At 30.2% G+C, this 71,251-nt stretch overlaps 4 protein-coding genes across 4 annotated transcripts; 1 reads left to right on the top strand and 3 right to left on the bottom strand.

Moving 5' to 3' along the window:
- The first annotated feature begins 10,891 nt into the window (after positions 1–10,891).
- On the top strand, positions 10,892–14,429 carry LOC124932030 (Golgi apparatus membrane protein-like protein ECHIDNA). Its single transcript, XM_047472630.1, has 6 exons — positions 10,892–11,008; positions 12,368–12,424; positions 12,506–12,709; positions 12,788–12,847; positions 12,945–13,071; positions 14,096–14,429. Exons 1-6 carry the CDS (start codon positions 10,994–10,996, stop codon positions 14,182–14,184), a joined length of 552 nt encoding a protein of 183 aa, XP_047328586.1. The 5' UTR covers positions 10,892–10,993; the 3' UTR covers positions 14,185–14,429.
- Positions 14,430–15,393: 964 nt separating this feature from the next.
- On the bottom strand, positions 15,394–16,604 carry LOC124932176 (40S ribosomal protein S12-like). Its single transcript, XM_047472791.1, has 5 exons — positions 16,520–16,604; positions 16,333–16,370; positions 15,941–16,241; positions 15,788–15,853; positions 15,394–15,653 (listed from the first exon to the last, which is right to left on the bottom strand). Exons 2-5 carry the CDS (start codon positions 16,338–16,340, stop codon positions 15,594–15,596), a joined length of 435 nt encoding a protein of 144 aa, XP_047328747.1. The 5' UTR covers positions 16,341–16,370; positions 16,520–16,604; the 3' UTR covers positions 15,394–15,593.
- A 14,682-nt stretch (positions 16,605–31,286) lies between these two features.
- On the bottom strand, positions 31,287–46,761 carry LOC124930410 (factor of DNA methylation 1-like). The gene is made up of 8 exons (XM_047470756.1): positions 46,708–46,761; positions 34,295–34,355; positions 33,792–34,013; positions 33,261–33,442; positions 32,891–32,980; positions 32,519–32,797; positions 31,601–31,816; positions 31,287–31,520 (listed from the first exon to the last, which is right to left on the bottom strand). The coding sequence occupies exons 1-8, from the start codon at positions 46,759–46,761 to the stop codon at positions 31,287–31,289; spliced, it is 1,338 nt and encodes a 445-aa protein (XP_047326712.1).
- A 6,807-nt stretch (positions 46,762–53,568) lies between these two features.
- On the bottom strand, positions 53,569–54,300 carry LOC124928976. The gene is made up of 2 exons (XM_047469230.1): positions 54,148–54,300; positions 53,569–53,768 (listed from the first exon to the last, which is right to left on the bottom strand). The coding sequence occupies exons 1-2, from the start codon at positions 54,263–54,265 to the stop codon at positions 53,572–53,574; spliced, it is 315 nt and encodes a 104-aa protein (XP_047325186.1). The 5' UTR covers positions 54,266–54,300; the 3' UTR covers positions 53,569–53,571.
- Positions 54,301–71,251: the final 16,951 nt, after the last annotated feature.

Raw genomic sequence — 71,251 nt, 5'->3', positions numbered from 1 at the left:
ACCTACTAATATTATATCTCAACATTTTAAATTGTCAATATATATTTCAACATTTTAAAAATAATAATAAATATATTAGTTGTCTAATACTTAGTGTAACAAACTTTAAAAAAAAATAATAATAATTATATTAGTTGTCTAATACTTAGTGTAACAAATTTTAAAATTCAATTCATTTTTTTTTTCATGTCTACCTTAATTATAATTTCTACATAAGTTCTAGAGAAGGATTCTTTAGTAACATTCTGCAGAAAATCAACTGAATTTGTGTAAAGTGATCACACAATATTTTTTTCTAAACTCAGGAATATTTTTTTTTATGGTGACTAAAATAATATTGAGAACGATTTAGTGAATAAATATTTTAACAATTATCTCAAATGACATATGAAGTCTTTGCTTAAGTCAACCATTGTCAAGTATTTAAGTTTTTTAGCTTAATTAGTCTTCTTCATATGGTCATTGCTTTAATAATGAAAAACAAAGCCTATCTTTGATGGGCCCTTTCAATAAATTATTTCACCAATATGACATAACAAAAGGAATCTTTCCATCCGATAACTCATAAATATGTCTCCAATTTTTTATATATTAATATCACTTAAAAAAAAATTGATTTTGACCTACAATTATAACCCAATAAATTAGTTAGTGGAAAGAATATTATTCTCTAAAGAAGATAGCTCAATTTTAAATTTTCTCAGTCATTGGGTCGAACAGGTAGTGTGCTTCAACAGACTGGTTATTCTTTTTTTTTTTTAATTAAAAGAGAACATGACACCCTACAACCACGACCTCCGCTTAAACTCAAATCGCTTTCAGATGGAATCAAATTCATGACTTTTTGGTCTTTTAAACCGACTCTTATCACTGGACTACCATGATGAGTTATTCTTGTACTCGTTTTAAACTGTTTAATTCCATACTAGTTGATTTATTAGAGAAGAAGAACAAATAATCTTCGCTGAAGAATTCCACACATATATTAAAATCCAGAATGATTATGATAATAATAAATTATATATATAATTTTATTTTCCTAACCATTTTTACATATAGTCGAAGGGGTTCAATGCTCAAATTTTTATGGAAATAAAGGGAATGTGAGGAGTGAGTAACGAGTGAGGAAGCTTTATCCCGTGCGTAGTCTCCTATGATCGATCTGTCACCCAACCTACTTTAGAGTTTTGAAGATATCTTAAAAAAAAGTTTAAGCATCCCATATTATTAAAAGTTTGTTGTGACGAGCTGAAACTCAACCCATGTGGCACTAAATTAGATCGACTCAAATTCTAGCTAGTAAACCCTTTTAGATAAGGCAAGAAGAACTTAGAGAGATAAAGAACTTTAGAATAAGAATTGTATCGATAGAATACTTGGTGTTTACAAAATAATACATTTTAAGTATTCGTAGGGCTAATTACAACTACTACATTTATGATACTAACTAACTACCATATTAATGATATAATGTCCAACTACCCCATTAATGATATTCTCTCAACTACCTCATTAATGGGTCTACTATCCAACTATTACATTAATTACTCTAAGGCATCCCTTCTCTAATGCTTCTAGAATAATTCTTGAAGTGAGATTACTTAGACGATTGAGCTTCCCTTGAGCTAGAAAGATTAGCGCATTATGAGGCCAAGACTTTAATGAACGTCGACATCCCCTTGAATGGACTGTGACACCAATGGGTCGTAACATTGTGGTAAAAATTTCGCTCAGTTTAGCTCTAGATAAGAAACTGCCTCATTTAAAAAAAAAGTTAATATACACTAGTAAAAAAAGGACTTTTACCGACAGAGTTTACCGAGAGTTTTATAAAACTTTCAGTAATGGTCCCGTGAGGAAAAAATCTTTCGTTATTAAAAATAAATTTTGAGAGGTGTGTAAAACCTTCGGGGATACAAGTTTTTACTGAAAGTTTTATAATAAACCTTCGATTTTGACTCTTCCCAAAAAAACTAAAAATAATTTTAAGTGTTGGGAATTGGTAATTGCGAAAGTTTATTGGAAAAATTTCGGTTTATCTTTTCCCAGATTGGTAATTGCAAAGGTTTTCAATAAATCTTCGGTTTTGACCTTTCACAAAAAAACCAAAAATAATTTTAAGTGTTGGGAAGGGGTAATTGCGAAGGTTTATTGAAAAACTTTCGGTTTTATCTTTTCCCAGATTGGTAATTGCAAAGGTTTATGGTTTACTTTCGGTTTTGCCTATTTTAATTACCGAGAGTTTTAGAAGAACTCTCGGTAAAAACCTTACTGATTAAAAACCAGATCCCCTTTTCTTTTCACGATTATTCTCCAGGCGCCTCTCTCTCTCTCCCCCGCCCTCCGCTCTCTCGCCGTTGCAGATTCTTCAACTTAAGGTTAGTATATGTTAGATTTATATATATAAAGTTTAAATTTAGATGATTTTGTTTTAATTTTGGTTAGTATATGTTAGATTTAGGGTGATTTTGTTTTAATTTTGGTTAGTATAGGTTAGATTTAGGGTTTATTTTGTTTGATTTTGGTTAGTATATGTTAGATTTATTGTTGATTTTGTTTGAGTTTTGATTAGATCCATATATGTTTAGGGTTGATTTATGGTTGATTTTTTTTTAGTTTAATTTGGTTAGATTCAAATATGTCTTAGTTCGTTGTATTAAATAGGATTTCATTTTTAGTTTGGCTAAATTCATAAATGTTATAATACATTTACATGTATATATACACATATTATATATATATATATATATACATATTATATATATATATATATATACACATATTATATATATATATATACGAAGACTAGGAAAATTGAAACTCAATTTATTAATGAAATGCGTTCAGGATGAGTACTAATTGGAAGTGTATTCGGAAATCACCAGAGAGACTACCCCGTCATTTCAGAACCTTCTAGCACAATCAAATGACCTTACAATCCGAGGAGAGACTTCTAAAGTCAACACAGTGTATGACGTGGCGGACTCGATGGCTATTGTTGACGTTAAACATGAGCAGGATGCGAGACAACTGATGTTGGCATTGGAGTAGATTTAATTGAGGGATGTGGAAAGAGCGCAAATGCTTAGTGAAATTAAAGCGGAGAGGGTGCAAGTGACACAAAGATTGGAGAAATTTGAACAAAAAATTGAATTTTTTATTAGGCAGAATCAACCCCCCTCCCCCCAACTACTTAGTATATTAAAGTTTTTGAATAATTGTAAACGTTTTGGTTCGACTGATAACATGTTTTCGGATAAATGAGTATGTTTTGACTTTGGTTTAGAATTTTGGAATTATAATTATCTTTTTCTTTATAAATGTTATTGTATATGTATTGGTTTTCCTTATTTGAAAATTTTATTGAAAATTTTCTCTTAGTCTTGTAATAAAAATGCAAAAAAATATATGTTGGGAAGGGTTAATTGCGAATGTTTTCCAATAAACCTTTGGTTTTAACTCTTTCCAAAATGGTTAATTGCGAAGGTTTTCAAATAAACTTTCGGTTTTGACTATTCAAAATAAATAAATAAATAATTCTAAGTGTTGGGAAAGGTTAATTGTGAAGGTTATCCAATAAACCTTCAGTTTAGACTCTTCCCAAAAAAACAAGAATAATTCTAAGTGTTGGGAAGGGTTAATTGCAAAGGTTTTCAAATAAATCTTCGGTTTTGACTCTTAAAAAAAACAAAAATAATTCTAAGTGTTGGGAAGGGTTAATTGCGAAGGTTTTTCAATAAACTTTAGGTTTTAACTCTTCCAAAAAAAATCAAGAATAATTCTTAGTGTTGAGAAGAGTTAATTGCGAAGGTTTTCAAATAAGCCTTCGGTTTTGACTCTTTCCAAAAAAAATAATAATTCTAAGTGTTGGAAAGAGTTAATTGCGAAGGTTTTCAAATAAACCTTCGGTTTTGCCTCTTCCCAAAAAAACAAAAATAATTTTAAGTGTTAGGAAGGTTTAATTGCGAAGGTTTTTCAATAAACCTTCGATTTTGACTCTTCCAAAAAAATAAAAAATAATTCTTAGTGTTGGGAAGGGTTAATTGCGAATGTTTTCCAACAAACCTTCGGTTTTGACTCTTCCAAAAAAACAAGAATAATTCTAAGTATTGGGAAGGGTTAATTCATTTGCTTTCGGTATTCATTCCATATTTTATTTGATTTTTTTCTCTTTTGTTTGTCTAAACTCTTAAACACATAAGGTGTGTGTTATTTTTTAAGAATTAAGATTGTGTTTAATTTGATAAATGTATATGATTGTGTTTGATTATATAAAGAAAGTTTATATATATAATGTCTTTGTGTTTGATGAACATATGAATTGTGTATTGTTTTAAAGATATTAAATGTGTTAAATTTATGTTGATCAAGGTTATTAGAAGGTGAAAAACTAATTGATTTAACAATTTATCATGTGGTAATACCGAAAGATATACCATTAACTTTCGGTAATAATCATCAAAACCAAAAGTTGTTTAGAAAGCTTTCGGTATTACCAATACATAATTTGTTGGTTTAATTGGCATTTCACTTTCTATTCTAGACTCCTAACTAAGTTAATCAAGTGTGTGTTATTTTTTAAGAATTAAGATTGTGTTTAATGTTAAAATTTATATGTTTGTGTTTGATTATATAAAGAAGTGTATATATATATATATATATATGTTTGTGTTTGATGATCATATGAATGTGTGTAATGTTTGATCATATGGATTGTGTAATATTTTAAGGATATCAAATTTATTAAATTAATGTTGTTCAAGGTTATTAGAAAAATGAAACCAATTAATTTAACAATTTATCAAGTGGTAATACCGAAAGATTTATGTATATCTTTCGGTAATAATATTCAAAACCGAGAGATATACATAAATCTCTCAGTTTTCTCTATTTAAAATTAATTGTGCATATGTCAAAACCGAGATTTAGACATATCTCTCGGAATCTAAAATAAAAAAAATCGAGGGATACCTCTAAATCTCTTGGAATTATGGAATTAATCAAAACCGAGAGTTATATGAAAACACTCAGAATTAATCAATTGATCAAAACCGAAAGTTTTCATATAACTTTCAGTAATGACCTTTTTAAATTAAAAAAATCCTTCTTCTCTTCTTCTTTTTGCCCGCTTTCTTTCCCTTCCTCTCTCCCCACTTCCTTCCGCCCGCGCCGCCTGCCGAAAACGTCGTTGCCTATTGAAGACGACGCCCATCCGAAGACGACGCCACTTGAAGCCGCCTCCCGTCGCCGCCCATCCGGATTGAAGACGCGGTCGCCGCTTGAAGCCGCTTCCTGCCGCCGCCTCTGCCCTCAGCCTGCATTTGAAGGTCAGATTAGTTTATATTTGAGTTTGATTTTATATATTTAGATTAATTAATGTTAGATTAGGTTGATTAAGGTTTAGGGTTTAGGTTATATGTTATATATTTAGGTTTATTTTGTTGGATTCATGTTAGATTAGGTTGATTAATGTTAGATTATGTTATATGTTATATATTTAGGTTGATTTTGTTGGATTCATGTTAGATTATGTTATAGGTTATATATTAAGTTGATTTGGTTAGATTTGTGAATATTTGGTTAGATTTATGGATATTTGGTTTGAATTAGATTTGATTTTAGGTTAGAATTGCTATATGTTTGAATGAATTGGATTTTAGGTATAAATTGAGTTATTTGAATTGTGTATGAATGAAATAATGTTGGATTAGATTTGATTTTAGGTTAGAATTGTTATATGTTTGAATGAATTGGATTTTAGGTATGAATTGAATTGTTTGAATTATGTATAAATGAAATAATGTTGGATTAAATTTGATTTTAGGTTAGAATTGCTATATGTTTTTTTTTTGGAAAAACGACTTAGCGTCATTTCATTAAAAATTCTAAAAAATGAGAAAAAAACCACGAGTTTCAGAGATCATTCTAGACAGGCCTAGAATTATTTTAAAGTCGTAACATTCTGAATAAAAGCTAAAAAGCTAAAAACGTAAATGAATTATCTGATTACAATACTTTCAATTCTAGTGAGTTTAAAAAACGGTAAATTTCAGTTCCTACAGATATTCTAGTTCTACTCTGTACTTGGAATTCTTGTTCACGTTCCCGCGAGGGCATTGCAATCCGATACAATATCTTTCCATAACTTTTCAACGCTCCTGCGGGTTCTTCCATATACCATTACTTTCCGTTTTGCCAAATGTTATATACCACTACTCCAAAGCCGCACTTGAACACGCTTGTTGCAAAATCTATTTCCCTTGGCTTTGAGTAGTGTTGCATCTTTTATTTCATTCCATTCGCTCGGGAAACTGATCAGCTCCATGCTTTTATAAAATCTTTCTGAATTACTATATGTTTGAATGAATTGGATTTTAGGTATGAATTGAATTGTTTTAATTATGTGTGAATGAAATAATGTTGAATTATATTTGATTTTAGGTTAGAATTGCTATATGTTTGAAAGAATTGGATTTTGGGTATGAATTGAATTGTTTGAATTATGTATGAATGAAATAATATTGGATTAAATTTGATTTTAGGTTAGAATTTCTATATGTTTGAATGAATTGGATTTTATGTATGAGTTGAATTGTTTGAATTATGTATGAATGAAATAATGTTGGATTAGATTTAATTTTAGGTTAGAATTGCACAGACAGATCTCCTAAGGATCCGAGGAGAGTCTTCTAGAGACACACTATTAGTCGTGGACCCGTTAGCTACTGCTGCCCCAGCACGTGATACACATGACGAGGATGAGACTGTTGAGGTTGAAGAGTTTATTGAGAGTACGTTTGTCTCAATGGGGAATGACGAGGAGGATCGCGATGAGAATCATGAGCATCATTCCACTCCCGATCCATCATCGACAGGTAACATGTTTACACTTATTTATTGTTTGTATTGTTTTAAATCTAATTTTGAAGAATCTTCCGCCCATAAGAGACGGGATAAGAATAAGATTATCGCTCTATCTAGGAGGCCACCGGAGACGAATATTGCTTTGACTTTTAGAGAGGTAGATGGGAGGCCTGGTGGCGGCGATGGAAGAAAAATGTCGTCTAGATATTTGGGGTCGGTGGTGCGGGACCCCTCAGCCATCTCACACTATCTGCTGAAGTGGAAGGAATTAAGTGATGACCAATTGGATTCACTTTGGCTTGTTATGACGGTAATAATTACTTAATTATACATTAATCATTCAATACTTTTTTTTATAACATTTTAATTGTTTATTTTTCAGGATCCGTTCGAGTGTACTAATGGTTCTATTGATCAATTTCGAGCGAACGAATTGACACACGCCAGACAAATATGGGATAGGTGACGCTCGAATTTGAACAGGGATTATATCCGAATTCATGAAGGAGACGAGGCGGTGGTACTCGCCATCCCCCACGAGACTACGATCGAGATGATTGAGAATTCGTGTGTCGAAACCATTATTTCACCGATAAATTTAAGGTACGGTTTCATAATTCAAATCAAATCTGATATCAATTATTATAACTTCATTTTTTATTTTAAATGTAGAGAAACAATTGTACCAATGTTGTTAATAGGAATAAGCTGAAATTCTCACATCATATTGAAAGTATACCGTTTTCTCAAGTGGAGGAAGAGTTGATATGTATATTATTTTTAATAACTTAATATAAAGAATGTTATTAATTTTAAAAATAATTTATTTCAACAGACGCTTGAAATAGGACGGACCCCCTCTATCGTTGAAGTTTCAAAAGGACACGTACCCCAAAACCTACGAAATAAAACACAACCCCCATCCCAAATGAACGAGCGCAAGAGAAAATTGTAAATTAATTAAATTTAAATAAATTACATATATCTACCTTATTTATTATATAAATGAAAATTTATTTCAAATGTGCAGGTGGAGATAGAGGAGGTAAGAAGCAATGAACCAGATATATCTGACTTCGACTTGACGAAGAGAGTGTTAAGACGCCAAAACCATGGGATAGTGATCGGTATGGAATCAGGCGTCCGACCAACACACTTTCGAGAGGATCGTCGGAGTGGCAACAATTCTCAGCGATCCACTGATCGGTTGTTGGAGGAGAATGAAAAAATAAAGGAAGATGTGAGAAATATGACGATGACAATTGAGAAAATTCAAAGGAGAGAGAATGAAAGAGAAACAGAGAGCGTGAAAATGAAGAAATATGAAGAACAATTTGAATTTTTAATGAGCGTGGAAATATTTGGTTTATGAATGTTATTGTATATATATATATGTATTGGTTTGGCTGAACAAGTTTTGGTTGTGCATAAAACGAACGACATATTTAGTATATTTTGTAGGGGTAATACCGAAAGTTATATGGAAAACTCTCTGTTTTTATCTTTCAAGAAAAACTCAGAGTTATTTGAAAAACTCTCGGATTTTCCCTTATAAGAAAAACCGAGAGTTATATCGAAAACCCTCGGTTTATCCCTTATAAGAAAAACCGTGAGTTATTTGAAAAACTCTTGGATTTTTCCTTGTAAGAAAACCCGGGAGTTATATAGAAAACCCTCGGTTTATCCCTTGTAAGAAAAACCGAGAGTTTTCTAAATAACTCTCGGTTTTCTTGAAAGGGATAAACCGAGAGTTATTTGAACAACTCTCGGTTTTTCTTGAAAGGAATAAACCGATAATTATTTGAAAAAGTCTCGGTTTTCCTCTCTGGTATCTAGACCCGACAAATTTACTAAATCTCTCTATAAACAATCAATTAGATTTACCGAAAGAAGTAATACCGACGAATACCGAGAGTTACTCAAACTCTCATAATTATACCTATACTGAAAGATATAGGGCCTTTACCGAAAGCTTATACTCTCGGTAAAGACTCTTTTTTCAATAGTGATATACTTGACTTTAAAAAACATATTTATTAAACACTCATGGATGTTCGGGCACGATGAGTTGGAGATGAAGTGTTAAAGAGTACGAGCATTTTTTAAATGAAGCTATTACGGCTAAGATGTTATTCCATTTGTAATCAAGCGATTTTTCCTTAAATATATTCCAACATTTGTCACCAACATTTTATTTTTTTAATTTGCAGTTGATTCGTGCTAACTCTTAAGAGCGGTTACGTGTCATGTGCAGCAGATGAAAAGTAAGACCTTATTCGTCGCAACAGCAGTATCAAAAACCAATCCAACGACAACATCTGACCTCTTGCATTGCATTACCATAACGAAATAATGATAAAGAGAGATTTATCTTGTGACTCGGAATGAACCTTTCTCGGTGGAGGAAAGATAGATTCATATGGAGCATTCATGAACAAGCAGAAAAAATCGAACGAAGCCATCTTTTTCTCAATAATGTCTTTTCCATTTGATCCAATAACCTTCCGTTAGATAGGAAGAGATTTGATAAATACTGAGAATTCTCGGATAGAGTATTAGAACGGAAAGATCCATTAGATAATGAACTATTGGTTCTAAGCCATCTCTGGCGATTAATCAACAATTTGAAGCGCTTTTCTTGCGTATTCTCATGCTCGACAAGAAAGTCAGCTACATCAAACTAGGAGAAATCATCGAGGCCAAAAGTTATTTTATCATCACCGGAAGCTGAAGCCAAGTTGGTCTCCATTATCATTTTTTCATCATTGAAAACAAAGTTGGTCTCGATGAACCTTTTTCCTTTTAGCGATGCTTAATAAAGATTGATAAAATGTTTTGGCGTACGACAGGTACGCGACCAATGACCATTCATACCGCAACGATATCATTTGTTTTCCACAGTCTTATTGTTTTGATCCCTTTTATTATCATGTACTTCTTTATTGTTCTTTCCTTTTATCATATGACCATCACCACGTCCACGACCATTTCTGTGGAATGACCTGAAAAATGCCCGCGACTACAACCACAATGTTTCCCTCTATAATTATATGATGTCATATTCACTTCAGGGAATGGAGTCGATCCAGTTGGACGCGCCTCATAAATTTTCATCAAAAGCTCATTATTCTGATCGGTCAATAATAGACATGATATCAATTCAGAATACTTCTCAAATTCTTTTGCACGATATTGCTACTACAGGAGCACATTCGATGCATAAAAAGTGGAGAATATTTTCTCTAACATATCTCCATCAGAAATAATTTTTCCACATAGTTTGAGTTTAAAAGTAATCCGAAATATTGCCGAATTATATTCACTCACTGATTTAAAATCTTGAAAGCGTAAATGAAGTCTTTCAAATTGAGTTTTTAGAATAATGATCGTTTTCAAATGATCGTACCTTTCTTTCATATTGTTCCATAGGACCAATGGATCTTTCTCGGTGAGATACTCAATTTTTAAATCTTCGTGAAGATGACGACGGAGGAAAATCATTGCTTTGACCTTATCTTGGTTGGATGTGGTGTGTTCATCTTTGATAGTATTTCCAAGACCATTGACGTCAAGATGAATTTTAGCATTTAGAATCCATGAAAGATACGTCTTTATGGTGATGTCAAGAGTCGTGAACTCCAATTTCGTGAGGTTCGACATGAAATTTGAGATAAAATAAATTAATTTGAAAAGTTTTCGAAGATAACTTTTGTCAACCTTGACCGACTTGGATTTCGTAAATGAGGTGTGAAATTTGGCTATCACGGACGAGGAGGGAGCATTGACCTTTGTTTCGGAAACAAGAAACTCATGTTGATAACCTATTATAAACTAATAATACAAAGAGTAAGATAAAGTCAAGGGAGATTCTTATTACTTAGCCTAATTTTATAGAAGTTAACTAATCAATCCAAATAATAAAATGTTTTTTTACTTTATTCATTGTAATATATTAAATAATTTAATTAATCTTTTCAAATAGTTAAATAAATTACTTATTTATTAATTTTTAAAAAGTCCAAAACAAGCTTTTTGGTATGGGTTCCTCCAAATCGATGAAAGAGAGGGAGAAACAGAGCAGAAGCGAGAAGCCTCGGATTTGATCTGTAGAATTTTTTGTTCTTTTGGGATGGATCTTGGCCTGGTAAGTTCGATTATATTCGTAGAAGGTTTCAATGCAATCGATATAAGAAAGTAAATCATTAACGATTTCGTGATCATCATCATTTCTCTTTTCGCTCAGCTTGGTTGGTATGGAAAGGGAATTAGGGGTATGAATAATTGAATTTAGATACATTTATGCTTCATTAATTGCATGGTAACATCATTTCTGAATTAATTGCGATATGGGTCGAGCATGTCTCAATCTAGTTTTTACATTAAATGAGATAGAAATTTCAAATTCTGGTGCTAGGGTTCTCTATTCTGAAATGAAATCTTGAAACCTCAAGGAGGAGAAGAAGGAGATAAAGCTAATATATTCCTGTAGATGTTTTAACAGTGTAAATCAGTTTAAAATTTTCATTAAAACCATAGTAAATGAAGGTTGCATGCATCGACTATGATATAAACATGATCAAATAAGTATAATTCAGTTTATTAAAACTAATTAGCAGTTATTTAACTGTTAATCTTCTTGAAGATCTTGTCCACACCAGTAACACCCCCAACACAGATATGATATGATAAAATTTTGAATTTGCGTGTGACTTTGTTCTTTCTGCAAACGCGATCCCACGTGAATGTGGGATCTAGATGAGATATTTAATAGAAAAAGTGTTTCCAAATGGATCTATGAAACTAGAATTGATCAAGCGCTATTGTGAAAATGACAATCAATGTCAAGATGTTTGATTTTTTATGAAAACCCGGATTAGTTGACTGAGATGTGAATGACAACTTTATTGTCACACCATAGTGGATTAGATGTGTGAATTTGATTCCAAATTCTGTAAGAATATATGAAATCCACTAAAGCTCACTAATCGTAGCTGCTAAACTTGTAGGACTCTGTTCTAAAGAAAGCAAAACAATTATTATTAGATGATTGTGTAAAATCCTATTATATTAGACTTTTACTAAATTCCTTGTTCCATTATCGTGAAGCCATAAAAATCTACTTGAGTTTACAAACTTAGGCTTGGAATAGCTGTAGAATATCCGTCAGGGGCGACATATAAAGATTCATATAAAGATTCATGTAGGAATGCATTATTTACATCCAACTATGTAAATTCCACATTTTAAGCAGTTGTTGAGTCAAGGAGAATTCTAACTGTTAATGTTTTAGCCACATGCCAAAGACTTTCTTTTGAAATCTATGTTTTGTTTAGTAAACTTGTCATGTCCAATGTTTATTGATCCATTACCCTTTAATTGATGATTGAATGTTGGTTTATTTGAATTTAATCTAAATAATCCAACATGAGGGAAGGGGTTTAGGTTTATTAATCAGCATGTTTCCTACACAATAATTTTTGATGTTTTGACACGTCTTTTGCAGCCTGCAGGGGAAAATTATGCAAACCCTAATATATGTTTCTTTCACGTGGTCTTCAAAGTGGAGTATCCTTTAATTATATATAGTCATGATTTAAGGATTTTCCTTCTTGCTAATAGATTTTATCTTTTGATTTTGCAGGCTGCAGCATTATCATTCTATATTCTATCTGCACTCTTTTTCAACAGCTTTGTCATAATTTTTGTGGTAACCGCGCTTCTTTCTGCTCTCGACTTTTGGGTGGTAAAGAACGTGAGTGGTCGTATCTTGGTTGGTTTAAGATGGTGGAATGAGATCAATGATGACGGGGAGAGTGTTTGGAAATTTGAATGTCTTGACCAAGAGGTTGGTAAAAGTAAACAATTAAAAATGCATTTCAGTCAATCTGCTTGGCTTTATTTTAATCATTTTATGTATTGATAGTCATTGGCTCGAATGAACAAGAATGATTCATGGCTCTTTTGGTGGACACTTTACATTACAGTAAGTGAACTAATGTTTTGTTTTTCTGGATGTTAAGATGGTTGGTATAAATTATAATGAATGTTAAGATTGATAGTTTTTTTTTTCCGATTTCCAGGCTGGTATATGGTCTGTTTTGGGAATATTCTCGCTCATAAGGTTTCAAGCTGATTACTTATTAGTTGTTGGAGTTTGCTTGACTTTGAGCGCTGCGAATATCATTGGCTTTACGAAGTGTCGAAAAGGTACTATTCTATACTTTTTTTCTTAATGAATTGTTGTTCTAGTTTGGAACTTCTTGTGACAAATGGTCTTACCTAGGAGACCAAATGTCTCAAGTTTGATTCTCAAATGAGGGTCACAAAAAACCTGAAAACAGTTGGTTTAGGTTCATTTACCATTCTACCCTTACCTTTAATGACATAAATAGAGTCTTGGAAAATTAGAAAAGGAAAAAAATATATTTTCATATTTTGGTTGATGATTTGAAGTATTGGATTAAAGAAGCGTTGGTACTTTATTAGAAATAATCCCACATCAAGATTCAACATCAAAAACCTCGTTACTGAATCTATTTCTCATTGCCTTTCTCCTTGTATCGGATTTTAAACCCACATTCTTATTCGTTTTCAAGTTTTGATTTGGTCTTTCATTTTCTCTAATTTTTCATAAAGGAATGTGCAAATAAAGGAATATGCAATCACACATCTTCCATCAAATCATTAAGTTGAATCATCAACTTAAACACCAAAATATCTTTAAAGTGGGGATATTTTGGTCATTTGATCCAAATAATTCAATTTTTCATCAAGAACTCATTGATGTGGGTTGTTTTGGGAATTTTACCAAAACCCAACTATCACATCACATATCTTTTCAATTATCAATTCACTCGATTCACTCATCAAAATACTAGAATACTCTTACTTTATTTTTATAAAATTTAAATTTGAAGTACAAACAGACAATTTCCAAATAAATTATTTATTTTATCAAACAAAGTTTTTCGTAAAAACCAACATCAAACAAGCTTCAAATAAGATTCTTTTCAAAATAACCCAAGATTAAACAAGCCCTGGAATGTAGTCTGCATAAATTTTGTCAAACAGTGAGTCTTAAGACAAATATCTTGGGTTCTTTGTAAAAGGATATAAAGACTGTGGGTGGTAAAAGTTTTCTTCTGATTTTGTGTTATTACATGATAATTTAGCTCAAATATTTGATCTCCATGCTGCAATGGTGAAGAAGAACTCTTTTGTGAACTTTCAGATGCTAAGAAACAACTTCAAGCTTTTGCTGCTCAGACATTTGCATCTCAAGTATCGTCCACAATACATACAGCATTTAGCGTAGTATAGGAAGTTGCTGATTCATGTGAGACTTATCGGGTTTTCTTTGTGTTTTTTTCTGAAAGAGATTGATGGGTTTTAAAGTTTATTATGGTTGCCTCAAGTTTTTGTAAGGATTTTGTAACTCTAAATAAGAGAAAGCTGCCAAAATTTTGTTAACAACTCCACATTCTTTTGCCAAACTTTGGTGGTCCTATCTAATTTTAACATAACTTTTGATTATATTGTCTATGTGAAGTTTGTATTTATTGTTATGTTATTTTAGTACTTTTAAACTAATTTAGCCGAATCATTTATTATGTAGAAGGATAACAGTAAAAAATAAAAAAAAAAAGTAAATAAGATAATAAAATTATCTTAAAATTATCAAGTTTCTATAATCATTTTTAACTATAAAATTGATTTTGATTTTGAAATTTTTTCTACAAATTCTAAATTAACACATTAATTGTTATTTTTTAATTTAATTATTTAAACTTTTAACTTAAAAAAATTATTTTTATTGAAGTTTTTTTATTTCATTTTAATTATTTTTTTAATGATATTTTTTTCAAAACTAATACAATAATTCATATTTTTATTTAACATAAAATTCAATATAAAAAAAAAAATCTATAACATCATTATAAATTAAGATAATAATAATTTATCGATTATAAAAAAGATTATAAAAAATATAGTAAGATTAATTATTTTATTTGAATAACTATACGCAGTATTTATTATATTTTACTAAAATATAATAATAAATTTTAATATTGTAATAATTAAGTAATTTAAAATATTATTAAATAATAAATATATAATACTGTAAATTATTTTATTGTTTAAATTTAAATATTTTATTTATAATAAAAAAAAGAACTAATTTATACATAATATATTCACCTGTTTTCAAATATACAATAAATTAAGAAAATAGTTAGTAAAAATAAATTAAAAAAAGTTTTAAAATGTATATATTTAATCTAAATATTTGTTGTTTTGTTCATATAAGAGCTAGCTTAAGATAAATCAAAACTATGCATTCATATGAAAAACATTTAACTTAGAATTCATATGAAATTCTATTAAAATAAACTTAATTTGGAACCAAATATACATTTTGAAGCAATTACACACATAAGAAACATTCAGCAAAATTTCATCATAAATGGCATAAACCTGTTGGCCTTTCGACCCATAAATCAACAGAGTTGGCTTATGAACAAAACCAGATCAAGAAACAAAATTTCTTTTAACCCATTAAACAAAATGCAAAGCTTGTAACAAATCTCCATCAAGAAGACAAATAAATTAAGCATTCTGAATATAAATATTCTAAATCAAGAACAAGTCTATACTCTTATGAGAATGATCAAAAAGAAAGAAAAAACCTTAATAGAAATCAAATCAATCTTTAATCAGGCTATGCCATTTTAGTGTGCCTTAAGATACTCTTGGACAATAGTTAAAGCAGCACTCTCTTCACCAAAATCCTGCAAAACCAGCAAATCATACATAGTAAATAAGTTAAGATTATTATCATCAAATTCAAAAGGGTTTCTACATAGTAAGTAGGTTAAGATTATTATCATAAAATTCAAAAGGGTTTCTTCTTCCAAGATCTTACATTTATAACAGCACATGAACAACCAACAACTTTCCTTGCCTTTCCCTCAGAATCAATCTTGCACAACTGCAAAATATAAACAACAATTTCAAAACAAAATCACAATTTTAAGTTCTTGTCAAAATTTGAGTTCTATTTGTTTTGTGTACTTACACCAACCCATTCCCCAAGAGTTTTGGCACTTTCAACAGTGATCAAATTGACATTATGATCAGCACAAAGAGCTTTCACAAGCTTAACATAATCTGGTTGATTACAATCCTCAGCTAATACACAAATCTGAGCTTTATGCTTTTCAATTGCTTTTGCACCTTCATGAAGACCTCTAGATAAACCTCCATGAGCAAGTGATTTCCTTAAAACAAGCTGCAATGCTGTCATACTATCCATAGGCTCACCAATAATTGGAACCGGAGCCTGAACCTCGGCAGCAACAGGAGCAACAGCTTCATCGCTATATAAACAGGTGATAACTCTATTCGATTATGCTAATTCATCTAAGATATTCTACGAATGAGATGAGAAATATAGATAGATTTACGTACCCTGACATGTCTTATGTTGAAATTAAATTCCTTTATCTCTGAGATGCAGACAATGAGTAAGAACAGAATGATGATTAGTGAAAGCAATCAAGATCATGTAATCGAAATGCTAAACATAGATCGAGTTATCAATATCTATATCTTCAAATCAAGAAACGAATATAATCAATCTAGAAGAAGAGATTACCGATTGGCGTTGCCGGATGAGATTTGAGAACTCTAGAAAGAGAGAATGAGAATGCGAACTGCTGCTGAAGGAAAGATGATATTTTTAAGGTTTTAGGGTTAACTCTATATGATGGGCTTGAAAATGGAATATTGGGCTTTGACTGACTTGGGCTTGTATTAGCATATTTTGAAATTTTGAATAATGGGTATGTATTGAGATTATTTGAAAACTGAAAAAAAAATAATCATTTATTTATTAAAATATAAATTTATGGATCACAATCTTAATTGTTTTTTTTATTATCAAAATTTAGATTAAAGCATGTTTTTAACCTAAAAAAATCTTTGTTAGATAATGATGATTTATATTACTATTTTTCATTATATTTGGATCGAAATTATTATTAAGAGGTAGAATTTGTGTTGTTTTTATTTATTATATAAAAGGACTTATTGACATGTGAATTCAATGTGACATATATGTTTAAATATATTTATATATATATATATATATATCATATTTTATTTTGTTAAAAAATATGTAAACATTAAAACTTAAATTAAAATTATCTCATACTTTTTTTTTTGTTATCTCCTTCTCCCTGATATTTTGTTTTTAAGTGGACTAAGATCTACAAAGGGATAACTTGCACAAAAAATAAAAATAATACATATAAGTATATATATATATTCTAAGCTTTTAAAAATAATAATAGTTATATTAGTTGAGTAATGATATTTTAGTCAATTGTCTTTGGTTACATTTTTTTTTTCGTTCATTATTTTACTGTCCAATTCAATTATTATTATTATTTTTAGTTAATTATATCTTAACTTTAATTTTTGAATATGTATAGGCATAAGATAAAACAACCTATGTAGTTTATAGGACCATTTCATAGGAATCCAGTTTTTAATATTATACTTTTTTCTATTTTTTTCTTTTAATATTAAATATATATATATATATATATAATTTTTTATCTCTTTTTTAATTTTTAATTTTTGTATTATAATATATTTACCATTTATATCTTATTTTATATTTATAAAAAAATTTAATTATTATTTTATGGGCCCAAAATTTAAATTTGTATTGAGTCCCAAATTCTCAGGATCGGACCTGTGTAAGACAAAGGTGACGACGAAGGACATGAAGGAAATTTGCGTGAAGGGGATGTTGTTGTTTCCCTAACCTTAGTCACGTAGAGGGATCCATGAGACGTATAACTTTGATATCGGACCTCAATACAAGATCTAGATAGTAACTTCTATTTTGGATGCAAAGAGTTTTTGAGCTTTCTAGTTGAAGTACTAGACGCGACAATAACAAAGTTGAAGAACTAGCCGACTAATTCTTAAGATTTTCTTTCAATGATATAAAACATGTTGTAGAATATATTGTGTTTGATTGTTTCAGTTTGATTTTGAGAATGATTCACTTATTTGTTATAATAAAACTATGAAACATGTATGCGTTGTTTTTACTCTTATCATGATTCTCATATATCTTTTTAAGGTCATAAGAAGTGAGACTTCTTATTGAGTATCAACTGCAATTTCAGACCTCATATTTAATACACCATTTATTGGGTTTGGCATTGTCAATTTGTACAAAAATAAGACTTCTCTCTAACGAACATAGACATCGGTCAAAAAAAATTAATTACGTGGCATTTATATTTATAGATAAACGAATACACGTGTCCACTTATTTTTTTTTTTAAATGAATGTTAAAATCATTAAATATTATTCATTAAAACAAAAAACCTAAATCTTCTCATTTCAACACAACCCCCACTCCTCTTCATTCTTCCTTCATCTTCTCCCTTTTTTCTCTATGTAAGTTGCCCTCGCCGCCATTGTCTATTCTTCTTTCTTCCAGCATCCGCATAGGTAAACTATCGTCTCTCTGCACTTCTTTTGTTCAATCTCTTAACTGCAAAGGACATCGACAAATCCCTGTTAAAACCTTGAACTTTTATTTGTCAAATTTATAATGTCTTCTTCCAAAGGTCCCTTTCAAAGTTGTATGTCTAGTTTTTATTGTTATTGTGGCTTACAATGTCCGATTTGGACAACCCTGAGAGAAACTTCAAACATTGGAAGAAAATTCGTAAGATGTCCAAATTACAATTTAATTTTTCGTTTGTTCAGTTATTCCTTTTTCATTTCAATAATTGTTACATTTTTGTAAATGGAGGTTTCTGTTTTTTAATTTTGTGGAACCTCAATTAAGTGGAAGGACTTTTCAACTTTTCAAGGAATTGATAGGTTTACACAAGATACATAACAATCTTCTTGCTTCTTTAATGAAAAGTCTATTAAGATTCAACAATTGGAAGAAGAGATTGAAGCAATAAAGTCAAAAAAAAGAAAAGAGAATAAATTGAAGATTTATATTGTATTTGTTGGTTGCTGCTATAGTGCTCTTATATGATAAAATATTAATTAAATAAGAGAAATTATTTATTTATCTTCTATTAATTAAGCTAAATATAATAACTAATTCTAAATTTTCTTAAATTAATTATCTTTTCTTTTACTATTATAAATTATAAATAGATAAACTATTATAAAGATTACAAATTCAATCAATAATATTATTTTAATCTTTCTTTTCAAGAACTCAATCCCTAAACCCTAAACCCTAATTTTTTTTAAATGAATGTTAAAATCATTAAATATTATTCATTAAAACAAAAAAACCTAAATCTTCTCATTTCAACACAACCCCCACTCCTCTTCATTCTTCCTTCATCTTCTCCCTTTTTTCTCTATGTAAGTTGCCCTCGCCGCCATTGTCTATTCTTCTTTCTTCCAGCATCCGCATAGGTAAACTATCGTCTCTCTGCACTTCTTTTGTTCAATCTCTTAACTGCAAAGGACATCGACAAATCCCTGTTAAAACCTTGAACTTTTATTTGTCAAATTTATAATGTCTTCTTCCAAAGGTCCCTTTCAAAGTTGTATGTCTAGTTTTTATTGTTATTGTGGCTTACAATGTCCGATTTGGACAACCCTGAGAGAAACTTCAAACATTGGAAGAAAATTCGTAAGATGTCCAAATTACAATTTAATTTTTCGTTTGTTCAGTTATTCCTTTTTCATTTCAATAATTGTTACATTTTTGTAAATGGAGGTTACTGTTTTTTAATTTTGTGGAACCTCAATTAAGTGGAAGGACTTTTCAACTTTTCAAGGAATTGATAGGTTTACACAAGATACATAACAATCTTCTTGCTTCTTTAATGAAAAGTCTATTAAGATTCAACAATTGGAAGAAGAGATTGAAGCAATAAAGTCAAAAAAAAAGAAAAGAGAATAAATTGAAGATTTATATTGTATTTGTTGGTTGCTGCTATAGTGCTCTTATATGATAAAATATTAATTAAATAAGAGAAATTATTTATTTATCTTCTATTAATTAAGCTAAATATAATAACTAATTCTAAATTTTCTTAAATTAATTATCTTTTTTATTACTATTATAGATTATAAATAGATAAACTATTATAAAGATTACAAATTCAATCAATAATATTATTTTAATCTTTCTTTTCAAGAACTCAATCAAATCATTTTTGTTTATTTTATCAATTTTAGAAATTAAACTTGGTATCAGAGCTTATAAGGGAAAACTCCTAAAAACGATTTCAATGGAAGAACAATATCACTTTTAGTTCTACCAATGATATCTGGAAGCGTAAAATTTAATAAACATAACTATATCTATTGGAAATCACAAGTTACTCCAATCATGATAGGTTATGATTTCATGGATATAGTAGAAGGGAATCTTGAAACTCCTCCCAAATTTTCTTCAAGAAACAAATGATCAAAATAATACAATTCAAATCAAGAATCCAAAATTTAAACAATGACGTATCCAAGATCAAAAGGTACTTGCATGGCTCTTTTCAACATTGACCGACGAGATTCGTCAATAAGTCTCAAAATCATCTTCGGCGCAAGAACTTAATTGGGAAACCTTAGAGAAAATCTATGTTTCTCAATCAAATAGTCAACTATTTCAGTTACGGAGTCAACTCTTAAACGACACACAAAGGTAGTGACTCTCTTTTTAACTTCATTCAACATATCAAAAACCTGTCAGATGCACTTATCGCTGTCAGACAATATGTTTCTGATCAAGATCTAAAACTAACTCTACTCAACAGGCTTGGAGACGAGTTCGAGTCGATGACATTCTAAATCATGAACAACGACTCATATTCAAGAAAAGAAAATTTCATTATGAAAATATTTTGCCCTCAAACGTTTCGGCGAATGTTGCTTATATTTATGGGCATGAAGGCAGAAAGAACCAAAACAATAATCGTCCGCAATGTAATTTTTGTCATAAAATTGGTCATCGCTCCGAAAGTTGTTTTTATAATCCATCTTGTTAAATATGTAATGTACAAGGACATAGTGTTCTCGAGTGCCCTCGTTTTAATCCTTCTATAAATCATATGACAATGTTAGTTACATCGTCTACTATTGTAGATCCAACTTGGTGTCCAAATTCAAGTACTACCAACCATATTATTTATGATCTTAATAATCTACACGTAAATGCTACTTATACAAGTACTTAAACTATTAAAGTCGGAAATGGTATGCCTCTGAATATTTATAATATTGGTACCACTAAAATTTTAAATAAACAAAAATCTCTCTACTTACATAATATCTTACACGTTCTGAATATTACTAAAAATATGATGAGTGTCACGAGATTTTCATCATATTATAACATTTATTTTTCTAATTCTACCCGAATGTTTGTCTTATTAAAGACCGATATACAAAGATAGTGCTTCTTAATGAATTACTCAAGGACGGACTTTATTGCATTAAACCTACTAAAAGTTCGTTTTCGACATGTTTTAATAAACAAGTGTTTATTGATATTCGATCTCCGGCTCAAATTTGACATTCACGAATTGGACATCCTTTAGCGCTACTACACCTACATGTTTTACCAAATCTAATAAGGATCCGCAATGGCGTCTTGCCATGACAAATGAATATAATGCTCTTATTCAGAATAACATGGTCTCTTATTCCCCGTACACCATCTCAGAATCTTGTTGGATGTAAATGTGTTTTTAAACTCAAGCATAAAGTTGACGGGTCTATTGATCGACATAAAGCACGTCTTGTGGCTAAATGATTCCATCAACAACAATGTATTGATTATGAAGAGATATTCAGTCTTGTGGCAAAACTCACTACTATTCATGTTATTCTTTCTTTGGCAATATCTTATCAATGGTTAATTCATCAACTTGATATTAGTAATGCATTTCTTCATGAGTATCTACAAGAAGAAGTTTACATGGCACAACCACCCGGTTTTGTCCATCTAGATTTTCCTAATCATATATGAAAACTTCATAAAGAAATATACGGTCTTAAACAGTCTCCTCGTGCTTGGTATGCTACTCTTCGGACTGTTCTACTATCTCTTGATTTCATAGAATCGAAATCTAACACGGTTCTCTTCACGTATCATGCACCTCAAATAACCGCATACTTTTTAGTACATGTGGACGATATTATTCTCACAGGCAACTCCAAATCGTTTCTAACAAAAATTATATTTTAATTAAATAAATTATTCCCTATTAAATATTTAGGTCAATTACATTACTTTCTTGGAAAGGAAGCCACTCGTACCAAAGATGGCTTTATTTCTTTCTCAATTCAAGTTATATTGACGATATTCTCACTCGGGCTGATATGCTTCAAGCAAAGTCATTACACACCCCCGTCTTTGTTGGCTCATCTCTTTCTAAACATGATGGTGATCATTTATCTGATCTGTTTCTCTATCGGAGTATAGTAGGGGCTCTACAATATCTTACACTAATTCGTTCTGAGTTAGCCTTTGTTGTCAATCGAGCTTGTCAATTCATGCAAACTCCCACATCTTCTCATTGGGGAGCGGTTAAATGTATTCTTCGATATTTTTGTCGTACTCCTCGTCATGAGATTTTTCTTCGTCCAAATTCTCAATTAACTATTGCTGCCTACTTTGATGCTGACTTGGCAGAATGTCTTGATGATCGTCATTCAACAACTGGATTTTGTATTTTCTAGGTGACAATCTCATTTCTTAGAATTCTAAAAACAATAAGTAGTTGCTTGCTCTAGTAATGAATCTGAATACCGTGCTCTTGCATATATAACTGCTGATCTTTGTTGGATTCAATCTTTACTTAGTGACCCTCGAGTTTCACTTTTTTCTTCTGCAGTTCTATGGTGTGATAATATTGGTGTCACATTCTTATCAACAAACCCGGTATTTCATGCTTGCACAAAATATATTAAAATCGATTTTCACTTTGTTCGAGAAAAAGTTACTTGTAAATAACTACTCATCCAATACATTCCTACTGAAGATCAAGTGACTGATATCTTCACCAAAGGTCTTTCTTCTCATCGATTTACTCTTTTACGTAGCAATCTCACAGTTTGTACCTCACCTTTTTGCTTAAAAAGGGATGATAAAGTATTAAATAAATAAGAGAAATTATTTATTTATCTTCTATTAATTAGACTAAATATAATAACTAATTCATAAGTTTTCTCAAATTAATTATCTTTTCTATTATTAGTATATATAAATAAACTATTGTAAAGATTACAAATTCAATCAATAATATTATTTCAATATTTCTCTTTAAAACTCAATCAAAATAGTTCTTGTTTATTTTATCAATTATAGAAATCAAACTTTATATATGTATTTGTGTTTGTAGGTTGAAATTGTGTGTTGTGGATTGAAAATAAAAAAATTGATATTTTCTTGATTCTCACATTTTATTGAATAAATTACTATACTACAATATTTATTGATTATCGAGGTTGATATGCATGTTCTAAAAAAATTTTTGAATAAATAATAATTCGTTTTTAATTTATAAATATAAATTTGTTTTTAATGTAAACAGTATAAAATAGTAAAATCGGAAATATTTAAAAATTGTAAAAATGTTGTGATAAATTTAAAATCACAAAAGATTACCTATTCAAAAGTTTACCTATAATCAGACTTTTAACAAATACTAGGTTTTTTTTGAGAATTCTTTTTAAAATGAGACAACGGATTAAGTATGTGCCCGCAAACACACTTAACCATTTAACTAGGCGCAGAACTAGCTAGGGGTGAGCAAATGGGTAAAACTAATTCGTTTTGTCCGATCCGTATTAAATCCAAACTAAATTTATCTAATCCATAATCCAAACCATTTTACTAATTAATCCGGATCGGATACGGATTGGATTGAAAATTGTTTGGATAATCCAAACTAAAAAATATTTATATATATCAACTTGAAATTAGCCAACAACTTTTTTTTTTAAATTCGAATTTTTTTATTATTATTAAATTTGAATTTTAAAAAAATAATTAAAAAAAAAAATAAAAAAAAAAATAAATACCATTGTCAAAGAGACGATAAGTAAAATATATATTATATTGAGATGGAATTTTATTTAAAGAAAAATAAATTAAAAAATATATTTTTATTTAGATAGTCTGGATAATTTGGATAATCCTAATCCAATCCGATTTAATTCAATCCGAACTCAATCCGATCCGATCTCAATCCAATCCGAAATATTCAATCCGAATTAGTATTTAGAATTCGAATTGGATTGGATTTCGGATTAATCCACTCAATGCTCACCCTAGAACTAGCCGACTGATGGGCTTGAACTCAAGAACTTAGGGTTAGTATTCACCTCTTATTGTCGCTAGACTAAAAGAGAGAATGAGTACTAGATTTTTAGATTTTAAGGTTCGTAATTAAATGTTTATATAATTTTTGTTTTTGTAATTCAACTTATTTTGTAAGACCCAATTTTGTCCACCAAAATCATAAGAGTATATGAATATCCATATTCGAAATCATTATTTTACTAGTAACAAATAACTGCCAACAATTATTAGGATAGTAGAAAAACTCAGACAATTTTGAATTTAATTAAATTCTTTCCCGTTTTCAAATTGACATTTTTATAAATTATTTCAATTCTATACATTTTAAAATAAGTGATAACTTGTTAAACAACAAAACTCTTCATCGGTATCAACAACAGAAATTAACCAGAAGAGTTAATTTATCTGTAGTTACTTTACTTGGGTATATCAAAGGTCGCATTGATTAATGTATGTATATTGATCATTATATTATGTATTTAATCATGTATTGTAACCTCATGTACTCATCAAAGAAAATAGCCAAAAGTTATTTACGGCTAAAATAATTCTATATATCTTTTATTTCTTTCTTGGTATCAGAGCAACTCTTGGACTACTCCTTTTTTTCGATCCTATGGCTGATTCAAACAAAAATCAGTTGTTTCCTAACTTTCTTCAATCGATCTCTGTTAAACTTGATCAGCACAACTTTGTAATCTGGAAAAGTCAAGTTATACCGGTTCTTAAAAGCAATCGTCTTTTCCGATTTGTTACTGAATCCCACCCAGTCCCTTGTGCAACGATTACTTCTGTACAGGACGATGAAGCTGTTGTTGACGATGACGAAGAGAAACCCACCGTCGTCGCAAATCCTGAGTTTGAAGCATGGGAGGAGAAAGATCAGCGAATCATAAGTTGGCTCCTCTCTACTTTATCAGATTCCATTCTTGCTCAAGTTGTTGGCGACACATGTGAAACCTCTTCGCGTCTTTGGGCTACACTTGAAAGAATGTTCGCAACACAATCTAGAGCTCGTTTTGTTCAGTTGCGACTACAACTCCAGACTTAGAAGAAAGGTAATAAATCAATGAATGAATACCTTCAATCTATAAAATCTATAGAGATTCGCTTGCAGCAATTGGTGAGAGAGTTTTTGAACTCGATTTGTTCACTCATACCTTGAGTGGCCTTGGACCAGAATACGAGGCCTTAGTGGTTGCTATAACCACCCGTTTCGAACCGGTGAGTGTCGAGGAACTCACTAGACTTCTGCTCAACCACGAACAACGGCTAGAACTGGCACATTCTGTTGCCAACAATGCCTAAGCCAATATTGCTTTCGAACGACATAGAGGAGGTGGAAGAAACTCTCGCGGGAATCCATCGCCGCGAGGAAGGGGATCAAATTCAGGACCCTCTGAATATTATATGGCTAAAAATTCTTATGCCAATGGACCTGAGCCCGAGTCCGGTGGATGCTGGAGCGGGACGCCTTTATATAGGTCCAACAATCACATAAATAATAATTCGAGTCGAGCTGGATCGAATTATGGGCCCAATAATCTTCAATTTGGAAACAATTTATTTTCTCGTGATGGAACCGTCGTAGAAATAATAATGGTGGTAATCAACGTCCGAAATGTACCAATTGTGATCGAATTGGACATTCATCAGATAATTGTCGCTCTCACCAACAATGTCAACTTTGTAATGGTATTGGACATCTTGTCAATACTTGTCGGCGCAGGTTTGATCATAACTTTCAACCTTCGGCTCCGCCTACAGCTATGATGGCCAGCCCATCAGTGATCTCATATCCTGCTTGGTATCCAGACTCGGGTGCTACTGATCATATTACGGCTGACTTAGAAAATCTCCACACTCACTCGGCATATCAAGGTACTGAACGGATTTCAGTTGGTAACGGTAACCCTCTATCCATATCTCACATTGACAATTCTATTATTAATAGTGGAAATCAAACTCTACATCTACGAAATATTTTGCATGTTCCACAAATTGTCAAGAATTTGATGAGTGTTGCTCGATTTACCGCTGATAATAATGTATTCTTTGAATTTCATCCTTCTTACTGTTTGGTAAAGGATCGCTCTACGAAGATGGAAGTTCTTCGAGGTAGACTTAAAGACGGGTTATACTATATTTCTCCATCAACAATCCCTAAACATGCTCTTACAACCTCTCGAGCTTCAACGTCTACTTGGCATCATCGTTTTGGACACCCTTGTGCTTCCACCACATCTTATGTTATTTCTCATTTTCAGTTACATATGTTAGGAAACAAAAACTTTAATGTTTGTGAAGCATGCCAGATTGGAAAAGCTCACAAATTACCTTTTCCAATTTCTATATCAAAAACTTTTGCTCCACTTGATTTAATTCATTCTGATGTTTGGGTACCGGCTCCCGTTTTCTCTACAAATGGTTTTCGTTATATGGTTATTTTTGTTGATGATTATAGTCGGTATACGTGGTTATACCCACTTCAAAAGAAATCGGATGTATTATCTATATTTGTGAAATTGAAGGCACTTGTTGAAAACCAATTCAACCGGAGTATAAAAATGCTCCAGACTGATTGTGGTGGAGAATATCGTAATCTTGGCTCATTGACAGAACTTCATGGTATACAACACCGACTCTCGTGCCCATATACGAGCGAACAAAATGGAGTTGCTGAACGAAAATTACGGCATATCACTGAGATTAGCCTCACCTTAAGGGCACATGCATCGGTACCTCCTTAATATTGGGATGATGCGTCTCTCACTGCAATATATCTTATCAACCGACAACCATCACCTTCTCTAGATCATCGCTCTCCATATGAAATATTATTTCGGTGTGTGCATGACTATATTTCTTTGAAGACTTTTGGGTGTGCCTGTTACCCTCTCATAAGACCCTACAACCAACACAAGATGGATTTTCGGTCCACCCGATGTACTTTTCTTGGGTATAGCTCGGTTCACAAAGGCTATAAATGTCTCCACCTACCAACCGGTCGTATATACATCTCTCGACATGTTACCTTCAATGAACAAATGTTTCCCTTTTCTACAATATCACCTTCAACACCTACTCACACAACCCAACAACCATCGCTATCTATCCTCACATATTCTGTTCCATCTACAACCTCAACCGTTATTACTGCACAACCAACCTACCACATCTACCACATCTATCCCTCCTAATAATCCAATTAATCCAATCACTACCCCACCTCAATCTTTTTCTAACTCATCTACTCCCACATTGGTTGAATCCACACCTATTCCTAGAAATCCTCGTCCTCGTACTTCACCTGTTCGTGCCCCTACATGCTCCATTCATCCCATGGTCACTCGAGCCAAAACCGGATTAATTCCTTAAATATCAACTTTGCCTCTAGTGTTGAACCTACATGTGTTTCATCGGCTAATAAAGACCCTGCTTGGAGGGCTACCATGACATCTGAGTATAATTCTCTACTACAGAACAACACATGGACTCTTGTTCCGCGAACTCAGGCTCACAATGTGGTTGGATGCAAATGGGTTTTTAAACTTAAACGGAAAATTGATGGGTCAATTGAACGACATAAAACACGACTTGTTGCAAAAGGTTTTCATCAACAATCTGGAATTGATTATGAGGAAACCTTTAGTCCGGTTGTCAAACCAACTACTATCCGAACCATTCTCTCACTCGATGTTACACGACAGTGGCCTATCCACCAACTTGATGTGAGTAATGCTTTTCTTCATGGCACATTACTTGAAGAAGTTTATATGGCTCAACCGCCTGGATTTATACATCCTGATTTTCCACATCATGTATGTCGTCTACAAAAGGCCATTTATGGACTAAAGCAAGCCCCGCGTACTTGGCACTCCACGTTTTGTAGGGCTTTATTATCCATTGGCTTTATTGAATCCAAATCTGATACATCGCTTTTTATTTATCACAAAGGCGATATTTTGGCTTATCTACTAGTTTATGTGGATGATATTATATTTACGGGAAACTCTTCACCCCATCTTATGTTTACGATATTTAAATTGTGTAAACTATTTCCTATTAAAGACATGGGTGATATTCATTATTTTCTTGGAGTTGAAGCTACTCGAACTCCTACCGGTTTGTTTTTTAGTCAAGTTAATTATATTTCCACAATCCTTAAGAGAGCTAATATGGTGGATGCAAAGCCACTTCACACTCCTGTTGCCACTGGGTCTTCTCTTTCCAAACATGATGGTGAACCCTTGAGTGACCCACTTCTCTATCGAAGCATTGTTGGCGCTCTTCAATATCTTACTCTCACACGTCATGAGCTCGCCTTTGCAGTTAATCGAGCGTGTCAGTTTATGCACTCTCCCACCACTACTCATTGGGCAGCTGTAAAACGAATATTACGTTATCTTCGGCATACACCGTATCATGGATTACAAATTCGGTCATCGTCACAACTTTCTCTTACAGCATATTCTGATGCTAATTGGGCCGGATGTCCTGATGATCGTCGATCCACCACTGCTATTGTGTATTTCTTGGAGACAATCTCATTTACTGGAATTCTAAAAAGCAACAGGTTGTTGCTCGTTCTAGTACAGAGTCTGAATATCGTGCATTGGCTCATGCTACTGCTGAACTTTGTTGGCTCCAATCTCTTCTAGGAGAACTTCACGTCACTCTGAATCGTCCTCTTATTCTATGGTGTGACAACATTGGTGCTGCATTTCTCTCTGCAAACTCTGTCTTTCATGCTCGTACCAAACACATTGAGATTGATTTTTATTTTGTTCGTGAACGTGTTGCTCGTAAGACACTTATCATTCAATACATATCAACTCGTGATCAGATTGCAGATATCCTTACTAAAGGCCTTTCATCTAAATGCTTTTCACTTTTTCGTGACAAGCTCACAGTCTGTGCCACACCGTTTCGCTTGCGGGAGGATGTTAAACAACAAAACTCTTCATCGGTATCAACAACAGAAATTAACCACAAGAGTTAATTTATCTGTAGTTACTTTACTTGGGTATATCAAAGGTCGCATTGATTAATGTATGTATATTTATTGATCATTATATTATGTATTTAATCATGTAACCTCATGTACTTATCAAAGAAAAGTTATTTACGGCTAAAATAATTCTATCTATCTTTTATTTCTTTCTTAACTTATTCAAAATAAATAACTACTTATCCAAATTTAAATTTTATACATATTTTATTTTAATTGCTAAAAAAAAATGAGAGTTATCATCATCATAACTGTCATAGCTTTTTTAATGAGGTTTCTAAGTTGTTCAACTGTTAAATTATATAAACATCATACATAATAATTATTTAAATTTAGATTATATGATAATCATACTAAATAAAATAAGTCTAAATAACAAATGCATATTTATGGTAAATCAGTCAATATATATAAATATATATATATATATATATAATTAATTATGCTTAATTTTTAAAGTGTCCGAATTTTCGGGTCGAGAACTGTGGTTAATTTAATATATATGTGTGAGAGTTAATGGATATTTAGGTCGGATTGTGAGTTGACCTGCCCATAAACTTAAAGCGGTTTAAATTTTAATAAAATTAAAAATATTATATGTATGTTTCGAACTTGCAACCTAATAAAAATAAGTACAATCTTTTAACCAACTAGACTAATAATAATTTACCTTTTATATTCAACACCAAATTAAATGAACGCGAGACATTTTAACAATATAATTTTAATTTTTTAAGTAACTAATATATATATATATATATATATATATAACTAATTAGATGAAAGTGTTTTTTTAATATATTATTCATGATTTATTAAAAATTTAAACATTGAATACATATTATTATTATTATTTTTTTATTAATTTGATTGAAAAAATATGTGATGAAATATAATGATGCTTAATTTTTAAAGTGTTCGGATTGCCGAGTCAAGAGCTGTGGAAAATGTTATAGGTATGTTTCGAACTCGCAACCTAATAAAATAAATATAATCATTTAACCAATTAGGCTAATAACAATTTATATTTTATATTCAATACCAAAATAGATGAACGCGAAACATTTTAACAATATAAGTTCAATTTTTTAATTAACTAATTTATATATATATATATATATATATATATATATATATATATATATATATATATATATATATATATATATATATATATAACTAATTAATTAGATTAGAGCGTTTTTTTAATATATTATTCGTGATTTATTAAAAATTTAAACATTGAATATATATTATTATTATTATTTTATTAAATTGATTAAAAAAATATGCGATAAAATATGTGAGAAGATAAATTGTTTTACCGAAGTGAATAAAACAAAAAATGAGAGTGTTTTTTTTTTTATTTTAATATATTATTCATGATTTATTAAAAATTTAAAGATTGAATAAATATTATTATTTTTTTATTTTATTTATATTTGTATCCGTGTGCAATCACGCAAAAATCTTCCTAGTTTTTATTTTATAAATACAGCAATCATACAAACATAACAACACCTAATTAAACATTACAACACCTAATTAAAATGTACATTATAATTTCTCATCTAAGTGTGAAATAAAATCTTAACTGGATATATCATACTTAGTACAACCCATACTGTTCACCCGGATTAAACCCGAGTAAGACATTTGACTAATCTGATTCCAGGCATGAATGCATGATAGTCACCGGGATTAAACCCGAGTAAAACAAATGTCGGATCACCTTAAATAAATTCAAATTCATATACAAATTTCATTACAAAATGAAGTCACTAGTTTCTGCACCATTACCCTTTCACTAGTATCCCAGAAAAACACATTTATAACATAATAAAAAATACCAGAAAATAAAATTATTAAATTTCAAATTAGCCAATTCAGTAATATACAGTTTCAGAAGAAGATCATTGAAAATATCAAAATCCAACATCAGCCAAAATTTTCCTAAGTTTAAATAGGAGCAACAAAATCATGTGCCCCCTTAAAAAATAAGTTTGCTTAAGTTCTAAGAACAAAACATTAACCTTACAATTTCACCTCCTTTGTCTGCGTTTCAAATCTTTCATTCTCCTGTGGTTGTACGCAACAACATCCTTCAACTTAGCTTTTTTATTCTCCTTATAGTTCCAAAGTTCAGGAATTACATAACCACCACTAGGGTTGTATTCATTCGTTTCTTTTAATGCTACGACAACTGCTTCGTACACCTCAACTCCATATTCTTCCTTTAAACCATTGAGTTGTTCATCATCTTCATCAATATTTTGCTGAATTTTCAAGGGAAAGAAAAATTGACACAAAATTAGTTAGGGTTCTTAAGTTTGAATTTGAGAAGGTGTAAACATACCTGATGTCCTCCGTCAGCATTCATAATGACTTTAAATGGATGCCATTCGGGGTTTTTCATCTTTTCTTGCCATAAGGTATATAGCTCTGCAACTTTCATTTCTACTTCTTCAGATGGAAATTTACTTCTGCAAGCAATTTGGAAGGGCTTTATATCAATCTCTCCCATTCTTTTGATTCCAATTTGAGTCTGATTACCCCTTAACTCTTGAAGACCCTGGAAATAAGAACAAAACAAAATTAAAACCAACAATAAAAAGGCTCCACCTGCTCCATAAATTATCAACCTTAGACAAACTTCACATTCTTAGCAAGCACAAAGATTTTAAACTAAACAATTATAAGTATTTCCAATTGCAGCCCATTGGGATAACAATGTATTTTCAAAATTTTGGATTTATTAGAAATATTCAATAACTTCATAGATTCATTATACAAGTTTGGCTTAAATATATCAGGCCCTAGCCGAATTTGTAAAATGAAATGGAATGAGTCTATCTTATAGCGGAATTGGCTATGTATCCAGGGAATCTCATGATCCATAAAACAAAAGGTGTAGTATATTCATATCATTAAACGCAAAAGGGATATCATTGGTAAGAATAAGCCAACTGTGACAATATATCATTTTTTTCTCGAGATGTTTAGGATTTGGCATCTCAATGGAATAGTACTAGTGGGCTTCTTGCGAATCACAGATTTATTCTAGACAGACACCTTCAAAGGGTTGTAGCTAGTGAAGCATTGGGTATGGAGATGATTGAGAGTATTAAAAAATAATGAAGAGAATAGGAATGCCAAACTGAGTTTTCTCAAGAAAAAAAAGCAGTTTTGAAAAAAATCCTTCCACAAATAATCGTCATTCATGTAACAACCTAAGAAGTAGCATAATGGTCTCATAAGCCCAATAGAAGAGTACCTTAATCAACTCTTTACGAGTTTCCTGCAGTTCGTCATTGCTCATTCTTTCTTTGATCAAAAGGGCTTGATTTAGTTCCTCTATTTCAGTAATCTCAATTTGCTTCTGTAGAAGTTCCTCATTCAACTCTTTAATCTTGTTTTTTAAGGCCTCACTTTCATTTCCAAGATTATTCACCCCCTGCACTTTTGCTCTAAGATCTTCAATTACCATATTTAGCATCTGTTTGGAATCCTCCTTTCCCAGTTGAAGATTTTTAGCATATTCCTCTTGTCTCTTCTGCATATTTAAAATCAAACTCATTAATAAAACCAAAATATAATAAGAAAACAGGTAAATGTGTCAACAAAAACATCAGATAAAATTACGAACCTTATCATCTTCAACACTCAAGGGATTCTTGTCAGACTTCTTCCGCCTCAAGGATTTCATTTCAAGTAACTTCCTTGATAGTGTGTTGATCTACAAAAGACATGACATGTAAATAAGAAAACTCCAAACAAGCAGCACTATCATTTTACAAACATCTTACTTATTTGTCAATGGTTTTGAAGATTACTATAGTTTTCATAAAAATTTATGAGCAATTACTATAGTTTTCAGTACAGATATTCAAAAGAACAGTGAAGATGAGGAAAAATTATGAGCAATTACTATAGTTTTCAGTACAGATATTCAAAAGAACAGTGAAGATGTGGAAAAATTATGAATTAAGTAAATGTTCATGTCAACATAAGAGAACCTTTTGCTTCTCATCATTAAATTTTTTCTTCATGCGTTCATAAAAAGCCTCACGATCGATTAGGTCGTTGCTCCAGGAATAAAGTTCCTTTTTGTTAATCTCAGATTCATTTTTCATCTTCTCCTGGAATTCTAAAAACATGTGCTCTTGCTCTTGTGCACGCTTCTTCGCTTTCTTTTCTTCTACAAGACGATAAATTTTAATGTCATCAATGATAATCCGATGCACAAAAGACTATTTTTCATACACTGTATTCTCTTAACAAAATTGTACAATTATTGACATTGATATGGCTGGCTAGTTAATTTGTCCAATTTATAAAATCAAATTAAGTTCTAAACCACTTCCATAAAACAAATTTGTACACTATATGAATTTTTTATCGGATAAAAGAAATCGCAATGTCCAAAAGACAGAAAGCACATTATATTCTTACTAACAATTGACAGCTACTTAGTCAATCACTACAGCAATTGAAACATGAAATGGGCTATTCTAAAAAAAGGACATTAACAAGGGGAGGGGAAGAACCTTCTTTGCATTCAAGGAAAAAATTCTTGTTTTTCTCGATCATCCTACTCACACACTGTGTAGTAAGATTCTTATCCATTTGCAATTGATCAAGACAGTCTTTTTCAATGCAATTCATCCTCCGTTTGCCGTGATATTCAACCAGATCAGTCATATATACAGTATCCAAGTCCCTCTTCTTATTCTCGGGCTCTTTCTTTACACTACTGTTCATTCTCTTCTCTAAAGCACCCAGAACATAAATACAATAAATTTGCAAAATTCAGTACTCATTCACAAGAAAGAACTTTAGTAAATTGAAAAAGATAAATCATCCCAACAATGAATTAAGCAAATCTAATTGCATTCGCTTTTATAAGCAAATCGGAAATTGCATGTCTAGGACTCGTTTGAGGAAAGAGTTTTTTTTGGGTTTTACATGTGTTTTTGCCTAAAAAAAATCTTGTTTGATAAAAACTAAAAAAAACTGGTTTTTAAATTTCGAAGACCAAATTACCTTTGACCGTTGTCGTTTTTCTTCTTCTCCTCCTCCGATGTCACGCTATCTGAATTTGCAATCAGATCCTGCAACAAATGGATTCGTGCGCATCAATTGTAATAATCGTATCCTTCTTGCTAGCGTTCCCGCTGTAATTTGCGGCGCTCGCGGCTGTTACGTAGTAGATCTGGTACGTTGTCGTCTCTGCGAAGGACGGAGCGGCAGGGGCCACGAGGAAGTAAGTGTTATTCGGGGGTTTGTAGAGGAAGGAATGAAGTCGGATTTGCGATGGATTTTGAATATGCCTTAGAGTAGGAGAAAAAGAGTAAAGCTGATACGATGATGTTAAAACCTTTTTCTTCTAGATTTTTCTCGCAGGAAACAATATATAAATTTGAGAAAGAAAACTAAACTATCAGATTTCCATGCAGATCCTGTCCCGTGTCACATGGTCGGTTCCGTTACTTGTGGAAAACTAAAACCCGAGCTTGAATTCAAATTTTTTTTTTTCAGTTCTACTTAATTTTAGGAATAAAAATAATTGTTTATTTATTTTGAAAAGTGTGATAAAAAAAGAGGGAATTTTGGAGAGGAAAAAAATTTGTTAGAAAAATAATTAAAGGTGACGGGAGAGGGTTAAAATTTGAGATTTTTTTTTTATTCTTCAATCAATCAAATTTTGACACCATTTCCTCTATAATTATATTACATGTTAATTAAAATTATTTTAGTATGACCCATCATATTTTATAGACTTAATTAATTTGAAGTATAATAAATTTATATATTAAAAACAATATATAAACAAAATTAAATGGCTTGACCTTGAATTATTTTTTTTAAAAATGTCTATTAATTAATAATATAAATGATACGAAGACAAAATTGAGAATGTCTAATGGGATTTTTTAAATGATATTATTTAATTGTGATGTTTAATATAATTTAAAATATAAAAATAAAAATAACAAAATTTAAGGAAAAGAAATACAAAATGTAATGGAAAATAAGATGTAATTTCCCTTGGAAATATTATATATATATAAAAGTAAGGACGGGAAACGAAAATTTTATAGTTAATGTGTAACGAAGTGATGGAATGATGATTAGGCCGATGACTAAGTATAGTTTTAAATGTTTATTTATCTCCTATATTCATTAATAATTTCTCGTTATTTTCTTTATTAATAATTTATTTTGGGACAATAATAAATTAAATAAAAAATAATAAAATATATATTATATTTAATAAATATATATTTAAAAGAATAAAAAATTAAATATAAACAATTTAATTATTTTAATTAATTATTATTTTTTAATTATTTATTTATATATATATATCCAAATCATTTCATATTTTCGTAAATCTAAACAAATATTCTCATGTAATATTTTATATATTTACACAATTAAAAATAATACTCTTTTCTCATTTATTTTCTCATCATTATATATATATAATACATTTTTATTTTCAATATATAATATAATATATTTATATTTATATTTATATTAACACAAAAAATAATAATTTTTTAAATTTTACCAGCATATTTAAAATTTGTTTATAATTATATATATGAAATAAAATTTGATTTTTTTTACTAAAATCACTTTGTTTATATTAAAAAAACTAAATTATTTTATAAATATATAATATATATATATATATATATTTTCAATTATGGCATGCATTTTAGTTTTCAAAGATGTGTTACATCGGCTATTCAATTCAACGTAAACAAATCTTTCTGTTTTATCATAATCACATCAATAATAAATTTTATTTTATTTTGAAAATGATTAATCAAATAGTTTAATATATTAATTAATTTTAATATTTTATTAATAATAAATTAATTATTTTTAAAATTAAAATTAGCAAAACTCTCATGTAAAAGATCATGTTAATAGTTTAATTATTCAGTTTAATAATAATAATTTCAAAATTTTATGTGTAAGAATTAATGACAATTAATTTATTTAGTAAAATACTAAAATATATCTTTTAAAAAAATATTTTAAAATCAAGGAGACTGAATATTCAAGATCTTATTTTTTTAATAAGACTTTTCTATTAAAAAAATGTAAATATAATCGTGATTGATTTAGTTGATTCACCAAAATATTTAATTATTCAGTGAGTGTAGTATTTGAAGGAGAATTTATTCTATGTGAAATTTTTTCGTGAACATTCTAGATTCATTGTGGATGATAGTTCTTCAATTAATTTTTGAAACGATATTTGATGTAGTGTCTAAAGTCTACCTACAACATATAATGAGTCTATTTCCATTGTTATATGCATAAATACTACAGTTAAGGTCATGTTTGATCCTCGATTTAGTAGTTTCTCTAACCGAATTAGATATTGTAACCCCCGAAAAATCCCATGTATAGGCTTTACAGAAAAACTCGAGGTTTGAGAATTTTAATCTCGGTTTGTGTGTCAGGAATTTTCTTTTAAAATAAAATATTATTTAAAAGATTTTTAAACAATTCCTAACCGCTTTTAAAATTAATTAAAAATAATTAACTTTGGGGTTTAATTTTAAATAATCCGTGAATTTACAGCAATCAAATCATAGTTTGATTCTTTAGAAATCATTTAGTTTAAATTAATTAAACATAAATAATTTCAAAAAGGATTTATTTTGAAATAGAGTCGCCAATTGATTTTTGAAAATCAATAAAAAGTCAGCATAATATACAAACATATTGATCATAATTTTCTTTTAGTTCGTAATTTGGTGATACTCGAGAAATGACTTTCGCGCTTCATCCTTTGTACCCATTTTAAAAATGATCTCTACTTATAAAGTTGAGTTTTGAAAATCGGTTGTATAACATTTGAGTTTTAACCAATTATGATTCTAGTCCTAGTCATGCTTCTAGAATTTAGCGTTATTTAAATGATTGAAACAACAATATTTAAATATTGGTACATGTTGCTAATGATAACTAGGGAAGATTATACATGAAGAATGTTAATCATTTTTAAGGGTGTTAGAGTTTAAAAATAAACACCAAACATGTCTTAGTTAAAAATTTTTTTTGTGCAAATATCCCAAAAATGTTTTGAAATCATTTTTTATTTTTTCAGGATTTTTAGAAAATGGTTTGGGGTCCAAAATTACAAAAATAATTTTGGGTTTGAAAAGAGGAACCAAACAAGCCTTAGTACTGGGCCTTATTCCTTGGGTCCATTTTTATGGGTCGAGATTTAAAAACCCTCGGTCTAGGTTGAGGACCTCTCGGTCGAGGCTCGTGGTCTTCGGTTGGAGTGCTGAAGTCCCTCGGTCTAGGTGTTAAGGACTCTCGATCCTTGGCTAAAATTACCGGTTTGGTTGTATAAGTACATCGGTCCTAGGTTATCCCTATGCTAAGTTCATCGGTCTGGGTGTATAAAAACACCGATACTGAGTTAGCTTTGGGCTAAGTTCTTCAATCCTAGGTTGCGGGGATGCTCGGTCCTAAATTAAAATCCTCGATCGTACCTCTCGGTCTTAGCTTAAGAACATCAGTCGAACCTCTCGGTTCTGTTGGAGTTCTCAATCCTAGGTTTGAATTTATTGGTCCTAGGTTTCGGTCTGGACCGAGGATCCTCGGTCGGATCTCTCGATCATAGGCTAACAAGCCTCGGTCCTCAAAAACATAAAGTTTAATTTTATTTTTATTTTTTTTAGCTTGAATTGTTTGATCCAAGGGTTTGGGTAGCTTTACAAAGCTTCTAGGAACATGTTGAACATCATCTCAAGGTACTAATCAACCCAGATGATGATCAAATCGTTCAAAACAGTCTGTGATCAAAATTTGAGTTTTTGATTTTAAAGTTGTTTTAAGGGGAAAAGAGTTAACATAAGATATTTTTTTCAAGATATATTTTCTCTTTCTTGTCAAATTAGGTAGGTGTTGTATAAAGTTGATGTATAAGGGGCTATATATATCATTACTCATCTTTTTATCTTATGTATTTAAAAGAAAATAATTAACAAAATTTTAAAAACTAATTTAAAAACAAATAAAATCAAATAAATTTTTTATACAAAACTCAGCTAAAACTAAAATGAAACAAATTTTCCTTCAAATCTCACATAAATATTAATTCTCTCCAATTCTAATATATAGATTCAGCCAATAATTTATTCTCTATATATTTGATGCTTTATATATATATATATAAAAATATATGGGATGGGCTTTAGCCCACCTCAGCCGAAGCGTTCATCCGTTCTTGTGCATGGCATTACTACAAGTTATTTGTTAAGATAATTTTATATAATTTTTGTTGAGAGAAACTTTGAGAGTCAAAAATTTCATTCAAGATCTCGTTCTTTGGATGGAGCGGTATTCACAGTAAAATTCTTACGAATGAAATGTGCATGAAAAAATGTTGTATTATGGTTAGTCGATCTCGTATGTTTCATGAAAAAGTTAAATCGACAACTCACTTATTTTTACATTATTGATATGTCACTAATACATGGAGACTTTTATGGTGTATTACTAAAATTTATTGGATGATATTTGAGTTTTTGGATAGTTGTTGAGAAGTTCGAATTGATGCAACTGATATAACATGTCTACAAGAGAGGAACTAAAAGCCACCCTTACTGTCTTACTGTTTCTTGGGACATAGCCCAGATGGATCAAACCACCTAATACTAATATACGTATATTCATAATGAGTAAATAAAGAACTCGGCGCCCTATCATCTTCCTCCTAATATACTATATACTATATTTATATACAAAAAAATAAATTCCTAAATAAAAAAAAATGTATCAATAACTATTATTAATATACTATATAATATATTTATTCCTAATTAAACAACATACTAATTTATTAATTTCTAAATAAACCTTCCAACTCAATAATATATAATATATAATCTATACATTCTTAACGAAATAGTTAATTTATTCATTCCTAATTAAATTCTAATTAAATTCGGTGACCCATCATTAAACCATATATAATTTATTCAGCCTAATTAAAAAATATACCTCTAAACCTTAGTTTTAAAATTTAAAATCTTCTCTTAAAATGATTGTATTCTATCGATTTATATTGAAATTCAATCTCTCACCCAATTTGTATAATTCAATTTTAAGCAAATTATTTTATATTTTTCTAGTTGGTACAGTATCATTTGATTGACAAGTTGATACGTTTAGTTTTAACTCTAAATGTTTCAACGTGAACTATAGAATAAACATTTTCCGCTATGAAAATGTTAAAAAAGTTTTTCGTAATCAAATAAGAGAGGATTTTTTTCATAGATTCTATGATCATCTACATTAAAAAAAATACTTTGCTTCAAGTATAGACTCAAATTTTAATAATTCGTGGGATTTGCAATAATCAAATTACAATTTGATTTTTTTTAAATCCGTTGTTTAAATTAGTTTAAAAAATAATTAATTTAAAATATTATTTAATTGAAATAGATTCGCCAATTGATTTTTGAAATTCAATAAAAATGGAATAAAGAAGAGAGGGATTTCGAAGAATGGAAATGAATACGTGTATAAGCGTATTGGCTAAAATTTCTTTTAATTCGTAATTTGGTGATACTCGGGAAAGGGCTTTTGCCCTTCATCCTCCATACTTGTTTTAAAAACGGTCTTTACTTTTATAAATTTGACTTTTGAAAATCAGTTGTATAACGTTTTATTTTAACCAATTATTCTTTCGGTCCTAGGCATGAATATGTTTTAATATTATTTAAAGAATTGTAACAAGAATTATTAAAATACTCGTACCTGTTGTGGATGACATTGACTAGAGAGGAAAATATCTGAAGAAGATAAGTTTTTAAAGGCATAAGGGTTTAAACATAAATCCTAAACAAACCTTTGTAAAAATATTTGTTGTGGAAATATCTTAAAAATATTTTGAAATCATTTTCTAATTTTTTAGGATTTTTAGAAAATGGTTTTAGTTTCCAAAATTACCAAAATAATTTTGGAATTTGAAAATGGAAACCAAATAGACCTCAGAACTATTGTCCTAGGTCTTGGGTTCGTTTTTATTGATCAAGGGCTAAGTGTCCTCGGTCCTAGGTTAAGAGACACTCGGTCGGGGATTAAGATCCTCGGTCAGACCTATCGGTCCTAGCTAAAAAGCCTCGGTCTAGATGCTAAAAACTCTCGGTCTTGGGATAGAATTCTCAATCGGGTGCCAGAATTCTCGATCCTCATAAGAATATTTAGAACATCACCTTAAGGTATCAGTTGACATGGGTGATGATCAATTTGTTCAAAATAGTTTGTAGTAAAAAATAAGGTTTTTGGTTTTAAAGTTGTTTTAAAGTGTAAGGAGCTAGCCAATAGCTTCCTTATACTTCATATACTTGATTGGTACCAAAATAAGAACACTAATTGTTCGTTTGGACCAATTTAAGAACTCAAAAATTGCAATTATTTTGAAAATTTTGATTTTGATCAAACATAATAGTGATGGATCAAACATGATCCAAATAATTGCGCAACATCATTATAAACATGTTGAGATTATTTCTGGGCAGCTGTTCTTGGGGATTAGCCCAAGAACAGCAAACCCGATTTCTGGATTTTTTTTTTTGGAAAAATGTCTTAATGCTATTTCATTAAAGATACCCAAAAGTGGGGGAGAATCCAAAATGAGTCAAGATCAAAGCTAGACAAATTCTAACTTGGATTAAACTAGATGAGTAAAAGAAAGAAATAATACAAAACCTACAACATTAAGAGTCTGATTCAAATGAGAAATTTTATCTTTCACTAAACTCCATTGCCTTCAAATGTTGTTATTCATTTTATTCTATGTAATTTCCTCTTTTTTTCTATGAATATATTGTTTCTCAGCATCAACGTCAACTTTTCCTTACTATTCATCTGAACCTCTATTTTGCCTTTACTTTTTCTCCGTTTATAAGTGATGGGACAATTCGAACGCCTTCTTTTTCTTCTATTTAACACTCTTTTTCACTATTGTTTATTGGACTATTTCATTTGATGAATATTATTTGTGAGAAATGATTACCCCATTTTCTAAGACTTTCGTAAAAATCAAATTTGAGTTTTTCTATTTAAGGTTATTGATTGATTCAAACCTAAAATAGAAGATTGGAAATGATCTCAGGATCAATTTCCAATCATAAAATCCAACAACCAGACAATATACAAACTTATGAAAACTAAAATATAAAATTTAAATTTCAAATTGAAAGTATGAATTAAATGATGATTGGAAGCATGTCAAGGATTGAAGAACACTACTTAGACCTTAGAGAAGGTTTTGGGATGCTTAAATCCAAGCTTTAGAGACTTATACAAAAATTTCGAAAAATCAAAAGTTTTAAGCTTTATTGGAAGATTTTCGAAATTATTTGATTTGAGGCTTGAGATATTATCTCTTACCTTCAGAAGTGTTAAGGGAGACTATTTTTAGCCTTCCTAAGTCGGTGGAAGCTTCAAGTGGATTGAATCAGCCAAAAACCATTAATGGAGTTTTGGTTATTCTTCATCTAACTTGCCGAAATAGATATGATTAATACTTATGGATGTAGGAGAAATGATCACCATGGTAGGATGATCATTTCACCTTTCGAATCAGCCAAAATGATGGAGAAACGGCTGAGTTCCATCTTTGAAAAAACAATGATGGCAGTTGCTTTTATCCTTCCGACGATCGCGAGGAAGAAGACAACCAGGGCTCAAAATTAGGGGTGTTCATCGATTCGGTTTTCAGGTTATTTGAGTTCCTTAGTTCGGTTTATTCGAATTTTAATTTTTTTTAGAAACTTTGAAACCGAACCGAATTCGAATAAATTATAATTAAACCGAACCGAATTTGAATTGATATTCGGTTCGAATTTTGAATAATTCGAATTCAAAACGAATTGCCATGGACTCAAAATTAATTATACTAGCCGAGAATTGAACCCGGGTCTGTACTGTGAAAGAGTACTAATCTAACACTAGACCATTGGTACTTTTGTTTCTTTTTTTCTTTTATTATTAAATCTTGAATTCAAAATATTCTAATTTGATTATTTTGAACTTTTTCTTAAGCTAAGTTTGGAATAATAAATAATATAAAATGAATTCGGTTTTCGGTTTGGTTTTCGAGTTGAAACCCAAACTCAAAAACAAATTTGAAAACCGTATTTGAATTCGAATTGGTTTGAAATTCGATTCGAAAACCAAAAATGAATTTCGAATTCGATTTATTCGAATTCGGTCGGATATTTGGTTCAGACCAAATATTGATCACCCCTACTTAAAACGACGTCATTTTGAGTGTAAATGCGGACGCAGAGCATTTCGTTTGCATTCTGTTAGCGTTCTGGTCATTCCGTTGCAATTTAGCTAACATAATGTAAGCTAATAGGGTGTGGCGTGGGCACGCGTTCCCCTGTTGCAGCAGGCGATGCGAATGTCTTGTGAGCATTGGATGATATCCAACGCTCATCTGATGCCCCTGGTTCTAGCTGCAATCATATTTTCACAATTTCGTCTATTACTGATTTATTTATTTTATTTAAAACCTTAAGGGTTTATTTGAAATTGATTATTTTTTCACTCTTTTGGCTTTAATTTTTTTTCTTTTAAAACACACAAAATATTAAAAATAAATATGACAAATATTTTGCCAATTTATTTTATTTTGTTTTGTATATTTTTGGGTTAAATAATTTTTGGGATGAAATGGGTACCTCATTTCATTCTAAATTATTTATTTTAATCCCTTGATTTTTATAAAATTATTTTAAGATAAAATGAGTAAAACATTCATCTCAAATATTTTATTTTTTGTTTTTGGCCATTTCCCTAAATTAATTAGATTTTAATTATTATGATAATTAATCTAATTAATTGTTTTAATGTGGTTTTGACCTTGGTGTTAATTATATTGATTTTATTTATTCGAAAATAACCTAAAATATATTTTAATTTTATAAATTGGGTGTGTAGATTTTTAGTGCTTACACTAGTAGAGTCCGTCTAGGAGTTAATCGTTCTTTTAGAGAACTTACAAGCTCGATAACTTATTTAGTAACAATATTTTTCATTTAATGCTTTGTCGTTGTGAGCTTAAACGGTTTTTTTTATCATTTTTAATATACATGGCATTCTTAATATATATATATATATATATTTAATATATTTTAAATTAATTTTAAAATAACTAATTAAAAAAAATTAACAAACATTAAGTTGTTATATCTATAAAATAAAATTTTGTTATAGATTGATTTGGTAAATTGAAATAACCTTATAAAGAATTTTTTATGTTAAAAGTATATATTCAATTTTTTTTCTCAAGTTAATATATAGGTTAGATGGTCCACATAAATTTGAATGTCCATATAATGGTTTTCATTGCATGTAGGACAACCATGAGGATTGGGGACCATTGCAAATTTAGATTTTGTGGTCCCTAAATTTGTAATAATTTATAATTATTATTAAATTATAATAATATAAAATGAGATATAAATGGTTAATATATTATAATACGGATAAAAGAGATAAAAAAAAAGTTATATATATATATTTGTAATCCCGGGAAATCTCTTCCATAGCTTAGCACGTGTCAGATGACACGTGGAAATATGGGGGATCGCGAAGTGGCACGAGGTTTGACGTGTTTCAACCTTGGTTTGCATGTCAAACATCTTCTTAAAAGAAAACATTATCTTAAGAGATTTTGACATGTCAACCTTGGTTTGCGTGTCAAATTTTAATAATTTAGGGAATTTTTGGTAATCAAATGATAATTTTGATTTGAAATCCAGATTAGATTAATCAAAAATAATTAATTTAAGAACAAATTATTTATTTGAAAATAGAGTCGCAAAATGATTTAGAAAAATTAGTAAAAGGTGAATGTATAAACGTACTTTGTACCAAAGTTTTTATAAGGGGTACATTTTCTGTTATGCTCGAGAAATGGCTTTCATGCTATGTCCTCAGCGCCCGTCAAAGAACGTTTTTTTTATAAAAGTCTGACTATCAAAAGATTTATTTATAAGATTTATTTCCTTTAATTAGTAGTCCGGAGTTCTAAACAATGATAAATTTATATTACATAAATAATTGTATAAAATTATTTAGAAGGGCGTAGCTGCGATTGCGTTGGTATAAAATTGAGTAAAAACCCTGAAAAATATCAAAAAAGTATTAGAATTTAAAAATAAATTCCAAACGGGGTCTTAGTAAAAATATTTGTTTGGGAAATATCCCGAAAATATTTAAATATCATTTTGACTTTTTGGGATTATTTGAAAATGGATTAGGGTTCCAAAATTACAAAAATAATTTTGGATTTTGAAAAGTGGAACCAAAAAAGTCTTAGGACTAGAGTCCTAGGGCTTGGTTCCGTTTTTACCAATCTAGGCTTAGACAGGCTCGATCTAGACCAAGTGTGGTCTGGATTGGGGCTCGAGACACTCGGTCAAGGGACTAGAGGGTTCAACCCTAGGGTTTAGGAGGCTCGGTCATGAATTCAGGTTGTTCGGTCTTAGGTCTCAGAATTACGGTACTAGGTCAAACCTCTCAGTTCTAGGTCGGAATCCTCGACCGGCTTCCTCGGTCCATGCTCAAGAACACCAGTCTTAGGGCTCGGTCTTAACTTAAGAACACTGGTCCTTGGTCTTGGTCCTAACTTAAGAACAGTGGTCTTTGGTCTCAGTCAAGACCGAGAGTTCTCGGTCCTACTTCTTAGTCCTCGTCCTACAAGACTCGGTCGTCGGGGACTGAGTGTTCTTCATTTTATGAAGAATTGTAGGTTTTTATCTTTTGATACAGATAATAAAAACATGATCTATAAGTTGCAAACAACTTATATGAATGTAGGGATCATAATCCATAACCTTAAACACGATCAATCTATCTATATAACAATTAATTTTTTGAAAAAAATTTTAGGGGAAAAATTGAAAACTTTTGATTTAGGTCATCTCATGGACTAATTCTTGTACCAAAAACTTTGAAATGATATTCATAGTCGAACACAACCAAAATAAGAACATCAATCAAACTCTTTAACATAATTCAAACTAAAATTCAAACTTTTTTTTTTTAAATTTCAGTTGGATCAAACATGATCGGGATGTTGATTTATGATTTAAAATCATCTTAACATGTTTACAAACATGTTAGGCAGCTAGTTGAATCAAAATTCAAGCGTAAAAGCTCAAGAACACAAAATTCAAATTTTCCAGATTTCTAAATCAAATTTGGGTTTTTTCGATTTAGGTTGAATTGATATCTTTCGACAAAGAGCTTAGAAATCATCTAGAGAATTATTTTTTAAACAAAGAAAACACAAAATTGAACCCTAAAAAAGATCAACTCGACCAAAATTTAAAAAATCCAATTTTAAATCCTTACTTGAATTGCGCTAGGTCTGGAAGCTTATAATTGATTGGAGAACACTCTAATGATGTGTAGGAAGCTTTCCCAAGCCATAGATCGAAGCTTAGCTCGCCGAAGAAGTTTTTACAGAAACCAGTTGCCGAATTTTTTTGTAAATCTTCAATCAAGCTGTGATATTGGGATTTTGTTTGATGGATTGGAAGAAGAATGCCTATAGACTATTTATACCCGAGTTAGGTCGGTTATTGAAGTCAAATTCAACATCAATTTGGCTACTGAAGTTCTTCTTCACCATTTTTGTTTTGTCCTTAGTAGCATAGGTAGAGCATAGGTTTTGACTTCTAATCCTAGGGGAAATGATAGTGAGGAGGAGACGTGAACATGGGGTGAAATAATGGAGGGATAAGGTTGAGAAACGACAGAGATAAGGTTTCTAGAAGAATCGCTGGTGTCGATCGCCTCTAGCGTTCGCCCAGTTGATCGGGAAAGACGAACGAAACGACGTCGTTTCATTTAAAATGAAACGCGTTGTTGCATTCCGTTGGCGATCCGTCAACGATTGAGTGATCAAATTAACAGGGTTAGTGTCCCGTTAGTTGATTTGGTGTGGACCGGGCGTGCACGTGCTTCCGCTATAACGGGGTGTGTGGCTCATTCCTAGGCGCTGGATGAAAATTCAGCGCTAATCCGATGTCCCTGAATCCTGTTACAAAATTTAAATATAATTTCTACCACACAAGATTATCAGTTTATATTTTTAATAAAATGGTTATTTGAAATCAATTTTATAACCCTTTCTTGTATTTTTCTTCACCAAATTAATACACAAAATATTTTTGACAACATAATAAAAATTATGTTCATTTATTTTATTTTTGGGTATTTTTTAAATTGTTTTAAACTAGAGGAGCCACGCACACGCGCACGCACTGAATCAATTAACAGGACAAACTAACCCCATTAGTCAACTAGGTTGACCGTTGATGGAACTAGACAGAACTCGGCGTCCCGTTACCCAAAACGGCATTGTTTCCTTCGTCTTCTTCGCTGGGATCGTGACATCACAGGAATAGCAACATCACTGACATCCAACCTTCCATAAGCTCTAGCTTCCTCCATAGGCGATCAAATCTCTTTATTTTTTCGGCCACGTGACCCTCTTATCAGCGCATACGTTTATCCCTTATCTAGAAGCCTTATCATGCCATGGATAAGGCTGCCAGCTGTCGGGGATAAGGTTGAAGGTATGATCTTTAGAGGGTTAAATTGACTCAAATTATCCCTCCTCAACCAACCTATCTACCCTATAAATACTCCCCCACAGTCTATAGACCAAATAATCAAACAATATCCACCAATTACAACCCAATCCACCTCGGTCGAAGATCTGCAAATTCCGGCCAAGAACAATTTTTTTCAAAACTTTCTCCAGCGATCCAAGCTTCAATCTTGGATTCTAGATCACTTCCGACATCTCCTAGGAGTGTTCTCCAGTTGTCGGTACGAATCCAGAAGCTTTGAATTTCGATTTGTAATTGAAAATTTTGAATTTCTTCAAAATTTATTGTTTGATTAGTTTGATCTTGTTCTTATGCTTGATAATATATTTTCTTTGTTGAGAATCATTATATATGTCGTGTATAAGCTTTCTGTAGAAAGAAACAAGATCAAATCCACGAAAATCAAATTTTTGAAATTTTAAGTTTGAAAACTGGATTTTTAAAATATTTGTGTTCTTGGTTCAAACTGGAATTTTTGATCCAGATAGTTCTTATACATGTTTGCAAACATGTTTGAATTATTTCTAAACATCTGTAATCATGTTTTGATCATGTTTGATCAAACTGAAAGTTTAGAAAAAAACTTGAAAATTTAGATTTTTGAAATTATGTGTTCTTTCTTTTAATCTTGATTTTTGAATTAGTGTTTTAAAATTGATTCTTAAGATCTTCAAAATTGTTATTTATGTCAAGACTTTTGTTTTTCATGATCATTTGAATTTACTGTAGCTTACAGATCATGATTTCATGATCTCAATCAAAAGTTATGGACTTCTAAAATTTTGGACCAAAATAAGAACACATGGTCCTAAGGTTTTAGCCTAGGACCAAGAAAACAGAGCCAGGACCAGTGATTTTCCTCCGGGACTGTGGAGCAAAACCGATGCCTTTTCTTCTAGGACCGTGGAGCAAGACTGATGTTCTTCAACCAGGACCGTGGAGCAGGACCAATATTCTTTCACTAAACCTTAGGACCGAGCACTTTAACCTTAGGACTGAGCACCTTAACCTTAGGACCAAGCCTCCACTTAACCTAGGACCGAGAAACCTAACCTTAGGACCGAGCCTCCCTTAGTATAGGACCGAAAAACCTAACCATAACCCTTAACCTAGGACCGATGGCTACCTAACTCTAAGACCAAGCACCTAGACCGACAAACTTGATCTGTGACTAAGCCTCCCCGGTCTTCGACTAAGCCTCTCGAGCCCAGGATCGAGCTCTCCGGTCCCTTGACCCATACGACCGAGCCATGGTCTAAACCATCCTGGTCTTAACCGAGCCCGACCGATCTTAGATCATCCAAACGAACCCAGAACCTAGGACTCCAGTTCTAAGGCCTGTTTGGTTCCACTTTTCAAAACCCAAAATTATTTTTGTAATTTTGGAACCCGAACCCATTTTTAAATAATCCCAAAAGGTTAGAAAATGAGATTTTCGTATTCTCGGTATATCTCCTAAACCAATGTTTTGGATAAGGACCCCTTTGGAATTCATGTTTAAATTCTGACATTCTCCTCTTGAATTTTTAGGTTTTGTTAAATCTGAACATCAACACAACACGTACACACCTCTTCTTTAAATAATTTGTACAATTATTTAAAGTCTATCCTCATTTAGGACTCCTAGACTACTAATTAAAGATAATGAATGTTATAATTTGATTTATGAAAGTCATGCTTTGTTTATTTTAGAAGGATTTTGAAAACCGTCCTTAGGCGGGCATAGAGGACATAGCGCGAAAGCCCTTTCCCGAGCGTAAATAGACAATGAACCATCCATTTTTCAAAAACTCTTGTATAAATACATTTGTACACGTATCATTTTATTGATTTTCATAAAATCTCTTGAAGACTCTAATTTTTAAATAAATATCTTTAAATTGATTATGTTTAATTAATTTATATCAGGTTCAGGTTAAATTGTTATTTAGCCTCCCAAATTATTAAAATTTGAACAAATGATTAAAAAATTTTACATAATTAATTTATTACGCTTTAGGTATTTTCAAAATCTTTTAAAAGCTAAATGATTTATTTTAAAAGATGTTTAACATGCAAACCAAGGTTGAAACACATCGAACCTCGAGTTTTCTCGCGGTAGTTCCTCTGTCATGTGTCTCTTGACGTGTGATAAACTATGGAACGGGACATAGACCAGGGGTACCCTTATAGCTTTCTTGACGACTCTGTTGGGGATTGAACTTGTTATTTTAAAATGAATAAAATAAACAAAACTCTGGCTATTTATAAATTGTTATTTATAATATTCCACTCTCACAATAGTCCCCCTCATGGGGTCTGTCACCCCCAATAGCTACTTAAGTTTTACCATGTACCTAGGTTCTACCCTAATAAATTCCAAACGTGTATATCACCCAGGATTACGTGAAGGAGTACCATATCGAAATTATGTACTCCTATCAATTACGTGAAGACTAATAATATTGGTTTGTTACGTGAGATTGTTTGTACACAATCTCGTTATTTCAAACCTTGTTATTCGACAGGTAACCTAAACCCAAAACATCGGTCATGATCCTTGGTCGGAGCTGAAGAACATCGGTCCTAGTCCTCGGTCGGAAGCTAAGTTTTCTTGGTCCCATGTTTTGACATAGGTTCATTTTCTCGGTCTCAGCTGAAGAACAGGACCGAAGATTACCAGTCATAGGCTAAAGCCTTAGAACCGTGTGTTCTTATTTTGGTCAAAATTTTAAAAAGTTATAAATTTTGATTTAGATCATTAAAGCATGATCTGTAAGCTATAGTTAGTTCATATGCTCATGAAGAACAAAATTCCTAACATAAATCACGATTATATATTGTCTTTAAAAAGATTAATTTCCAAATACCATTTTTAGGTCAAATTTTCAAATTAAGCATTTTTAAGGTCTGATTTTTGTTCTATCAACTTTGAAATGATGAATATAATTAAACACAACCAAAATAAGAACATCATTCAAATATTCAAACTATTTTTGAAGATTGAATTAAAATTCATAACTTTTAAAAACACAGTTTAATCAAACATGATTACAACGATGTTAAAGTTATTTGGAATTCATCCTAACATATTAACAAACATGTTTAGAAACTAATTGAATTCAAAAAAACTAAATTAAACTCAAGAACACAAGATTTTAAAAAATTCAGTTTCTAAGCTTAATTTTTCGAAATTTCTTATTCAGGTTGATTTGATCTGATTTCTTTCAACAGAAAGTTCATACATGATATATAGAATGGTTCTAAATAAAGAAATCACATAACAAAGCTCAATAACAGATCAAACCGATCAAACTTTGAAAATTTTAAAAATAGTTAAACTTTCAATTACAAATCGAATTACAAAGGTTCTAGATTTATACTAATAGCTTTCCAGAAGCCTGGATCAAATCCAGGATCACCGGAGAAAGTTTTCAGAAAAACAGTTCTTGGTCGGATTTTGATTCTTCTAATTCGTGTTATAAGATGTTGTAATCGTTTGTTGATTGTTTGATTATTTGGTTTATAAACCATATGGGACTATTTGGTTAAGGAGGAGTAATTCAAGTCCAATTTGTAAAAATCCGATCTTATCCCTAATTTGTGGCAGTCCTATCTAGGATGAGACAAGACTTCTAGATAAGGGTATTGCTGGAAGACATAAGGCGAGCACGTGTACGAAATTCGGAGGGATAAAGATGGTTGTAGACTAAGCTAGAGCTTTTGGAAGAAACGCTTGACGACGATCGTGAATTCGGCGAACGTGCGATCTCGGTGAGGAAGACGACGGAAATAGCGTCGTTTCACCTAATGGACGGGGGTTCTGTGCATTCCGTCCGCGGTCAGAGTTTTTGACTAACGGGGTTAGTCCATCCCGTTAGTTATTCCGGTGTGGGCGGGCACGCGCGACTTCGTTGTAGCGGGCTGCATGGGAGCGTTTGGGCTGTTAGATGATGCATAGGCACTCATCTGATGGTCCACGTTCCTGCTACAGAAATTTAACAAAATTTCGGGCACACTAGATTATCCGATTTAATTTTTATAAAATGGTTATTTAAAATCAATTTTTAATCACTTTTTCACGTTTTTCTTTATCAAAAATTTCACAAAAATTATTTCTAGAATCATAATAAAAATTATGATCATAAATAGAGTATTTATTTAATTATTTTAAGTCATAAATTAAACATAATTTATGATTAAATTACAATTAAATATTTTTAATCTCTTCTTTGGTCTAATTTGGGTAAAACAAATATAATATTTTAATTATTTTTAAATTTTCAATTAATTTTCATAATTAGAATTTAATTATTATAATAATTAACCAGAATTTAATTTTAATTTCTATTTTGGATTATTTTGAATATAAAAATTTTAATTATTATTTTAATATTATTAAAAATAATAATATTATTTAAAAATTAAGATAAGTTTAATTTTCATGTTTATAATTAAGAATATTAGATTTTAAGAATAAGAAGAGTGTATGAATATTATATTAGAAATCACTAATTTACTAGTCTACAATAACTGCCAACAATGCTTAAGAGAGTAGAAAAATGAATGAAATATTGAGTTATGCTTTTCCTCTACAATTTTATAAGAAATTTTTTAAATTAATTAAATTCTTTTCCTTTTTTAAATTGACATTTTTATAAATTATTTCAATTTTTAAAATTCAAAATAATTGAGTACTTATCCAAATTAAATTTTATAAATATAAAATAAAGATATTTTAATTATTGAAAGAAAATGAGACAATTATTTTTATTTTTTAAAAAAAAATTATTCAAAAAAAGCTAACATAACTATCGTAGCTCCTTTAATAAGACTTTCTAAGTTGTTCACCAATCGGATAATATAATCATCATACATAATTATTATTTAAATTTAGATTATGATTATATGATAATCTTACAAAATAACAAATGCATATGTATGGTAAATTTATAATTACAACAATCATTCAAAAATAACACCACCAACTAAAATGGACATCACAATTTCTCATCCAAATATGCCTAAAAGATTACACATGCAATATAATTGGTCCTTTTTGGGTATACATGTAACTGGATAAGAAGTGTCCTCCGTCTGCATTCATAATGACTTTAAATGGATGCCATTCGGGGTTTTTCATCTTTTCTTGCCATAAGGTATATAGCTCTGCAACTTTCATTTCTACTTCTTCAGATGGAAATTTACTTCTGCAAGCAATTTGGAAGGGCTTTATATCAATCTCTCCCATTCTTTTGATTCCAATTTGAGTCTGATTACCCCTTAACTCTAGAAGACCCTGGAAATAAGAACAAAACAAAATTAAAACCAACAATAAAAAGGCTCCACCTGCTCCATAAATTATCAACCTTAGACAAACTTCACATTCTTAGCAAGCACAAAGATTTTAAACTAAAAAATTATGAGTATTTCCAATTGCAGCCCATTGGGATAACAATGTATTTTCAAAATTTTGGATTTATTAGAAATATTCAATAACTTCATAGATTCATGATACAAGTTTGGCTTAAATATATCAGGCCCTAGCCGAATTTGTAAAATGAAATGGAATGAGTCTATCTTATAGTGGAATTGGCTATGTATCCAGGGAATCTCATAATCCATAAAACAAAAGGTGTGGTATATTCATATCATTAAACGCAAAGGGATATCATTGGTAAGAAGAAGCCAACTGTGACAATATATCATTTTTTTCTCGAGATGTTTAGGATTTGGCATCTCAATGGAATAGTACTAGTGGGCTTCTTGCGAATCACAGATTTATTCTAGACAGACACCTTCAAAGGGTTGTAGCTAGTGAAGCATTGGGTATGGAGATGATTGAGAGTATTAAAAAATAATGAAGAGAATAGGAATGCCAAACTGAGTTTTCTCAAGAAAAAAAAGCAGTTTTGAAAAAAATCCTTCCACAAATAATCGTCATTCATGTAACAACCTAATAAGTAGCATCATGGTCTCATAAGTCCAATAGAAGAGTACCTTAATCAACTCTTTACGAGTTTCCTGCAGTTCGTCATTGCTCATTCTTTCTTTGATCAAAAGGGCTTGATTTAGTTCCTCTATTTCAGTAATCTCAATTTGCTTCTGTAGAAGTTCCTCATTCAACTCTTTAATCTTGTTTTTTAAGGCCTCGCTTTCATTACCAAGATTATTCACCCCCTGCACTTTTGCTCTAAGATCTTCAATTACCATATTTAGCATCTGTTTGGAATGTTCCTTTCCTAGTTGAAGATTTTTAGCATATTTCTCTTGCCTCTTCTGCATATTTAAGATCAAACTCATCAATAAAACCAAAATATAATAAGAAAACAGGTAAATGTGTCAACAAAAACATCAGATAAAATTACGAACCTTAACATCTTCAACATTCAAGGGATTCTCGTCAGACTTCTTCCGCCTCAAGGATTTCATTTCAAGTAACTTCCTTGATAGTGTGTCGATCTACAAAAAACATGACATGTAAATAAGAAAACGCCAAACAAGCAGCACTATCATTTTACAAACATCTTACTTATTTGTCAATGGTTTTGAAGATTATTATTAAAGTGACAATAATAAAAAATTATGAGCAATTACTATAGTTTTCAGGACAGATATTCAAAAGAACAGTGAAGATGAGGAAAAATTATGTATTAAGTAAATGTTCATGTCAACATAAGAGAACCTTTTGCTTCTCATCATTAAATTTCTTCTTCATGCGTTCATAAAAAGCCTCACGATCGATTAGGTCGTTGCTCCAGGAATAAAGTTCCTTTTTGTTAATCTCAGATTCATTTTTCATCTTCTCCTGGAATTCTAAAAACATGTCTGCTTGCTCTTGTGCACGCTTCTTCGCTTTCTTTTCTTCTACAAGACGATAAATTTTAATATTATCAATGATCATCAAATGCACAAAAGACTATTTTTCATACACTGTATTCTCTAAACAAGGTAAGTCAAATGTTCAATAAGATTGTACAATTATTAACATTGATATGGCAGGCTAGTTAATTTGTCCAATTTATGCAATCAAATTAAGTTCTAAACCACTTCATAAAACAAATTTGTACACTATATGAATTTTTTATCGGATAAACGAAATAGCGATGTCCAAAAGAGAGAAAGCACATTACTAACAATTGACAACTACTTATTCAATCCTACAGCAATTGAAACATGAAATGGGCTATAAGAATAGGAATGCAATTCTGAAAAAAAAGGACATTAACAAGGGGAGGGGAAGAACCTTCTTTGCATTCAAGGAAAAAATTGTTGTTTTTCTCGATCATCCTACTCACACACAGTGTAGTAAGATTCTTATCCATCTGCAATTGATCTAGACAATCTTTTTCAGTGCACTTCATCCTCCTCCGTTTGCCTTGAAATTCAACCAGATCAGCCATATATACAGTATCCAACTCCCTCTTCTTATTCTCGGGCTCTTTCGTTACACTACAATAAAATGGCAAAATTCAGTACTCATTCACAAGAGATATCTAAATTTCTTTGTTTCTCTTTACATGGACAAATCAACTTAAGAAAGAACAGAAGTAAATTGAAAAAGATAAATCATCCCAACAATGAATTAAGCAAATCAAATTGCAGTGCTTACATGTGTTTTTGCCTAAAAAAATCTTGTTGGATAAAAACTAAAAAAAACTGGTTTTTAAATTTTGAAGACCAAATTACTTACCTTTGACCGTTGTCGTTTTTCTTCTTCTCCTCCTCCGATGTGGCGACGCCGGTCACGAGGAATTTGGCTATGGTGGAGAGACAGATTGAGATGGGTTTTGAGGGAGGAGGTGTTATTCGGGGGTTTGTACGTAGAGGAAGGAATGAAGTCGGATTTGCGATGGATTTTGAATATGCCTTAGAGGAGAAGAAGAGTAAAGCTGATGATACGATGATGTTAAAACCTTTTTCTTCTAGATTCTTCTCGCAGCAGGAAACAATATATAAATTTGAGAAAGAAACTAAACTATCAGATTTCCATGCAAATCCTGTCCATCCTGTCCCGTGTCACATGGTCGGTTCCGTTACTTGTGGAAAAATAAAACCTGAGCTTGAATTCAATTTTTTTGTTTTTTTAGTTCTCCTTAATTTTAGGAATAAAATTATTTATTTATTTATTTTGAAGAGTGTGATAAAAGAGGAAATTTTAGAGAGGGAAAGAATTTATTAAAAAAATAATAAAATGTGATGGAGAGCGTTAAAATTTGAATTTTTTTTAATTGTTCGATCAATCAAATTTCGACACGTCATTTCCTATCTAATTATATTACTTGTTAATCAAAATTATTTTAGTATGACCCAACATATTTTATAGAATTAATTAATTTTAAGTATAATAAATTTATATATTAAAAACAATATATAAACAAAAATAAATGGCTTGATCTTGAATTATTTTTAAAAAAATGGCGATTAATTTATAATATAAATGATAGGAAGGAATTGAGAATGTCTAATGGGATTTTTTTAAATGATATTATTTAATTGTGGATGTTTAATATAATTTTAAATATAAAAATAAAAATAACAAAATTTAAGGAGAAGGAATACAAAACTAAGATATAGTTTCCCTTGGAAATATTAAATATATATATATATATATGAGTAATGATAGAGGAGCTAAAGTTTTACAGTAAAGTAACGTGGAAGGATGATTAGACAACTAAACATAGTTTTAAATGTTTATTTATCTCTTATATTCATTACTAATTTATTTCTCTTTTATTTTTTATTTTTAATCTATATTAATAATTTATTTTAAATATTAATAGGGACAATAATAAATCAAATAACAAAATAACAAAATATATATTTTTAAATATATATTATATTTGATAAATATATATTTAAAAGAATAAAAAATTAAAAATAAACAATTTAATTTTTTTTAATTAATTATATATATATATATATCCAAATCATTTCATATTTTCGTAAATCTAAACAAATATTCTCATGTAAAATTTTATATATTTATACAATTAAAAACAATATTCTCTTTTCTCATTTATTTTCTCATCATTATATATATATATATATAATAAATTTTTATTTTCAATATATAATATAATATATTTTTTATTTATATTTATATTAACACAAAAAAATCAATAATTTTTTAAATTTTACCAACATATTTAAAATTTGTTTATAATTTATATATATAAAATAAAATTTGATTTTTCTTTACTAAAAACACTTTGTTTATATTAAAAAAAACTAAATTATTTTATAAATATATAATATATATATATATATATTATATTTTTTTCATTATGGCATGCATTTTAGTTTTCAAATAACTAATTTTGATAAAACATAATGATTTGTTTACTCTGAGTAGAGCCGATGTAAACTAAAATGATTAATCAACTAGTTTAATGAGGGGTGATAGAGGAATAATGAGGAGTGATAGAGGGAGAGAATTTCACGGAGGGAATGAGAGAGAATGATGTGTCATTATATCACTGGTTGAAAAAAGGATAAAAGGTGAGGAGAGAGAAGAAAATTTTTTTTTGTTATTATTTTGGCTAATCAAATTGCGCCACATCATTCCTTCTCCTATTCCCTCCCTCAAATTCCATCTCTCAATCATCTGTAGTTTAATATACTAATTAATTTTAATATTTTATTAATAATAAATTAATTATTTTTAAAATTAAAATTAGCAAAACTCTCATGTAAAAGATCATGTTAATAGTTTAATTATTCAGTTTAATAATAATAATTTCAAAATTTTATATGTAAGAATTAATGACAATTAATTTATTTAGTAAAATACTAAAATATATCTTTTAAAAAAATATTTTAAAATCAAGGAGACTGAATATTCGAGATCTTATTTTTTTTAATAAGACTTTTTTATCAAAATAATGTAAATATGATCCTGATTGATTTAATTGATTCACCCAAATATTTAATTATTCAGTAAGTGTAGTATTTGAAGGAGAATTTATTCTATGTGAAAATTTTTTTGTGAGCATTCTAGATTCATTGTGGATGATAGTTCTTCAATTAGTTTTTGGAACGATATTTGATGTAGTGTCAAAAGTCTACATACGACATATAATGAGCATGTTTCCATTGTTATATGTAGAAATACTACAGTTAAGGTCATGTTTGATCCTCGATTTAGTGGTTTCTCTAACCGAATTAGATATTGTAACCCCTGGAAAACCCCATGTATAGGCTTTGCGGAAAAGCTCAAGGTTTGAGAATTTCAATCTCGGTTTGCGTGTCAGTAATTTTCTTTTAAAATAAAACATTATTTAAAAGATTTTTAAACGATTCCTAACCGCTTTTGAAATTAATTAAAAATAATTAACTTCGGGGTTTAATTTTAAATAATCCGGGGATTTACAGTAATCAAATCATAATTTAATTTTTAGAAATCATTTAGTTTAAATTAATTAAACATAATTAATTTAAAATATGATTTATTTTGAAACAGAGTCGCCAATTGATTTTTGAAAATCAATAAAAAAGTTGGCATAGTATACAAACATATTGATCATAATTTTCTTTTAGTTCGTAGTTTGGTGATACTCGAGAAATGACTTTCGCATTTCATCCTCTGTACCCATCTTAAAATGGTCTCTACTTATAAAGTTGACTTTTGAAAATCGGTTGTATAACGTTTGAGTTTTAATCAATTATGATTCTAGTCCTAGTCATGCTTCTAGAATTTAGTGTTATTTAAATGATTGAAACAACACTATTTAAATGCTGATACATGTTGCTAATGATAACTATGGAAGATTATACATGAAGAATATTAGTCATTTTTAAGTGTGTTAGAGTTTAGAAATAAACACCAAACATGTCTTAGTTAAAATATTTTTTTTTTGTGCAAATATCCCAAAATTATTTTGAAATCATTTTTTATTTTTTTCGGATTTTTTGAAAATGGTTTGGGGTCCAAAATTACAAAAATAATTTTGGGTTTGAAAATAGGAACCAAACAAGCCTTAGGACCGGGCCTTATTCCTTGGGGTCCATTTTTATGGGTCGAGATCTAAAAATCCTCGGTCTGGGTTGAGGACCTCTCGGTCTTCGGCTAGTGGTCTTCGGTTGGAGTGCTGAAGTCCATCGGTCTAGGGGCTAAGGATTCTTGGTCCTTAAGCTAAAATTACCGGTTTTGGTGTATATGTACATCAATCCTAGGTTATCCCTGGGCTAAGTTCATCGGTATGGGTGTATAAAAACACCGATACTAAGTTAGCTCTGGGCTAAGTTCTTCAATCCTAGGTTCGGGGATGCTCGGTCCTAAATTAAAATCCTCGATCATACCTCTCGATCTTAGCTTAAGAACATCAGTCGGACCTCTCAGTCTTGTTGGAGTTCTCGATCCTAGGTTTGAATTTCTCAGTCCTAGGTTTCGGTCCGGACCGAGGATCCTCGGTCGGATCTCTCGGTCATAGGATAACAAGCCTCGGTCCCCAAGAACATAAAGTTTAATTTTATTTTTATTTTTTTTAGCTTGAATTGTTTGATCCAAGGGTTTGGGTAGCTTTACAAAGCTTCTAGGAACATGTTGAACATCATCTCAAGGTACTAATCAACCTGGATGATGATCAAATCGTTCAAAACAGTCAGTGATCAAAATTTGATTTTTTGATTTTAAAGTTATTTTAAGGGGAAAGAGCTACCATTTAGCTTTCTTATAACATATATACTTGATTGGTATCAAAACAAGAACACTAGCTATTCGTTTTGACCAAATCAAGAACTCAAAATTTTCATTTATTTTGAAAATTTTGATTTTGATCAAACATGACTGGGATGGATCAAACATGATCCAAATTATTGCCCAACATCATTACAATCATGTTTAGATGCTTTATGGACTATGATTCATTAGAATTAGACCAAGAACAACAAACCCGATTTGTGGATTTTAAAATTTCAAATTTGGGTTTTTGTTTTAAGATTGATTGATCGTTCTATCTTATCCAAATAGTTTCTAAATGATCATAGGATCAATATTCAACCATAAAACACCATAAATAACAAACACACTAGTTTATGCAATTTGAAATATAAAATTTAAAATTCAAAGTGTGAATATGAATTAGAAGGTTATTGGATTCTTACCAAGGATTGGAGAACACTCTTTAGACCTTTGAGAAACTGTTGGGATGCTCAGATACAAGCTTTAAGGTCTTATCCAAAGTTTTCAAAACATCTGAAAGCATGAAACTTTAATGACGGATTTCTGAAAATCGAAGATTAGAAGGTGGAGAGTGGATCTCTTGCTTTCGAATTGACTTAGAGAATGTATTTTTACTATCCTTGAGTCGGTGGAGGTTTCAAGTGGAATGAATCAGCCAAAGCCATTTATGGCGTTTTGACTGTTCTTCTGGCCATTTGAAGATATAGGTAAATCATGCCTATAGTTGTTGGAGAAATGATCACCGTAGTAGGCTAATCATTTCAGCCTTTAAATTAGCTGAAATGGTTGACTAACGGTTGAGTTACAAAAAGGCAAAATCGAAGACGAATCTTCATCCTTATCTTCACAGCGTCGCAATGAGGAAGACAATCGGAGGCCAAAACGACGTTATTTTGCACGCGTTTGGCATTCTGTCAGCGATCTATCAAGACACCATTGCGTTTGGGCATTCCGTTAACAATCTGTCTAACGGGCGTTAGCCAATCCGGTGCCTTGCACGCGCGCTTTTCCTCGGTTACAACCGGCTACGCGGAGTGCTATAAGGCATTGGATGAGGATTTGATGCTCATCCAATGGACGGGGTTTTAGTTGTAGCCATCTCTCAAGATTTTGGATACACCTAATTACGATTTTATTTTTATTTTAAAACCTTAAGGGTTTGTTTGAAATTGATTTTTCTTTCACCCTTTTGGTTTTAATTTTGATATTTTTAAATACACAAAATATTAAAATAAATATGATAAATATTTTACCAATTTATTTAAATTTTTTTGTGTGCATATTTTAGGATTAAATAAATAATTTTGGGAGATGAAATGAGTATCTCATTTCATTCTAAATTATTTATTTTGATTCCTTCTTTTTTTCTAAAATTATTTTAAGATAAATGAGTACAATATTTACTCAAAGTAATTTTATTTTTATTATTTTGATAATTTTACCTAATTAATTAGGATTTAATTATCATAATAATTAGTTTAATTAATTGTTTTAATTGGTTCTTCGCCATGAGGTTAATTATTTTGATTTTATTTATTCATAATAAATCAAAAAATATTTTAATTTTTTAAATTGGTATGTAGATTTTTAGTGTTTACAGATATATAAACATTCAAGAGAATTAATATCATAATAGAGTTTTACTTTTAGTAGGACGCAAGCAAGTGTCCACGTCTAAATAAGACGTTATGCATTGACAAGACATTGATATTTTTCATGCAGTGCCAGGGACGGACCCAAAAAATATAGGTAGGATGGACTTAAAATAAAATTAAATGATGAGGGAAAGATGAGATTTAAAAATATCACCGCGGGTAGTAAAATATTGTTATTATTATTATTTTTAAAATATTGGTATATGTCATATACATGATGTTAATTATTTTTTTTAAATTAGTTATTTATTATAAATATTATTTGGACATAAAACAAATAAACACAATTTGAGAAATAAAAATCTTTAAAAAAAACTATCATATAAATAATAATAATCAAATAAACTTTAATATATATATATATATATTAATAATAATATGAAAACATATCAAAGTTTGTTTTCTTCAAAACTTTTACCTAAAATTTAATATTTTTCACATTATTTATCTTATTATTTTTTTATCCATAAAATAGTAAGATACTCTTTATTTAATATCTTTTATTTTATCTTTATATTTCATATATTTAAAAAGTATAATCTTATCTTTTTATCTGATGTATTTACACGATAAAATGATTAACAAAATTTTTAAAACTAATTTAAAAATAAATAAAATCAAATAATTTTTTTTATACAAAACTCATCTAAAACTAAAATCAAACAAACTTTCCTTCAAATCTCACATAAATATTAATTCTCTCTCCAATTCTAATATACAGATTCAACCAATAATTTATTCTCTATATATTTTATGTTTTATATATATATATATATATGGGGTGGGCTTAAGCCTATTTCAGCCGAAGCGTTTATCCGTCCCTATAAGTTATTTGTTAAGATAATTTTATATAATTTTTGTTGGGAGAAACTTTGGGAGTCAAAAATTTCATCAAAGATCTCGTTCTTTAGATGAAGCAGTATGCATAGTAGAATTCTTACGGATGAAATGTGCATGAAAACATGTTGTATTATGCTTAGTTGTTGTATATTTCATGACAAAGTTGAATCGATAACTCACTTAATTTTACATTATTGATATGTCACTAATATATGGAGACTTTTATGGTGTATTCTTAGGATTTATTGGATGATACTTGAGTCTTTAATTAGTTGTTGGGAAGTTCGAATTGATACAAATAATATGACATGTCTTCCAGAGATGAGCTAATAGCCACCCTTATTGTTTCCTGGGACATAGCCCAGATGGATCAAACCACCTAATACTAATATAGGTATATTCATAATTAGTAAATAAAGAACTCGGAGTCCTATCATCTTCCTCCTAATATACTATATAATATATTTATTTACAAATAAATAAATTTCTAAATAAAAAAAATGTATCAAAAACTGATATATTTATTCATAATTAAACAACATACTAATTTATTAATTTCTAAATTACCGTCCAACTCAATAATATATAATATATAATATATACATTCTTAAAGAATGAGTTAATTTATTCGTTCCTAATTAAATTCGACGACCCATCATTAAACTATATATAATTTATTCAGCCTAATTAAGAAATATACCTCTAAACCCTAGTTTGAAAATTTAAAATCTTCTCTTAAAATGATCGTATTCTGTCGATTTATATTGAAATTCAATATTTCACCCAATTTGTATAATTCAATTTTAAGCAAATCATTTTATATTTTTCTAGTTGGGACAGTATCATTTGATTGACAAGTTGATCCGTTTAGTTTTAACTCTAAATGTTTCAACGTGAACTATAGAATAAACATTTTCCGTTATGAAAATGTTAAATATATTTTTCGTAATAAAATAAGAGAGGATTTTTTTCATAGATTCTATGATCATCTACATTAAAAAATACTTTGCTTCAAGTATAAACTCATTTTTTATTATTAATGAATATTTTACTTGTAAAAATTGTAGATCTCAACTTCAATAGTAAATCTTAGGTAGATTTTAAATTGTATAGATATTTATATTATTGTGTTATATTATTTTTTTAAAGTTTGTGTAGCCCGGATAGATTTTAAATCATGACTCTGCCACTGCATACCTACATATTTAGGTCACCATCCTAGTTATTGTTTGATAGACTATATGATTGAAAAAAAAATCGTCGAAATTTCAATGATCGTAGTTGTCCGATGCGTATCATTCATAATGCTATTATTATGATGCTTTCTAAGATTGGTTTCGGAAAGCCAGTTTTAACCCTCGGAAAAACCCTTTCGGTTCTGTGGAAGCTCGCGATTCAAGAATTTTAACCTCAGTTTGCGTGTCAAGAATCTCTTTGAAATAGAATATTATTCGAAAATTTTTTAAATAATCCCTGACAACTTTTGAAATTAATTAAAAATAATTAATTTGGATTCAAATTTTAATAATTCGTGGGATTTGCAATAATCAAATTACAATTTGATTTTTTAAAAATCCGTTGTTTAAATTAATTGAAATAGATAGGCCAATTGATTTTTGAAATTCAATAAAAATGGCATAAAGAAGAGAGGGATTTTGAAGAATGGAAATGAATACATGTATAAGCATATTGGCTAAAGTTTCTTTTAATTCGTAATTTGGTGATACTCGGGAAAGAGCTTTTGCGCTTCATCTTCCATACTTGTTTTAAAAACGGTTTCTACTTTTATAAATTTGGATTTTGAAAATCGGTTATATAACTTTTATTTTAACCAATTATTCTTTCGGTCCTAGGCATGTATATGTTTTAACATTATTTAAAGAATTGTAACAAGAATTATTTAAATACTCGCACCTGTTGTGGATGACATTGACTAGAGAGGAAAATATCTGAAGAAGATAAGTTTTTAAAGGCATTAGGGTTTAAACATAAATCCTAAACAGACCTTTGTCAAAATATTTGTTGTGGAAATATCCTAAAAATATTTTGAAATCATTTTCTAATTTTTTTGGATTTTTAGAAAATGGTTTGAGGTTCCAAAATACCAAAATAATTTTGGAATTTGAAAATAGAAACCAAATAGGCCTCAGGACTAGTGTCCTAGGTCTTGGGTTCGTTTTTATTGATCAAGGGCTAAATGTCCTCGGTCCTAGGCTAAGAGACACTCGGTCAGGGATTAAGATCCTCGGTCAGACCTATCGGTCCTAGCTAAAAAGCCTCGGTCTAGATGCTAAAGACTCGGTCTTGGGATAGAATTCTTAGTTGGGTGCCAAAATTCTCGATCCTCATAAGAATATTTAGAACATCACCTTAAGGTATCAATTGACATGTGTGATGATCAATTTGTTCAAAATAGTTTGTAGTAAAAAAATCAGGTTTTTGGTTTTAAAGTTGTTTTAAAGTGTAAAGAGCTAGCCAATAACTTCCTTCATATACTTGATTGGTACTAAAATAAGAACACTATTTGTTCGTTTAGACCAATTTAAGAACTCAAAAATTGCAATTATTTTGAAAATTTTGATTTTGATCCAAACTTTAGAGCCTTATACGAAAATTTCGAAAATTCAAAAACTTTAAGCTTCGTTGGAAGATTTTCGAAATTATTAGATTTGAGGCTTGAGATATTATCTCTTACCTTCAGAAGTGTTAAAGGAGACTATTTATAGCCTTCCTAAGTTAGTGGAAGCTTCAAGTGGATTGAATTAGCCAAAAACCATTAATGGAGTTTTGGTTGTTCTTCATCTAACTTGCCAAAATAGATATGATTAATACCTATAAATGTATGGGAAATAATCACCATGGTAGGATGATCATTTCACCTTTCGAATCAGCCAAAATGGAGGAGAAACGGCCGAGTTCCATCTTTGAAAAATCAAAGATGGCGACTGCTTTTATCCTTCCGACGATCACGAGGAAGAAGACAACCGAGGCTCAAAACTAAGGGTGTTCATCGGTTCGGTTTTGGGGTTATTTGAGTTCCGTAGTTCGGTTTATTTGATTTTTTTAAACTTTGAAAATGGAACCGAATTCGAATAAATTATAATTAAACTGAACAGAATTCGAATTTGATATTCGGTTTGAATTTTGAATAATTCGAATTCAAAACGAATTGCCATGGACTCAAAATTAATTATACCAGCCGAGAATTAAATCCGGATCTGTAATGTGAAAGAGTACTAATCTAACACTAAACCACTGGTACTTTTGTTTATTTTTTCTTTTATTATTAAATCTTGAATTCAAAATATTCTAATTTGATTATTTTGAACTTTTTCTTAAGCTAAGTTTGGAATAATAAATAATAAAAAATGAATTCAGTTTTCGGTTTGGTTTTCGAGTTGAAACCCAAACTCGAAAACCGTATTTGAATTCGAATTGGTTTGAAATTTGATTTGAAACAAAAAATGAATTTCGAATTCGGTTTATTCGAATTCGGTCGGATATTTAGTTCAGACCAAATATTGAGCACCCCTACTTAAAACGACGTCGTTTTGAGTGTAAACGCGGACGTAGAGTGTTTCGTCTACGTTCTGTTAGCGTTCTGATCATTCTGCTGCGATTTAGCTAACATAATGTAAGCTAATAGGGTGTGGCACGGGAGCGCGTACCCCTGTTGCAGCGGGCAATGCAAATGTCTTGTGAGCATTGGATGATATCCAACACTCATCTGATGCCCCTGGTTCTAGCTGCAGTCATTTTTTCACAATGTCGTCCACACATGATTATTGATTTATTTTTTTATTTAAAATCTTAAGTGTTTATTTGAAATTGATTATTCTCTCACCCTTTTGGCTTTAATTTTTTTTCTTTTAAAATACACAAAATATTAAAAATAAATATGACAAATATTTTGTCAATTTATTTTATTTTGTTTTGTATATTTTTGGGTTAAATAATTTTTGGGATAAAATGGGTACCTCATTTCATTCTAAATTATTTATTTTAATCCCTTAATTTTTATAAAATTATTTTAAGATAAAATGAGTAAAACATTCATTTCAAATATTTTATTTTTTGTTTTTGGCCATTTTCCAAATTAATTAGATTTTAATTATAATAATAATTAATCTAATTAATTGTTTTAATGTGGTTTTGGCCCTGGTGTTAATTATTTTGATTTTATTTATTCGAAAATAACCTAAAATATATTTTAATTTTATAAATTGGGTGTGTAGATTTTTAGTGGTTACACTAGTAGAGTCCGTCTAGGAGTTAATCGTTCTTTTAGAGAACTTACAAGCTCGATAACTTATTTAGTAACGATTTTTTTCATTTAATGCTTTGTCATTGTGAGCTTAAACGGTTTTTTTTTTATCATTTTTAATATACATGACATTCTTAAAAAATATATATATATATAATGTATTTTAAATTAATTTTAAAATAACTAATTAAAAAAATTAACAAAATTAAGTTGTTATATCTATAAAATAAAAATTTGTTATAGATTGATTTGGTAAATTGAAAAAACCTTATAAAGAATTTTTTTATGTTAAAAGTATATATTCAATTTTTTTTTCTCAAGTTAATAAATAGGTTAGATGGTCCACATAAATTAGAATGTCCATAAAATGGTTTTCATTGCATGTAGGGCGACCATGAGGATTGGGGACCCATTACAAATTTAAATTTTGTGGTCCCTAAAATTGTAATAATTTATTATTATTATTATTAAATTATAATAATATAAAATGAGATATAAATGGTTAATATATTATAATACGGACAAAAGAGATAAAAAAGTTATATATACATTTTGTAACCCTGGGAAATCTCTTCCATAGCTTTTGCACGTGTCGGACGACACGTAGCAATATGGGGATCGCAAAGTGGCACGAGGTTCGACGTGTTTCAATTTTAGTTTGCGTGTCAATCATCTTTTTAAAAGAAAACATTATTTTAAGAGATTTTGACATGTCAACCTTGGTTTGCGTGTAAATTTTTAATAATTTATGAAATTTTTGGTAATCAAATGATAATTTTGATTTGAAATCCAGATTAGATTAATCAAAAATAATTAATTTAAGAACAAATTATTTATTTGAAAATAGAGTCGCAAAATGATTTAGAAAAATTAGTAAAAGGTGAATGTATAAACGTACTTTATACCAAAGTTTCTATAAGGAGTACGTTTTTTGGTTATGCTCGGGAAATGACTTTCATGTTATGTCTTCAGCGCCCGTCAAAGAACGTTTTTTTTTATAAAAGCTTGGCTATCAAAATTTTTTTTTATAAGATTTATTTCATATAATTAGTAGTCCGATGTACTAAACAATGATAAGTTTAGATTACGTAAATAATTGTATAAAATTATTTAGATGGGCGTATCTGTGATTGCGTTGATATAAAATTGAGTAAAAACCCTGAAAAATATCATTCCTAATTAAATTCTAATTAAATTCGACGACCCATCATTAAACTATATATAATTTATTCAGCCTAATTAAAAAATATACCTCTAAACCCTAGTTTGAAAATTTAAAATCTTCTCTTAAAATGATCGTATTCTGTCGATTTATATTGAAATTCAATATTTCACCCAATTTGTATAATTCAATTTTAAGCAAATCATTTTATATTTTTCTAGTTGGGACAGTATCATTTGATTGACAAGTTGATCCGTTTAGTTTTAACTCTAAATGTTTCAACGTGAACTATAGAATAAACATTTTCCGTTATGAAAATGTTTAATATATTTTTCGTAATAAAATAAGAGAGGATTTTTTTCATAAATTCTATGATCATCTACATTAAAAAATACTTTGCTTCAAGTATAGACTCAATTTTTATTATTAATGAATATTTTACTTGTAAAAATTGTAGATCACAACTTCAATAGTAAATCTTAGGTAGATTTTAAATTGTATAGATATTTATATTATTGTGTTATATTATTTTTTAAAAATTTGTGTAGCCCGGATAGATTTTAAATCATGGCTCTACCACTGCATACCTACATATTTAGGTCACCATTCTAGTTATTGTTTGATAGACTATATGATTGAAAAAAATCGTCGAAATTTCAATGATCGTAGTCGTCCGATGCGTATCATTCATAATGCTATTATTATGATGCTTTCTAAGATTGGTTTCGGAAAGCCAGTTTTAACCCTCGGAAAAACCCTTTCAGTTCTGTGGAAGCTCGCGATTCAAGAATTTTAACCTCAGTTTGCGTGTCAAGAATCTCTTTGAAATAGAATATTATTCGAAAAGATTTTATATAATCCCTGACAACTTTTGAAATTAATTAAAAATAATTAATTTGGATTCAAATTTTAATAATTCGTGGATTTGCAATAATCAAATTACAAATTGATTTTTTAGAAATCCGTTATTTAAATTAATTTAAAAAATAATTAATTACAAAGATTATTTAATTGAAATAGATTCGCCAATTGATTTTTGAAATTCAATAAAAATGGCATAAAGAAGAGAAGGATTTCGAAGAATGGAAATGAATACATGTATAAGCATATTGGCTAAAGTTTCTTTTAATTCGTAATTTGGTGATACTCGGGAAAGAGCTTTTGCGCTTCATCTTCCATACTTGTTTTAAAAACGGTTTCTACTTTTATAAATTTGGCTTTTGAAAATCGGTTATATAACTTTTATTTTAACCAATTATTCTTTCGGTCCTAGGCATGTATATGTTTTAACATTATTTAAAGAATTGTAACAAGAATTATTTAAATACTCGTACCTGTTGTGGATGACATTGACTAGAGAGGAAAATATCTGAAGAAGATAAGTTTTTAAAGGCATTAGGGTTTAAACATAAATCCTAAACAGACCTTTGTCAAAATATTTATTGTGGAAATATCCTAAAAATATTTTGAAATCATTTTCTAATTTTTTTGGATTTTTAGAAAATGGTTTGAGGTTCCAAAATACCAAAATAATTTTGGAATTTGAAAATAGAAACCAAATAGGCCTCAGGACTAGTGTCCTTGGTCTTGGGTTCGTTTTTATTGATCAAGGGCTAAGTGTCCTCGGTCCTAGGTTAAGAGACACTCGGTCAGGGATTAAGATCCTCGGTCAGACCTATCGGTCCTAGCTAAAAAGCCTCGGTCTAGATGCTAAAGACTCGGTCTTGGGATAGAATTCTTAGCCGGGTGCCAAAATTCTCGATCCTCATAAGAATATTTAGAACATCACCTTAAGGTATCAATTGACATGGGTGATGATCAATTTGTTCAAAATAGTTTGTAGTAAAAAAAATAAGGTTTTTGGTTTTAAAGTTGTTTTAAAGTGTAAAGAGCTAGCCAATAACTTCCTTATACTTCATATACTTGATTGGTACTAAAATAAGAACATTATTTGTTCGTTTAGACCAATTTAAGAACTCAAAAATTGCAATTATTTTGAAAATTTTGATTTTGATCAAACATAATAGTGTTGGATCAAACATGATCCAAATAATTATGCAACATCATTATAAACATGTTGAGATGATTTCTAGGCAGCTGTTCTTGAGGATTAGCCCAAGAATAGTAAACCCGATTTTTGGATTTTTTTTTGGAAAAATGTCTTAATGCTATTTCATTAAAGATACCCAAAAGTCGGGGAGAATCCAAAATGAGTCAAGATCAAAGCTAGACAAATTCTAACTTTGATTAAACTAGATGAGTAAAAGAAAGAAAGAATACAAAACCTACAACATTAAGAGTCTGATTCAAATGAGAAATTTCATCTTTCACTAAACTCCATTGACTTCAAACGTTGTTATTCATTTTATTCTATGTAATTTCCTCTTTTTTCTATGAATTTATTGTTTCTCAGCATCAACATCAACTTTTCCTCACTATTCATCTGAACCTCTATTTTGCTTTTACTTTTTCTCCGTTTACAAGTGATGGGACAATTCGAACACCATTACTTTTCTTCTATTTAACACTCTTTTCCACTATTTTTTATTGGACTATTTCATTTGATGAATATTATTTGTGAGCAATGATTACCCCATTTCCTAAGACTTTCGTAAAAATCAAATTTGAGTTTTTCTATTTAAGGTTATTGATTGATTCAAACCTAAAATAGAAGATTGGAAATGATCTTAGGATCAATTTCCAATCATAAAATCCAACAACCAGACAATATACAAAACTTATGAAAACTAAAATATAAAATTTTCAATTTCAAATTAAAAGTATGAATTAAAGGATGATTGGAAGCATGTCAAAGATTGGAGAACACTCCTTAGACCTTAGGGAAACTTTTGGGATGCTTAGATCCAAACTTTAGAGCCTTATACGAAAATTTCGAAAATTCAAAAACTTTAAGCTTCGTTGGCAGATTTTCGAAATTCTTAGATTTGAGGCTTGAGATATTATTTCTTACCTTCAGAAGTGTTAAGGGAGACTATTTATAGCCTTCCTAAGTCAGTGAAAGCTTCAAGTGGATTGAATTAGTCAAAAACCATTAATGGAGTTTTGGTTGTTCTTCATCTAACTTGCCGAAATAGATATGATTAATACCTATAGATGTATGGGAAATAATCACCATGGTAGGATGATCATTTCACCTTTCGAATCAGCCAAAATGGTAGAGAAACGACCGAGTTCCATCTTTGAAAAATCAAAGATGGCGACAACTTTTATCCTTCCGACGATCGCGAGGAAGAAGACAATCAGGGCTCAAAACTAAGGGTGTTCATCGGTTCAGTTTTCGGGTTATTTGAGTTCCGTAGTTCGGTTTATTTGAATTTTGTTAAACTTTGAAAATGGAACCGAATTCGAATAAATTATAATTAAACTGAACAGAATTCGAATTTGATATTTGGTTTGAATTTTGAATAATTCGAATTCAAAATGAATAGCCATGGACTCAAAATTAATTATACCAGCCGAGAATTAAATCTGAATTTGTACTGTGAAAGAGTACTAATCTAACACTAAACCACTGGTACTTTTGTTTCTTTTTTCATAGATTCTATGATCATCTACATTAAAAAAATACTTTGCTTCAAGTATAGACTCAAATTTTAATAATTCGTGGGATTTGCAATAATCAAATTACAATTTGATTTTTTTTAAATCCATTGTTTAAATTAATTTAAAAAATAATTAATTTAAAATATTATTTAATTGAAATAGATTCGCCAATTGATTTTTGAAATTCAATAAAAATGAAATAAAGAAGAGAGGGATTTCGAAGAATGGAAATGAATACGTGTATAAGCGTATTGGCTAAAATTTCTTTTAATTCGTAATTTGGTGATACTCGGGAATGGGCTTTTACGCTTCATCCTCCATACTTGTTTTAAAACGGTCTTTACTTTTATAAATTTTACTTTTGAAAATCGGTTGTATAACGTTTTATTTTAACCAATTAATCTTTCGGTTCTAGGCATGAATATGTTTTAACATTATTTAAAGAATTGTAACAAGAATTATTAAAATACTCGTACCTGTTGTGGATGACATTGACTAGAGAGGAAAATATCTGAAGAAGATAAGTTTTTAAAGGCATATGGGTTTAAACATAAATCCTAAACAAACCTTTGTCAAAATATTTGTTGTGGAAATATCCTAAAAATATTTTGAAATCATTTTCTAATTTTTCGGGATTTTTAGAAAATGGTTTGAGTTTCCAAAATTACCAAAATAATTTTGGAATTTGAAAATGGAAACCAAATAGACCTCAGGACTAGTGTCCTAGGTCTTGGGTTCGTTTTTATTGATCAAGGGCTAAGTGTCCTCAGTCCTAGGTTAAGAGACACTCGGCCGGGGATTAAGATCCTCGGTCAGACCTATCGGTCCTAGCTAAAAAGCCTCGGTCTAGATGCTAAAAACTCTCGGTCTTGGAATATAATTCTCAATTGGGTGCCAGAATTCTCGATCCTCATAAGAATATTTTGAACATCACCTTAAGGTATCAGTTGACATGGGTGATGAACAATTTGTTCAAAATAGTTTGTAGTAAAAAAATCAGGTTTTTGGTTTTAAAGTTGTTTTAAAGTGTAAGGAGCTAGCCAGTAGCTTCCTTATACTTCATATACTTGATTGGTACCAAAATAAGAACACTAATTGTTCGTTTGGACCAATTTAAGAACTCAAAAATTGCAATTATTTTGAAAATTTTGATTTTGATCAAACATAATAGTGATGGATCAA

The sequence above is a fragment of the Impatiens glandulifera genome, chromosome 3, assembly GCF_907164915.1.
Source record: "Impatiens glandulifera chromosome 3, dImpGla2.1, whole genome shotgun sequence".
Classification (NCBI taxonomy): Eukaryota; Viridiplantae; Streptophyta; class Magnoliopsida; order Ericales; family Balsaminaceae; genus Impatiens; species Impatiens glandulifera.
This window is presented reverse-complemented; position numbering and strand designations above follow the sequence as displayed.

Bases quoted from the DNA above. Each gene is read 5' to 3' on its own strand.
- LOC124932030 (XM_047472630.1), top strand. The intron at 12,710-12,787 runs GTTGGTAAAAGT...ATGTATTGATAG, and splicing joins TTGAATGTCTTGACCAAGAG to TCATTGGCTCGAATGAACAA. The intron at 13,072-14,095 runs GTACTATTCTAT...GTGAACTTTCAG, and splicing joins CTTTACGAAGTGTCGAAAAG to ATGCTAAGAAACAACTTCAA.
- LOC124932176 (XM_047472791.1), bottom strand. The intron at 15,854-15,940 runs GTAAGTACACAA...TATATTTTGCAG, and splicing joins CTCTTGGGGAATGGGTTGGT to TTGTGCAAGATTGATTCTGA. The intron at 15,654-15,787 runs GTAAGATCTTGG...CTGGTTTTGCAG, and splicing joins GTTCATGTGCTGTTATAAAT to GATTTTGGTGAAGAGAGTGC.
- LOC124928976 (XM_047469230.1), bottom strand. From the start codon at position 54,265: ATGAAGTGCACTGAAAAAGATTGTCTAGATCAATTGCAGATGGATAAG. The intron at 53,769-54,147 runs GTTCTTCCCCTC...ATCGTCTTGTAG, and splicing joins TTTCCTTGAATGCAAAGAAG to AAGAAAAGAAAGCGAAGAAG.
- LOC124930410 (XM_047470756.1), bottom strand. From the start codon at position 46,761: ATGGAGGAAGCTAGAGCTTATGGAAGGTTGGATGTCAGTGATGTTGCT. The intron at 34,014-34,294 runs GTCAAAGGTAAT...TGGGTGCTTTAG, and splicing joins GAAGAAGAAAAACGACAACG to AGAAGAGAATGAACAGTAGT. The intron at 31,817-32,518 runs GTACTCTTCTAT...TCTTATTTCCAG, and splicing joins CTCGTAAAGAGTTGATTAAG to GGTCTTCAAGAGTTAAGGGG.